The sequence below is a fragment of the Amblyomma maculatum genome, chromosome 6, assembly GCF_055883805.1.
Source record: "Amblyomma maculatum isolate TAMU_Amacu chromosome 6, ASM5588380v1, whole genome shotgun sequence".
Lineage (NCBI taxonomy): Eukaryota > Metazoa > Arthropoda > Arachnida > Ixodida > Ixodidae > Amblyomma > Amblyomma maculatum.
Window position 1 is genome coordinate 137,296,314 of NC_139349.1, and position 72,089 is coordinate 137,368,402.

Consider the following 72,089-nt stretch of genomic DNA (forward strand, 5'->3'; position numbering starts at 1 on the left):
CAAATCCTGTCGGCCTGTTCAAGAAAAGCTTCCAGGGCCAGGCTTCATCGGTCATCATGGTGTCACGTCGTTACCTTCCTTCTCTTCTTCTGCCTTGATACTTGTCACACACCCACGAATGGGGATGTTCACCCAAAATCCACAATCATCGCCACGCCATAAATCTGATCAACTTCGGCTTTTTCGTTCACCGGTCGGGACAATCGTTCGGTGGTCCCGAGTTGTGTTCCGGATAAAGAAGAGGAAGCGGGCATTTGCGTAGGCAGGCGACTTTGCGCTAGGCACGCCAGCATTCATCACTTATCAGCGCCTACAGTCAAGGTCTGCTTTCTGTTTTCACCAGACACCGCCTCGTAACACTCTGTAAGTGCACTTTAAACTCACTTCCACACAAGGCCGCATTGGTGCCGGCCTTGTGGGGAATTGAGTTTAAAGTGCACTTATAGAGTGTTATGAATAATACTTTGAATAATAATGCTGGAGTGCGTAAGCCAAAATAAAGTATCCCATTTGCGCAAGGTTCCTTGCGAACCGTCGCCGACAACACGGAATGCCATCGAATGCTGAAGGCAGAGCATGGATTCTAAACTCAGTTTACACTTTTTATTTATTTAAAGATACCTTTCCAGGTGCAATGCATTGCGATCAGTAAAAAGTTTTGGGTTTCACTGTAGATACATTTGTTCAGATGATGAGTTTCTGAAGCTTTTCACGCTACTCCTGCAATGACTAAGCCGCACGGCAGTGCCTAACTGGGGCCTTATATAATCGTGGTCGTATCGCGCGCATCATTTCGATACACCTTGTGTTGCTTGGCGGTTCGTGGACCCACCGTTGTCGGGCTGCTTCACGCATTTGTAGAGGGTATATTATTTGGCCCACTGCATATCAGCAGCGGTCAGCCGCTGGCATATTCTCAAGGTTTTTGTTTTTTGTTTTTGCGCTGACACGCGCATAAGGAAAAATTGGCCACACAGAAGGAGAGGCGAATACTCCTTTTTTGGACCGATATCGATCTTCAAGACATAAATAACGGCTGTTGCTCTTTTCAGAACTTTGCAATATCAATATCATTAAGCGTGTAAGAAGTGGCATTTAACATAATTATTGTCCGTAGGCAAATAATTGTTTTCTTGATTGTCCATGCACCTTGCAGACAAAGAAGAGAAGTGCGCACGCACACGAGCGAGGCTTTCCACAAAAAAGGCGCCGCCACAAATACGTACTGCTGCCTGTCACCGATCAAGACGGCAAGTTGATAGATAGCCCTCATTCCAGCTTGACATGGACTCCAGCGTCAGAGGATCTCGCAAGACGAAGAAATGTCAGCGCTCCAGCCACCGACGTTCCCAACAGCCGACCGCAGTGCCTCGCATCGAAGCTCCTCGGGAGACCACTACCATGTCCTCCGCCCCTGTCATAGGAGTAAGCTTGGCCGTTCCTTCCACCGAAGCACTGCAGGAGGCCGATGCCAAGTCTTCCGCTCCAGTTACAACAACCGCCTTTACTGAGCTGTCCCCCGAAATCCCCCGCCAGGTCAGCACAGTGTTTTCCGCTCCGGTCACAGCAACCATCTCGACCGTCCTCTCTCCTGAGGCTCCGCAAGAGGGCGGCACCAAATCTTCCGCTCCCGCTACGGCACCCGCCCCAGTCGTGTTGTCTTCGCCACTGGACCATATCCTCATTTTCGGCCATGGCTGGTTCCAGAGGCTCGCTCTTCTCTGCACCACACTGGCCTTCTTCACAACCGTGCTGCACGCAGGGGCGATCAATATCCTGGCACACCCCGTCGACCACTGGTGCAAGGCCCCAGCAGAATACGCCCACATTGCCGCAGAGGTATGGAGGAATACCAGCCTGCCGATCGACGCCGATGGCATAACGCCTAGCCAGTGCTTTCGATACGAGCCGCCAGTTCCTTCCGAACGAGGCCACAGCTTTGAAAACCGCAGTACCATTGCATGCGACGCAGGTTGGAACTTTGGGGTCGATCCCGCTTCTGGCAACGAAATCAACTCGATCGTCAAGGAATGGAGCCTAGTGTGCGGCCGACGTTGGATGTTGGCTGCATTAATAGCTGCTTACATGTTCGGAGGAGTAGTTACCGCTCCCTTGGCAGGAATCGCGGCTGACAAGATTGGAAGGCGCCCCTTGCTCTTTCTTGGGCTTTTCTGGATAGCATTTGCGGGAATATCCCTGGTCTTCGCCAGAACCGTGCTCACTTTCGCCGTTCTTCGGGCCTTCCTGTCTGCTGGGGCCGTCAGTGTCCTCGTCTCTTCTGTCGTGGTGCTGTTCGAAGTGACTGATACGAAGCATCGAGCCCTGTTCTGCAGCCTCGCCGTATCCGTGGGCAGCCTCACGGCAAATCTGTACAGCACGCTAGTTTACAGGCTGGTGTTCGACTGGAAGGTCGTCCAGATCACATATATGGTGCCAACCTGCACCCTGATTCTTGCCGTGTACTTGATGGAAGAGTCGCCGTGCTGGCTCCTTGGAATCGGGGATCTGAAGCGGGCTGAGAAAGTGCTGTCGTGGGCAGCACGCGTCAACGACGCCGACGTGGACACCTTTAAACAGCGTCTGTCTGAGCTCATGTTTGAACAGAGACGGCATCAACAGGACACTTGCAGCTCTGACATCGCCTCGCAGTCTCAAGGTACTCCTTTTTACTTATAAACGCGGTAGCCCGTTATAGCAGACATATTAGTTTCACATATTTTGCGCCACTAACAGAAACCCAAGGAAGAAAAACTAGGGGGCCAAATAACACAAATTCTAGAGTTACGTATTTAGGTTATGGGAGCTCAACATCCTATAAGTGATTCATCTGAGGGCTGTGCACTTCGTCAATCTGTAATTCAGTGCGGTCTTCTGAGATTATACACAACACCAACGCCTTGTATTTCGCCTCCATCGAACTGCAGGCGCCGTGTCTAGGCTCCAACTGACGTCCTCCGCCCCAGTTGTCGTGCCCCTTTACTAATCAACTACAATTGTGCCGGGGAAGTTACATTATTCACTTTTTATCTTTCAAAAATTGTTTATTTTGCAACTAGGCGCTTTAAAGAAAAGCACAGAAATTTAAACTCGATTACCAGCTGTAGAGATCATGGCTTCTTTACAGGGGACATTTATAATAACTTAACGACTGTTGAGAAAAAAATGATGATGATGAAAACAATTTTTGACATTGGCTTAGATTAAGGGAAGGCTGGTCGGTTCCTAGTCTGAGACACCATTGGTAAAAACCGCTACCCGTGCTCTTTCGACGAGGGCTCGACGAAAGAGCTGGACAGGGCCGCCTCCCAGCCTTCCCACGTTGGCTGATTTATTATGTCAATACTGGTATTGTGTTGAAATTCTAATAGTTGACTATCTTGGACGCAGACAATACATAGCGAATGCACCTTCATCGCGTTGTAAACAGCGTACGGAAGATTACTGCTGAAATCCAATCAAACAATCGGCAAAATGTCAAATGGCAGCAAAAAATAGGACATAAATACTTGCGTAGTAATGATTTAAACTTCTTGTTGGCCGCCAAGCTTGTGAATTAATGAAAAGTGCTCAAATATTTTACCATTCAACTATCATCTGTTATGGAAACAGTTATAAAGGACGATTGTTTATTATGTGCAGGTTTTAAGCTGCGACAAAGATGCAGTTCCTCTCTTTATCCTATCCGTAGGCAAGGCCTATAAGCAGGATTCTGGAAGGCCTGATTGTGACCTCTCCCACTCATAGAAAAGCCAAAGCCATAGCGGCGCTTGCCATTTCAGCCATGCATGTCGTCTGTGTAAAAACGCAGGGACTGTTCCTCCGGCTACAACTAGAAATAGTGTTGTCGCAGTAGAAGGGCACTTCTCCAAAGTTCTAATTCAAATATATCTTCGGTTGCAAAATTCAGGACAATTCGTCACATTATAGGGAATATGCAATGTAAAGATTTCGCTCTGCCAATTGCTTTACCCTCTCGCTCAGCCTTGCGGTTGGAAAGGCCGACTATTGGCCTCCTGAACGCTTTTTTCACGCCGCGTGCTTGCATTTGTGGACATGGGTATATGAGCTCTAAACCACGTGAGTCGTGCGTCATGCGTGAAGAAATAAGAGCACGTGGTAAGAGCTATAATCCCTCCTAATTGTTTATTGTAGCATTGCGGTACCTAAGGCCCTCTCATACAATCAGGGCTGCAGAACCATAAAAATTATTTCTGCAATAATTCCGCAGCGTTGAACAACCTTCATTAAATAATTATATCAGAAACTGGTAACATACTTGATCCTTTATCCTCTGAGTGTTAAACGTGTGTTTCATGAATTGACTGTTTGAATTGCCAGGGAATTGCCACGCGAACACAGCACAAGGATCGAGCTTGCTTCGGAGCAGTACGCCGCCATCTGTAAAGCACAAGTTGCCGGCTGTAGTCAGCTAACGTTTCCCACGTGAAGCAGCTGTATACTAATAGCTTTCCTATCCTGGATATGGGACTGCTAGTCGTCGGTTGACGGCCACGGTGGAATATATGTACGCAGAGCGCCATTCCGATCGTCTTGAATCAGCGCATAAGGCACAGAGTGGTGAAATCCACTTGTACGACGAGGTGTAGGCAAGGAATATTATCAACCAGTAGCACTCATCTATTTTTCTGAATAAGTATTCGTATTTTGTACAACCCAAGGGGCTAACGGCACCGGTTTTTAGGCGGTTTTTAGAGTCAGATGTCAATCACTTCACACTATAGGACATTCAGGTCACTTAGTGGGTGGTTCTCTTCTGTTCTCTCTTTTAAACACATTCCAAAACTTCCGCTTCTAAAATCCCGTCATCTTCTTTCAAATGTTCACATAGTGGCATGGACAGAGGCACTTTATTTTTGTTTTACTTTTGGTCTGCCTCACTATAGCATATATTGTTAAGGGAAACTTACACAGCGGTAAACGCCAGATAACTCTCAGAAGCACACACCACCAGCACGAACCCAGCTTAGCCTGAGCGTCGTCTTCTTCACACCACCACACCTGTGCGTCGTCGTCATCTAGATATTGCGCACCGTAACAGTATTCCCCGAGCGAGAGAAGCACCGTCTCGATGCTGCCTATACAGGAGAACTTGGACGGCATGGTTTAGGATGGGCGACGTGCACGATTTTTAGATGAAGCGTTTTGGAAGGATACTTGGGCTGTAAAGGGGCGATCTCATAGGTCACATCGGTGACTTGTCGCTGGAGGCAGTAAGGAGCCACGTAACGAGGCAGAAGTTTCTCCCACATCTCCACACGGCGAGCCGGAAGCCAAAGATGCACGAGGGAACCAGGAGGGTAGTGGACGTCTCGGTGCTGTAGGTCATAACGACGCTTTTGTGAACACTGAGACGCGCCAAGCCGGTCTCGAGCCATGTGGCGGGCGGCATCAGCGCGGCCGATGGCGTCCGAAGCGTAACTACAGGAAGAGTTGTCAAGAGGCAGCAAGGTGTCGAAGGGGAGTAAAGGGTCGCGGCCGAAAAGTAGATAAAAGGGAGATTGTCCGGCGGTGTCCTGGCGTGAGCAGTTATAGGCGAAAGTGAGATGTCCCAGTCACGATGGTGATCGGACACATACATAGATAGCATGTCGGTCAGTGCGCGATTAAGGCGCTCAGTAATACCGATCGTTTGCGGATGGTAGGCCGTGGTGATTTGGTAACGAGTAGCGCATCATCGGAGGTCATCAACCACTTTAGAAAGGAAACAGCTTCCACGATCTGTGAGCAGTGGACGCGGAGCGCCATGAATCAAGATTAGGTCATGCAAAAGAAAGTCAGCAACGTCGGAGGCGCAGCTGGTGGGGATGGCCCTGGTTACAGCATATCGGGTAGTATAATCAGTCGCCACAGCAATCCATTTGTTTCCAGAAGTCGACGTCGAAAAGGCCCAAGAAGATCGAGGCCCACACGAGAAAACGGTCAAGTCAGCACTCAGAGTGGTTGCAGGGGCCCACTAGGTTTAAGCATGGGTGTCTTACGGCGCTGACATAGCTCACAAGCGGCGGCGTAGCGACGGACAGAGCGGTAGAGACCAGGCCAGAAAAATCGTCGTCGCACACGGTGGTACGTGCGTAATACTTCCAAGTGTCCAGCTGTAGGGGTGTCGTGACGTTTGGTGAGGACAGTAGAGCGCAGATGAGCCGGAACAACCAGTAAAAGGTCCGCGCCATCTGGACGCATATTGCGTCTGTATAATGTCTCGTTGTGGAGCACAAACATGCTGGCGGAAGAATCGGGGTTGTTGCGCAGCTGGTCTATAATTGGTTGCACCTCCACCAAATGTTAAGGGAAATTTACACAGCGGTAAACGCCAGATAATTAACTCTCAGAGTCATGCACCACCAGCACGAACCCAGCTTAGACTGAGCGTCGTCTTCTTCACAACACCACACCAGTGCGTCGTCGTCATCTAGATATTGCGCACCGTAACAATATGTATGTTAAACACAGCGTTCTCTTGAGGTATATTCAGGCAAAGCTTTGACAAAAATGCTCGACGTTGGCGGCAGAGGCAAAATCATCGCCACAGTCGTTACGATTCACGTATCAAGAGAACATGCTCCATCTAAACGTCTCTAACGTCTCTAAACGTCTCTGACGCTTTCGCACTTCGCAGATATGTACGTGCCCATACTGCTGCGGAACCAAACTCTGCGCCAGCAGTCCTTGGTCTTCTTCGCTTGCTGGTTCGTCCTCTGCGCCGTGTACTTCAAGCTCGTAACAGGCCAAGTCATGAGCTCCAACAGCGTGGCAAGCATTGCAATTGCCATATTGAAACTACCCTCTGTACCCGTGAACGTATTCATCATCACGTTTGCCGGTCGACGCAGGACGCTTGCAAACAGCTTGTTTGCAATGGCCGTCGTTACCGGATCACTGGCCATGGGGCACACGTTTCGCGCTTCCGGTCACATCCTGGGAGTTGCCGTCGTGATCTGGGTGCTGATTTTCGACCTCTGCGTCCTAACCCTCTTTATCATGCCGGCTGAGCTCTACCCGACGGTGGTGCGTGGAGCGGGGCTGTCCTTCTGCTACGCCTGCGGGCGAGTGGGCGCCTGCGTGGCCCCGTTCCTCAACGAGGTCCGGGCGCCATACCTGAAGGGTGTTCTCTACACCGTAGCGGCGGCACTTTTGCTCATCTTCGGACTGATGGCGCTGGGGCTGCCGGAGACGACGGAGGTACAGCCAGCAAACACCATGCGAGAGTTTGCAGCGAAGTGGCAACTGAAGTCTCCCTTGAGGATCGCACGTGGAGGCGGCAAGCGGAAACGATACAAGAGTGGCGAAACCACACACCGAGATTGATGCTGCATTGGACCAATAGGTGCAGCTGGGAACCAAAAAAAAGGAGCGATGATGGCAGGAAAGGTGACGGTTTGGGGGGATATCATATTGACGTTTCAAGAACATACCCTGGCATCTCACGTGATTTCATTTCAGCTTTTACTGCTTATTTATTTGATTATGTGAATGATCTCATTTCGGCTTTTTTAATTTCATATCGTTGTTTTCTATAATGTACTCACAAATGTTTATACATACCGGTGATTTAATGACCTGCATTGGTAGGTCGAGATTTCACGCTCTGCGAGAAAGACGGTTACCCATATTCTAACACCTGTACATTTTGGTTTACTGAGTTCTGTGATATGCAAGGCGTGCTCTGCAAATTTTCAGCCCTATGACAATATCTAATTGTAACTACTGACTTGAAAATGCTGCGCTGCTCAAAAGTAAATCATGTGGGCCTGATATGCCTGATTGCGAACCGGCCTAGCATGATATCGCAAAGTTCGACGGTCTGAGATAACTTGGATGCTCTCTGGCTGCACAGGATTCAACATTCAATTTTAACCACAGTTTTTCTGAAACCCTGGACTAGGCACATGAAGTGGAGCATAGCTCACCTTTTATGCACTAATGATACTACACAACAAAGCATTCTGCTTTTAATACATAGATCAAAGGAGTAGGTTTATTGTTTCATCATTGAAAGGACAATGACTATATTTGGTATGTGTTAGAAAGGAACCAATCTTCTGCCCCGCAGTCAATGGCCAAATGACACTCCATCCCTGCATGAACTCTGAATTGTAGCAAAGATGTCAACTGATCTACGAGCAAGAGGGTCTATACAGAATTTAATAAATTCACCTTGAAAGCGAATTCGGGATGACGTGCCACTTTGCATCCAGGCGAACGGTCCTCCTGCTGGCTGAGTGGCGCGAAAGACTGGGGGATTTGAGGAATACGCGAGATGCATTCGCCCTCGGGTGAGCATATTCAGCGCTATTTAAGCGCTGTAAGCTGAAGGTAGTACAAGCATACGCACCTATATGTAGTCATGACGACCAGGCAGTTGACAGGTTCTATAAAGATGTAGAATCAGACTGGGAACTGTAAAATCACATTATAGTGTACTGATGACCGGCTTCAATGCTAAGTTAGGCAAAAAGCAAGCTTGAGACTTACGAATACTGAATTCCTTCAGCAAACGGAAAACCAGAAGTGGAAATGGAAAGGCCTAACGTGGAGACTAAAAATTAAATTGTATTCATACTGTGTTCTTAGTATGTAGAGGTAATCGGAAAGGTGCGTTGAGTGACCACAGAATGGTAAAGTCTCGAATTAATCGGGATTTTAAGAGGAGACTGAACAGATTAGTTATGGAGAAGTCCATCAACGAATTAGAAATAACTGGAAAGGTCAAAGAATTCGGGCTCTCGCTGCAGGATAGGTACTCAGAGCTAACCGAGGAAACTAAACTTAGTCTAGAAGCAATGAACTATAATGTTACGGCTATCATTACTGAGTGCACGGTAGAAATAGGCGGTAGAATTATTAGAAAGGATACCGGCAAACTGTGAAAGGAGATGAAAGATGTGAATAATAAACGCCAAAGTATGAAAGCCTCCAGCCCAAAAGACCGGATAGAACTGGTAGGGATATCCAAGCTAATCAAAAGGTGCAAGGTGGTCGACATAAAAAAAAGTATAACATAGGGAAAATTGAGGATTCTCTAAAGACCGGTCGTAGCCTGGAAGCGGTAAAGAAGAAATTAGGCATATGCAAAAATGAGATGTATGCACTGAGGGACAAGGGAGGCAATGTCATTAATAACATAGACAAGATAAGATAGCTGAGGAGTTCTATACGAAACTCTACAGTAGCCATAATAGTCAAGACAAGAATGAAATTGGCTGTCATGAAGAGCAATCAGACGTTCCAGCAGTAACAAAGGACCAGGGTAAGAGACCCTCAGCTGCTATCAAAAGGGGGAACGCAGCTGGGGAGGGTCAGGTAACTACAGCTTTATTGAAGGACGGAGGAGATATGGTGCTAGAAAAACTGGCCACTCAGTATGCGCAATGCCTGATCACATCGACCAAACCGGAATCTTGGTAGAACGCTAAAATTATCTTAATTCATAAGATAGGCGACGCTAAGAACTTAAAAAAGTACAGAAAAATCAGCTTACTATCAGTTAGGTACAAGGTATATACCAAAGTAGTCACAAATAGGATCAGGACAACCTTAGACATTCATGAACCAAATAATCAAGCAGGATTTATGAAAGGATACTATATCATCGACCATATTCACACTGTAAACCAGGTGACAGAAAAGTGCTCGAAATATAACGAGCCCCTATACATAGCATTCATTGACTACTAGAAAGCATTTGATTAGGTCTAAAACTCAGCGGTCGTGCAGGAATTGCGAGATCAGGGTGCAGGTGACCCACATGTCAAAATACTGGAAGATATATTAAGTGGCTGTACAGCAACCACAGCTCCGCATAATTAAAGTGATAAAATTGTAATTAAGGAAGGTATTTAGCAAGGAGGCAAGTTCTCCACAGTGGTATTTACAGCGTGCATGGAGAGTGCATTCAAAGGCATGAAATCGGAGACGTTTGGACATCAGGGTGGACGACGAATATCTCAGTAATCTTTGATTCGCTGATGACATTACCTTGTTGGGTAATTCAGAAGACTGGCTGGAACTAATTATAAATAATCTAGGCAGGGGAAGCAGAGAGATAGGCCTAAAGAATAATATAGAGAAGACTAGGGTAATACTGAAGAGCCTGGGAACTGAACAGCAGTTTAAGATAGGCAGCGAGGAGTTGGAAGCGGTAGGCGAATATTTTATTTATTTATTTATTGTACACCTCAAATGCCCCAGTACGGGGTATAACATAAGGGGAATACATGGCAACACAGAAAATAAACAATTAATTACAAAGAATAAATAAAAAGATATTCGACAGCTTTTTTAAAATTCGCGGTGCTGGTGTGGAGTGTGGCATCGGCAGGCAGGCCATTCCAGTCGACTGCAGTCTGGACAAAGAAGGAATGCAGATGTGCAGAGGTATGTGCGCGAGGCGGATAAACGGCTTTTGATGACTCGTTCGAACGGAGGTGCGATGAGCTAGTTCTAGATCAGCAAGTGACAACTGATAGAATTTGTGAAAGAGGCTAAGTCTGTTGACTTTGCGTCGTGTCTCGAGGTTAGGCAGGTTAGCTTCAGATTTCATAGTAGTCACACTGGAACGATAAGAGTAATCGGAAAAGATGAATCTAACTGCGCGATTTTGGACAGATTCGAGGGATTTAGTGCATGCATACTCAAGCTTTGGACGAACTAGTGTTACGTAGGCCAGATACTTGACGGAAGAAGGAGCTAATGGTAAAGTGCGTCGTAAGATAGGACACAATTGGCGTCGTTAGCAATTGTTGTAATATGGGCGGACAAAGACAGATCATGAGATATTTGAACACCTAAGTATTTACATGCTGATGTGGAAGAAAGAACGCAGCCGCGGAGTACATAGTCAGGCGTTATGTATGAATGTCGTCGATGTAAAGAAATTACGAAGTTTTACTAACATATAATGACATTATCCACGTTTTGCACCAAGATTCAATTCGTGAAAGTATAGCTTGGAGGGCACATATATCGTTGGTGTTGTTAATAGGGCGTTAGATAACACAATCGTCCGCGAATAGGCGAATGGTAGATGAAATATTTGTTGTGATGTCATTAATGTATATAAAGAAGAGTAGTGGACCGAGGACTGTGCCCTGAGGCACACCTGAGAGTACGGGAGGCTTGGAAGAAGCGGTATTATTAGCATACACAAACTGCTGGCGATTAGTTAAAAAGTCACAAATCCAGTCATATACGTGCGGATGGAGATTAAGGGATGAAACGTTTAAAAATAACCATTTGTTGGGAACTTAGTCAAAAGCTTTTTCGAAGTCTAAAACTAGGGCATCAACGGGGACGTTATTATCTAAGCTACAACTAAGGTCATTGATGAATAATGCTAACTGTGTCTCACACGAGCGGCCTTTGCGGAACCCATGTTGGTTGGGATGAAAAACTTACAAGAGATTAGAAAGTTTACAACATGCGAGTGGATTATATGTTCCATTAATTTAGTGCAAACACTAACTAATGATATAGGGCGATAGTTACTGGGTGACTGTGAAGGGCCTTTTTTGGAGACTGTAATGACCTTGCCTACTTTCCAATCTTGCGTAACCATGCCTGATGAAAGGGACTGCTGAAATATATGAGATAATATTACGCTTGAAACGCACTTTGTGTACATTAGTATTTTTGCATTAATTCCGTCCACACCAGCAGATGAAGCAAGTCTCAGCGATTCAATAAGTTTTGTGATTCCTTAGGGCTCGAATGTTAAGTCAGGCATTAAAGAGTGATCAAAAAAAGGAAACTCTGGTAAGGTCGTAATAGGCTCGCGGGTAAACACAGAACAAAAAGTAGAATTCAACACTCGGGCAGCGTCACGGTCAGCAATAGAGATCCCGTCTGGGTAGAGCAACGATAGAGGTTAGGAGTAAATGGGATTTACGATTTTCCAGAATTTTTTGGATTGTTACTCAGCATCGAAGGTAGGGTCGCTGAATAAAATGATCGTTTTGCTTTTTTTGCCAAGACATCAAATGTTTTGTCAACATCGTAGTATTTTTTCCAAGCTCCTTCGCTACAAGTCCCTTTAGCCTCCCGAAATAACCGCTTCTTTCTTTTATGTAGACGGCTTTGTGTATTGTTGAACCAGAGTGATTTTATGTTTTCCATTACAGTGATTGTGAGCACATGAGCCTTGATAAGTTCCTGCATTTTATTTCTAAAAAGTGTCCAGTTGATGTCTACAGAGCGCCGGTTAAATTCAATTAGGAACCAACTACACAACTGAGTGAGCATTTCAATAATTTTTTGATAATCTGCTCTATCGTACATGGTATTTTCTTTTTCACCTTTTCAGGGCGAGGGATCTGACACTGGTATGTAGCATGAATTGTTACATGATCGCTAAGCATGGGAAGCTGTGAAACTGACAGGATGTTATCTGGGTGTGACGTGAGGATGATGTCGATAATATTTGCTGATTTGTGAGCTTGCCTGGTTGGGAAATGAACTATTTGTGACAAACCAAATGTGAGATAGGTGTTCACAAAGCCGCCATCGGACCTATGTTTTGATGCCGCTAACGTGATATCTGACCAGTTTGTGGCGGGGAAATTGAAGTCACAAAGAATTAGTATCGGAGAAAGAGGGCGTAACTTAATTGGGCTGTCTAGCTCGTCATGAAAATGTTCAATGAAAGAATTATCGGCATGGGGTGGGCGGTAGAATGCTGTAATCGTCACAGGAGGAAAAGTAGCACAAGAGATAAAAACAGCTTCGAGTTGGCAGGGTATGTCGAGACTGGTGGACTGCAGACTGCTATGCGCGGCGACAAGAACACCACCCCCACGTTTCCCAGTACGATCGCGCCGGCATATATTAAAGTTGTTAAAGGGGTGCCGTAATTCAGAATTAGGACCTGGTGAAGTCAACCACGTTTCGATTAATACAACAACATTACTATCAGAGGTATCGATAACGTTAAGCAGATAATCACGCTTAGTTGTGATACTACTAATATTGGCGTAAAGCAATGAAATACAGTCATGAGTTAACCTTTTACAGTTTTTAGCAGGTAGCTATGCACGGCGTAGGATGACTTGCTGGCTAGCATGGTCAAAAATATTTTTTTGCCGATTCCCATTCAGTTATGACGAAGTTTCCATTTATCGGGCTGGCTTTTGGCGAAAGCGATTAGTTGTTTTCGTGCAAACTGAGTGCTAGGTGAATAGTCCTTTGATATGCTGTAGTCGGTGTCCTTTAGCTTTTTGGCACATGAAAGCATTAGAGCATTAGTTCCATGTCTTTGAAACGCGCGAATTTTACAATAATGGGCCTCTTTTTGCTAGGTACACTGGCGCCAAGCCTGTGTGCGCGCTCTAATCTCTGGGCTGCAGACTGACACCCAAATTGACATTGCAGTGCCGAAGGATAATTTATTCGGACTGCGCCCACGTTTCACTGGCACAGTCATCATGGCCAAAAAACAACAGGTTGCAGTGACGTGCTCTGTCCTCGCTGTCATCGAATCTTTGTGACAAGGTAGATATGTCATTTGTGTTCTGCTCGGCAACGGTCTGGATACCTTCAACTGCTTCCTTTACTGCGAGTAAGGCAGAGCAGTCAATTTCTATCATATCAAGGCGTTGTCTAATATCTTCGAGGGCCATGTCATTCTGCGACAACTTCTCGTGCATTGATTTAACTTCGCTTTGCAAGGATGCCTGCCCAGATCGAATTTCATTGAGGGCAGGTAAAATTTCTGAAACTTGAGGATCATTAAACCGCGTGGGTGGTCCGGGGTTTTCTTCGACGTCACCAGATAACTTAAGCAGGTTCAAGAGCAAACAGGCGCAATCATAAGCAGCAGAAGCACAAAAGCGTGGGCTCGGCAGAACAACCAGCGGCATGAGAAGTACGCACAGCAAACAATGAAAACCGATTTGTTACCTGCACAAAGAGCAGTTGTGGCAGGTGAGAGACACGCATCTAGGCTGCGCTACCGAGCCCACTGAAGATGGCGCAGATTTCCGCACGCCTTTTAGCGAGCAGGAGTGATGGCAGTAATGATTCCGTTGTCCGAGGTGACAGTGAAGGCAGCGGCCAGGCGTAGTCCAGATCAGGGGGCGGTGGCGCCGGACAGAAGTGCGTTTAGACATCTGCCTGTCTGCCCGCAGTAGCACCGGCCACAATTGAGCGGAATGCGATAAACCACATTCTTTCTGCAAGGGGTGAACCTTTTCTTATGTGACACTGCACAACGAAAACTATCACGAGCTACATTGTCGAGGCCCTTTCTAACTCTGGCGCACAGGCCTCCTATCTTGTTCCTCATTAAATACAACGTCAACGTCGTACCTTGCCGCCAGTTTCTTGAGTCGGTGCGAAACGCCATAGAGGTAAGGTATGGCAGCCACCTTCTTTCGCCGCGTCGCCACACCAACATCAACCTGCCCCGTTTTGCTCAGTTGTGACCGGTGCTACTACGGGCAGACAGGCAGATGTCTAAATGTGCGCCTGATGGAGCACACTAATTCTCTGGGAGGGAAAGCGAGTTCTAATCTAGAAGTACGTTGTGTCGGGTGTCGCGGCTGGAGACCAGCTATGAATCTGCACCGGCAGACGCACAGGCTCAAGCGGCAGGTAAGATCCCGTCAGGTGGCTTCCGATCCAGCATGGCTCGAGGATATGCGGCGAAAGGCAGGTCGTGGCGAGGACCTGCACAAAGAGCAGTTGTGGCAGGTGAGAGATACGCATCTTGGCTGCGCTGCCGAGCCCACTTCTATGTCTTCTAGGAAATTTAGTGACCGCAGATCCGGGCCGCGAAAGGGAAATAACTGGAGAGTAGGACTGGGATGAAGTGCATTTGCAAGGTACCCAAATCTTATGACTAGCAGCTTACCGGTATCACTCAAGAGGAAAGCGTATAACAGTTGCATCGTATCGGTACTGACCTAAGGATTTGAAACATGGAGGTTACCGAAAAGAGGTCTACTTAAGTTGAGGACAACGCAGTGGGCTATAGAATGCAAATTGGTAGGTGTAAGGTTAGGAGATAGCAGACGTGCAGAGTGGGTCAGAGCTTGTGATAGTCGAAATTAAGAAGAAATGGGAGTGGACAGGACGTGTAGTTCAAGAGAGGATAACCGATGGTCTCTAAGAGTAGCCAATTGAATTTCAAAGGAAGGTAAGTGTAGCACGCAGTGGCATAGATAGATAGATGGATGGATTTATTGAAAGGAAAGGCAGCGAGGTTGGCCGGAAAAATTACTCTCGCCTGCACAGGGAAAGGGAAGAGGAGAAGAAAGAAGATATTGATGGGTGATTATGTGTCATAAAATATTGTCGGTGTATGAGATTAGGAAATCGCAGGGGCCAAGTGGATGCAGCTGGTATAAGACAGAGTTAATTGGAGAAAAATGGGGGAGGCAATCGCCTTGTAGTGCGTATTGTCCGGCTGATCATTTATCAGAAGTCCTTCTTCTCTGAAATTTTACCTGTACTTATACTGAAGATATTTTAAGTAAGGAGAACCCAAAAGAAGCAGTGTTTCTCTGTTGGCAGAGTCCGCGTGGTACTGTCTTCCTCCTTTTTGTCTTATTTGCGGGGAAGTAAACATTTGCAATGAACTCTCTAAACCATCTAGCCCTACTTTCTGCACCCGATCAGTTTGTTTCTATAGGATTAGCGCTCCTGTTAGTGGCCATGAATCCTTTTGTGTGATGAAAATGAAGGTTTCAGTCTGCCTGTCAGCCATCGTTCCGTAATGTTTGCATCCCCTTATTGGATAAGCCGATGGTTGCCTATTCAGATTACTGCACCCTCATCAATCAGGTGGTGGTTTCTCATGGTTTGGGCGGATCATTGAGCATCAACTGCTCTACTACCACCATAACCTGTTCGCCATTCATTCGTCACGTGCTATGGACGTTTTGCTTGACAGTACTGCCAAGCAATACTTCCATATATATATATATATATATATATATATATATATATATATATATATATATATATATATATACAATAAATATATACATATTGTAACTGATGAAATGGTTAATGCAGGTGAACGAACGCACACTGCTCAGGAAAACCAGGAACAGTCAGGGCGCGCTTCACTTCTTCCGCTTCTTCTTCTGCTGCTCCTGCTGCTTCTCAGTGCGCCGCTGCGCGGCGTAACAATTCCCCCTGGGCAAACGATTCTCGTCCTCGAGAAAATTAGGTAGATGGAAGATGGCAGCGCTTCATGCGAGCCACGTGAACATCTTGTGTCTTGCGGGATCGGCTGTTATCCTTCGTGACTTTGGCGAAAACGTAATTCACGTCATTCAGTTGGTCCGACACTACAAAGGGGCCATCGTACTTGCAGAGGAACTTCTCATATAATCCTCGCTTGCGAATAGGCGTCCAAAGCCAGACGTAGTCTCCAGGGTAGTAAGCAACTGCACGAAGAAGCTGATCGTAGTGTTCTTTCGAGAGGTTTTGAGAGGCCAGTGTGCGTAAGCGGGCTATACGACGAGCTTCTTGGCCCCTGCAATTTCCTAATCTCATATACCGACAATATTTTATGACACATAATCACCCATCAATATCTTCTTTCTTCTCCCCTTCCCTTTCCCTGTGCAGAGTAGCAGCAGAGAGTAATTTTTCCGGCCAACCTCGCTGCCTTTCCTTTCAATAAATCCATCCATCTATCTATCCATGCCACTGCGTGCTACACTTACCTTCCTTTGAAATTCAATTGGCTACTCTTAGAGACCATCGGTTATCCTCTCTTGAACTACACGTCCTGTCCATTCCCATTTCTTCTTAATTTCGACTATCACAAGCTCTGACCCACTCTGCACGTCTGCTATCTCCTAACCTTACACCTACCAATTTGCATTCTATAGCCCACTGCGTTGTCCTCAACTTAAGTAGACCTCTTTTCCGTAACCTCCATGTTTCAAATCCTTAGGTCAGTACCGATACGATGCAACTGTTATACGCTTTCCTCTTGAGTGATACCGGTAAGCTGCTAGTCATAAGATTTGGGTACCTTGCAAATGCACTTCATCCCAGTCCTACTCTCCAGTTATTTCCCTTTCGCGGCCCAGATCTGCGGTCACTACATTTCCTAGAAGACATAGAAGTGGGCTCGGCAGCGCAGCCAAGATGCGTATCTCTCACCTGCCATAACTGCTCTTTGTGCAGGTCCTCGCCACGACCTGCCTTTCGCCGCATATCCCCGAGCCATGCTGGATCGGAAGCCACCTGACGGGATCTTACCTGCCGCTTGAGCCTGTGCGCCTGCCGGTGCAGATTCATAGCTGGTCTCCAGCCGCGACACCCGACACAACGTACTTCTAGATTAGAACTCGCCTTCCCTCCCAGAGAATTAGTGTGCTCCATCAGGCGCACATTTAGACATCTGCCTGTCTGCCCGTAGTAGCACCGGTCACAACTGAGCAAAACGGGGCAGGTTGATGTTGGTGTGGCGACGCGGCGAAAGAAGGTGGCTGCCATACCTTACCTCTATGGCGTTTCGCACCGACTCAAGAAACTGGCGGCAAGGTACGACGTTGACGTTGTATTTAATGAGGAACAAGATAGGAGGCCTGTGCGCCAGAGTTAGAAAGGGGCTCGACAATGTAGCTCGTGATAGTTTTCGTTGTGCAGTGTCACATAAGAAAAGGTTCACCCCCTGCAGAAAGAATGTGGTTTATCGCATTCCGCTCAATTGTGGCCGGTGCTACTGCGGGCAGACAGGCAGATGTCTAAACGCACTTCTGTCCGGCGCCACCGCCCCCTGATCTGGACTACGCCTGGCCGCTGCCTTCACTGTCACCTCGGACAACGGAATCATTACTGCCATCACTCCTGCTCGCTAAAAGGCGTGTGGAAATCTGCGCCATCTTCAGTGGGCTCGGTAGCGCAGCCTAGATGCGTGTCTCTCACCTGCCACAACTGCTCTTTGTGCAGGTAACAAATCGGTTTTCCTTGTTCGCTGTGCGTACTTCTCATGCCGCTGGTTGTTCTGCCGAGCCCACGCTTTTGTGCTTCTGCTGCTTATGATTGCGCCTGTTTGCTCTTGAACCTGCTTAAGTTATCTGGTGACGTCGAAGAAAACCCCGGACCACCCACGCGGTTTAATGATCCTCAAGTTTCAGAAATTTTACCTGCCCTCAATGAAATTCGATCTGGGCAGGCATCCTTGCTAAGCGAAGTTAAATCAATGCACGAGAAGTTGTCGCAGAATGACATGGCCCTCGAAGATATTAGACAACGCCTTGATATGATAGAAATTGACTGCTCTGCCTTACTCGCAGTAAAGGAAGCAGTTGAAGGTATCCAGACCGTTGCCGAGCAGAACACAAATGACATATCTACCTTGTCACAAAGATTCGATGACAGCGAGGACAGAGCACGTCACTGCAACCTGTTGTTTTTTGGCCATGATGACTGTGCCAGTGAAACGTGGGCGCAGTCCGAATAAATTATCCTTCGGCACTGCAATGTCAATTTGGGTGTCAGTCTGCAGCCCAGAGATTAGAGCGCGCACACAGGCTTGGCGCCAGTGTACCTAGCAAAAAGAGGCCCATTATTGTAAAATTCGCGCGTTTCAAAGACATGGAACTAATGCTCTAATGCTTTCATGTGCCAAAAAGCTAAAGGACACCGACTACAGCATATCAAAGGACTATTCACCTAGCACTCAGTTTGCACGAAAACAACTAATCGTTTTCGCCAAAAGCCAGCCCGATAAATGGAAACTTCGTCATAACTGAATGGAAATCGGCAAAAAAATATTTTTGACCATGCTAGCCAGCAAGTCATCCTACGCCGTGCATAGCTACCTGCTAAAAACTGTAAAAGGTTAACTCATGACTGTATTTCATTGCTTTACTCCAATATTAGTAGTATCACAACTAAGCGTGATTATCTGCTTAACGTTATCGATACCACTGATAGTAATGTGGTTGTATTAATCGAAACGTGGTTGACTTCATCAGGTCCTAATTCTGAATTACGGCACCCCTTTAACAACTTTAATATATGCCGGCGCGATCGTACTGGGAAACGTGGAGGTGGTGTTCTTGTCGCCGCGCATAGCAGTCTGCAGTCCACCAGTCTCGACATACCCTGCCAACTCGAAGCTGTTTTTATCTCTTGTGCTACTTTTCCTCCTGTGACGATTACAGCATTCTACCGCCCACCCCATGCCGATAATTCTTTCATTGAACATTTTCATGACGAGCTAGACAGCCCAATTAAGTTACGCCCTCTTTCTCCGATACTAATTCTTGGTGACTTCAATTTCCCCGCCACAAACTGGTCAGATATCACGTTAGCGGCATCAAAACATAGGTCCGATGGCGGCTTTGTGAACACCTATCTCACATTTGGTTTGTCACAAATAGTTCATTTCCCAACCAGGCAAGCTCACAAATCAGCAAATATTATCGACATCATCCTCACGTCACACCCAGATAACATCCTGTCAGTTTCACAGCTTCCCATGCTTAGCGATCATGTAACAATTCATGCTACATACCAGTGTCAGATCCCTCGCCCAGAAAAGGTGAAAAAGAAAATACCATGTACGATAGAGCAGATTATCAAAAAATTATTGAAATGCTCACTCAGTTGTGTAGTTGGTTCCTAATTGAATTTAACCGGCGCTCTGTAGACATCAACTGGACACTTTTTAGAAATAAAATGCAGGAACTTATCAAGGCTCATGTGCTCACAATCACTGTAATGGAAAACATAAAATCACTCTGGTTCAACAATACACTAAGCCGTCTACATAAAAGAAAGAAGCGGTTATTTCGGGAGGCTAAAGGGACTTGTAGCGAAGGAGCTTGGAAAAAATACTACGATGTTGACAAAACATTTGATGTCTTGACAAAAAAAAGCAAAACGATCATTTTATTCAGCGACCCTACCTTCGATGCTGAGTAACAATCCAAAAAATTCTGGAAAATCGTAAATCCCATTTACTCCAAACCTCTATCGTTGCTCTACCCAGACGGGATCTCTATTGCTGACCGTGACGCTGCCCGAGTGTTGAATTCTACTTTTTGTTCTGTGTTTACCCGCGAGCCTATTACGACCTTACCAGAGCTTCCTTTTTTTGATCACTCTTTAATGCCTGACTTAACATTCGAGCCCTAAGGAATCACAAAACTTATTGAATCGCTGAGACTTGCTTCATCTGCTGGTGTGGACGGAATTAATGCAAAAATACTAATGTACACAAAGTGCGTTTCAAGCGTAATATTATCTCATATATTTCAGCAGTCCCTTTCATCAGGCATGGTTACGCAAGATTGGAAAGTAGGCAAGGTCATTACAGTCTCCAAAAAAGGCCCTTCACAGTCACCCAGTAACTATCGCCCTATATCATTAGTTAGTGTTTGCACTAAATTAATGGAACATATAATCCACTCGCATGTTGTAAACTTTCTAATCTCTTGTAAGTTTTTCATCCCAACCAACATGGGTTCCGCAAAGGCCGCTCGTGTGAGACACAGTTAGCATTATTCATCAATGACCTTAGTTGTAGCTTAGATAATAACGTCCCCGTTGATGCCCTAGTTTTAGACTTCGAAAAAGCTTTTGACTAAGTTCCCAACAAATGGTTATTTTTAAACGTTTCATCCCTTAATCTCCATCCGCACGTATATGACTGGATTTGTGACTTTTTAACTAATCGCCAGCAGTTTGTGTATGCTAATAATACCGCTTCTTCCAAGCCTCCCGTACTCTCAGGTGTGCCTCAGGGCACAGTCCTCGGTCCACTACTCTTCTTTATATACATTAATGACATCACAACAAATATTTCATCTACCATTCGCCTATTCGCGGACGATTGTGCTATCTAACGCCCTATTAACAACATTAACGATATATGTGCCCTCCAAGCTATACTTTCACGAATTGAATCTTGGTGCAAAATGTGGCTAATGTCATTATATGTTAGTAAAACTTCGTAATTTCTTTACATCGACGACATTCATACATAACGCCTGACTATGTACTCCGCGGCTGCGTTCTTTCTTCCACATCAGCATGTAAGTACTTAGGTGTTCAAATATCTCATGATCTGTCTTTGTCCGCCCATATTACAACAATTGCTAACGACGCCAATTGTGTCCTATCTTACGACGCACTTTACCATTAGCTCCTTCTTTCGTCAAGTATCTGGCCTACGTAACACTAGTTCGTCCAAAGCTTGAGTATGCATGCACTAAATCCCTCGAATCTGTCCAAAATCGCGCAGTTAGATTCATCTTTTCCGATTACTCTTATCGTTCCAGTGTGACTACTATGAAATCTGAAGCTAACCTGCCTAACCTCGAGACACGACGCAAAGTCAACAGACTTAGCCTCTTTCACAAATTCTATCAGTTGTCACTTGCTGATCTAGAACCAGCTCATCGCACCTCCGTTCGAACGAGTCATCAAAAGCCGTTTATCCGCCTCGCGCACATACCTCTGCACATCTGCATTCCTTCTTTGTCCAGACTGCAGTCGACTGGAATGGCCTGCCTGCCGATGCCACACTCCACACCAGCACCGCGAATTTTAAAAAAGCTGTCGAATATCTTTTTATTTATTCTTTGTAATTAATTGTTTATTTTCTGTGTTGCCATGTATTCCCCTTATGTTATACCCCGTACTGGGGCATTTGAGGTGTACAATAAATAAATAAATAAAATATTCGCCTACCGCTTCCAACTCCTCGCTGCCTATCTTAAACTGCTGTTCAGTTCCCAGGCTCTTCAGTATTACCCTAGTCTTCTCTATATTATTCTTTAGGCCTATCTCTCTGCTTCCCCTGCCTAGATTATTTATAATTAGTTCCAGCCGGTCTTCTGAATTACCCAACAAGGTAATGTCATCAGCGAATCAAAGATTACTGAGATATTGGTCGTCCACCCTGATGTCCAAACGTCTCCGATTTCATGCCTTTGAATGCACTCTCCATGCACGCTGTAAATACCACTGTGGAGAACTTGCCTCCTTGCTAAATACCTTCCTTAATTACAATTTTATCACTTTAATTATGCGGAGCTGTGGTTGCTGTACAGCCACTTAATATATCTTCCAGTATTTTCACATGTGGGTCACCTGCACCCTGATCTCGCAATTCCTGCACGACCGCTGAGTTTTAGACCTAATCAAATGCTTTCTAGTAGTCAATGAATGCTATGTATAGGGGCTCGTTATATTTCGAGCACTTTTCTGTCACCTGGTTTACAGTGTGAATATGGTCGATGATATAGTATCCTTTCATAAATCCTGCTTGATTATTTGGTTCATGAATGTCTAAGGTTGTCCTGATTCTATTTGTGACTACTTTGGTATATACCTTGTACCTAACTGATAGTAAGCTGATTTTTCTGTACTTTTTTGAGTTCTTAGCGTCGCCTATCTTATGAATTAAGATAATTTTAGCGTTCTACCAAGATTCCGGTTTGGTCGATGTGATCAGGCATTGCGCATACTGAGTGGCCAGTTTTTCTAGCACCATATCTCCTCCGTCCTTCAATAAAGCTGTAGTTACCTGACCCTCCCCAGCTGCGTTCCCCCTTTTGATAGCAGCTGAGGGTCTCTTACCCTGGTCCTTTGTTACTGCTGGAACGTCTGATTGCTCTTCATGACAGCCAATTTCATTCTTGTCTTGACTATTATGGCTACTGTAGAGTTTCGTATAGAACTCCTCAGCTATCTTGTCTATGTTATTAATGACATTGCCTCCCTTGTCCCTCAGTGCATACATCTCATTTTTGCATATGCCTAATTTCTTCTTTACCGCTTCCAGGCTACGACCGGTCTTTAGAGAATCCTCAATTTTCCCTATGTTATACTTTTTTTTTATGTCGACCACCTTGCACCGTTTGATTAGCTTGGATATCCCTACCAGTTCTATCCGGTCTTTTGGGCTGGAGGCTTTCATACTTTGGCGTTTATTATTCACATCTTTCATCTCCTTTCACAGTTTGCCGGTATCCTTTCTAATAATTCTCCCGCCTATTTCTACCGTGCACTCAGTAATGATAGCCGTAACATTATAGTTCATTGCTTCTAGACTAAGGTTAGTTTCCTCGGTTAGCTCTGAGTACCTATCCTGCAGCGAGAGCCCGAATTCTTTGACCTTTCCAGTTATTTCTAATTCGTTGATGGACTTCCCCATAACTAATCTGTTCAGTCTCCTCTTAAAATCCCGATTAATTCGAGACTTTACCATTCTGTGGTCACTCATCGCACCTTTCCGATTACCTCTACATACTAAGAACACAGTATGAATACAATTTAATTTTTAGTCTCCACGTTAGGCCTTTCCATTTCCACTTCTGGTTTTCCGTTTGCTGAAGGAATTCAGTATTCGTAAGTCTCAAGCTTGCTTTTTGCCTAACTTAGCATTGAAGCCGGTCATCAGTACACTATAATGTGATTTTACAGTTCCCAGTCTGATTCTACATCTTTATAGAACCTGTCAACTGCCTGGTCGTCATGACTACATATAGGTGCGTATGCTTGTACTACCTTCAGCTTACAGCGCTTAAATAGCGCTGAATATGCCCACCCGAGGGCGAATGCATCTTGCGTATTCCTCAAATCCCCCAGTCTTTCGCGCCACTCAGCCAGCAGGAGGACCGTTCGCCTGGATGCAAAGTGGCACGTCATCCCGAATTCGCTTTCAAGGTGAATTTATTAAATTCTGTATAGACCCTCTTGCTCGTAGATCAGTTGACATCTTTGCTACAATTCAGAGTTCATGCAGGGATGGAGTGTCATTTGGCCATTGACTGCGGGGCAGAAGATTGGTTCCTTTCTAACACATACCAAATATAGTCATTGTCCTTTCAATGATGAAACAATAAACCTACTCCTTTGATCTATGTATTAAAAGCAGAATGCTTTGTTGTGTAGTATCATTAGTGCATAAAAGGTGAGCTATGCTCCACTTCATGTGCCTAGTCCAGGGTTTCAGAAAAACTGTGGTTAAAATTGAATGTTGAATCCTGTGCAGCCAGAGAGCATCCAAGTTATCTCAGACCGTCGAACTTTGCGATATCATGCTAGGCCAGTTCGCAATCAGGCATATCAGGCCCACATGATTTACTTTTGAGCAGCGCAGCATTTTCAAGTCAGTAGTTACAATTAGATATTGTCATAGGGCTGAAAATTTGCAGAGCACGCCTTGCATATCACAGAACTCAGTAAACCAAAATGTACAGGTGTTAGAATATGGGTAACCGTCTTTCTCGCAGAGCGTGAAATCTCGACCTACCAATGCAGGTCATTAAATCACCGGTATATATAAACATTTGTGAGTACATTATAGAAAACAACGATATGAAATTAAAAAAGCCGAAATGAGATCATTCACATAATCAAATAAATAAGCAGTAAAAGCTGAAATGAAATCACGTGAGATGCCAGGGTATGTTCTTGAAACGTCAATATGATATCCCCCCAAACCGTCACCTTTCCTGCCATCATCGCTCCTTTTTTTTTGGTTCCCAGCTGCACCTATTGGTCCAATGCAGCATCAATCTCGGTGTGTGGTTTCGCCACTCTTGTATCGTTTCCGCTTGCCGCCTCCACGTGCGATCCTCAAGGGAGACTTCAGTTGCCACTTCGCTGTAAACTCTCGCATCGTGTTTGCTGGCTGTACCTCCGTCGTCTCCGGCAGCCCCAGCGCCATCAGTCCGAAGATGAGCAAAAGTGCCGCCGCTACGGTGTAGAGAACACCCTTCAGGTATGGCGCCCGGACCTCGTTGAGGAACGGGGCCACGCAGGCGCCCACTCGCCCGCAGGCGTAGCAGAAGGACAGCCCCGCTCCACGCACCACCGTCGGGTAGAGCTCAGCCGGCATGATAAAGAGGGTTAGGACGCAGAGGTCGAAAATCAGCACCCAGATCACGACGGCAACTCCCAGGATGTGACCGGAAGCGCGAAACGTGTGCCCCATGGCCAGTGATCCGGTAACGACGGCCATTGCAAACAAGCTGTTTGCAAGCGTCCTGCGTGACCGGCAAACGTGATGATGAATACGTTCACGGGTACAGAGGGTAGTTTCAATATGGCAATTGCAATGCTTGCCACGCTGTTGGAGCTCATGACTTGGCCTGTTACGAGCTTGAAGTACACGGCGCAGAGGACGAACCAGCAAGCGAAGAAGACCAAGGACTGCTGGCGCAGAGTTTGGTTCCGCAGCAGTATGGGCACGTACATATCTGCGAAGTGCGAAAGCGTCAGAGACGTTTAGAGACGTTAGAGACGTTTAGATGGAGCATGTTCTCTTGATACGTGAATCGTAACGACTGTGGCGATGATTTTGCCTCTGCTGCCAACGTCGAGCATTTTTGTCAAAGCTTTGCCTGAAGATAACTCAAGAGAACGCTGTGTTTAACATACATATTGTTACGGTGCGCAATATCTAGATGACGACGACGCACTGGTGTGGTGTTGTGAAAAGACGACGCTCAGTCTAAGCTGGGTTCGTGCTGGTGGTGCATGACTCTGAGAGTTAATTATCTGGCGTTTACCGCTGTGTAAATTTCCCTTAACATTTGGTGGAGGTGCAACCAATTATAGACCAGCTGCGCAACAACCCCGATTCTTCCGCCAGCATGTTTGTGCTCCACAACGAGACATTATACAGACGCAATATGCGTCCAGATGGCGCGGACCTTTTACTGGTTGTTCCGGCTCATCTGCGCTCTACTGTCCTCACCAAACGTCACGACACCCCTACAGCTGGACACTTGGAAGTATTACGCACGTACCACCGTGTGCGACGACGATTTTTCTGGCCTGGTCTCTACCGCTCTGTCCGTCGCTACGCCGCCGCTTGTGAGCTATGTCAGCGCCGTAAGACACCCATGCTTAAACCTAGTGGGCCCCTGCAACCACTCTGAGTGCTGACTTGACCGTTTTCTCGTGTGGGCCTCGATCTTCTTGGGCCTTTTCGACGTCGACTTCTGGAAACAAATGGATTGCTGTGGCGACTGATTATACTACCCGATATGCTGTAACCAGGGCCATCCCCACCAGCTGCGCCTCCGACGTTGCTGACTTTCTTTTGCATGACCTAATCTTGATTCATGGCGCTCCGCGTCCACTGCTCACAGATCGTGGAAGCTGTTTTCTTTCTAAAGTGGTTCATGACTTCCGATGATGCGCTACTCGTTACCAAATCACCACGGCCTACCATCCGCAAACGATCGGTATTACTGAGCGCCTTAATCGCGCACTGACCGACATGCTATCTATGTATGTGTCCGATCACCATCGTGACTGAGACATCTCACTTTCGCCTATAACTGCTCACGCCAGGACACCGCCGGACAATCTCCCTTTTATCTACTTTTCGGCCGCGACCCTTTACTCCCCTTCGACACCTTGCTGCCTCTTGACAACTCTTCCTGTAGTTACGCTTCGGACGCCATCGCCCGCGCTGATGCCGCCCGCCACATGGCTCGAGACCGGCTTGGCGCGTCTCAGTGTTCACAAAAGCGTCGTTATGACCTACAGCACCGAGACGTCCACTACCCTCCTGGTTCCCTCGTGCTTCTTTGGCTTCCGGCTCGCCGTGTGGAGATGTGGGAGAAACTTCTGCCTCGTTACGTGGCTCCTTACTGCCTCCAGCGACAAGTCACCGATGTGACCTATGAGATCGCCCCTTTACAGCCCAAGTATCCTTCCAAAACGCCTCATCTAAAAATCGTGCACGTCGCCCATCCTAAACCCTGCCGTCCAAGTTCTCCTGTATAGGCAGCATCGAGACGGTGCTTCTCTCGCTCGGGGAATACTGTTACGGTGCGCAATATCTAGATGACGACGACGCACAGGTGTGGTGGTGTGAAGAAGACGACGCTTAGGCTAAGCTAGGTTCGTGCTGGTGGTGTGTGCTTCTGAGAGTTATCTGGCGTTTACCGCTGTGTAAGTTTCCCTTAACAATATATGCTATAGTGAGGCAGACCAAAAGTAAAACAAAAATAAAGTGCCTCTGTCCATGCCACTATGTGAACATTTGAAAGAAGATGACGGGATTTTAGAAGCGGAAGTTTTGGAATGTGTTTAAAAGAGAGAACAGAAGAGAACCACCCACTAAGTGACCTGAATGTCCTATAGTGTGAAGTGATTGACATCTGACTCTAAAAACCGCCTAAAAACCGGTGCCGTTAGCCCCTTGGGTTGTACAAAATACGAATACTTATTCAGAAAAATAGATGAGTGCGACTGGTTGATAATATTCCTTGCCTACACCTCGTCGTACAAGTGGATTTCACCACTCTGTGCCTTATGCGCTGATTCAAGACGATCGGAATGGCGCTCTGCGTACATATATTCCACCGTGGCCGTCAACCGACGACTAGCAGTCCCATATCCAGGATAGGAAAGCTATTAGTATACAGCTGCTTCACGTGGGAAACGTTAGCTGACTACAGCCGGCAACTTGTGCTTTACAGATGGCGGCGTACTGCTCCGAAGCAAGCTCGATCCTTGTGCTGTGTTCGCGTGGCAATTCCCTGGCAATTCAAACAGTCAATTCATGAAACACACGTTTAACACTCAGAGGATAAAGGATCAAGTATGTTACCAGTTTCTGATATAATTATTTAATGAAGGTTGTTCAACGCTGCGGAATTATTGCAGAAATAATTTTTATGGTTCTGCAGCCCTGATTGTATGAGAGGGCCTTAGGTACCGCAATGCTACAATAAACAATTAGGAGGGAATATAGCTCTTACCACGTGCTCTTATTTCTTCACGCAGGACGCAGGACTCACGTGGTTTAGAGCTCATATACCCATGTCCACAAATGCAAGCACGCGGCGTGAAAAACGCGTTCAGGAGGCTAATAATCGGCCTTTCCAACCGCAAGGCTGAGCGAGAGGGTAAAGCAATTGGCAGAGCGAAATCTTTACATTGCATATTCCCTATAATGTGACGAATTGTCCTGAATTTTGCAACCGAAGATATATTTGAATTAGAACTTTGGAGAAGTGCCCTTCTACCGCGACAACACTATTTCTAGTTGTAGCCGGAGGAACAGTCCCTGCGTTTTTACACAGACGACATGCATGGCTGAAATGGCAAGCGCCGCTATGGCTTTGGCTTTTCTATGAGTGGGAGAGGTCACAATCAGGCCTTCCAGAATCCTGCTTATAGGCCTTGCCTACGGATAGGATAAAGAGAGGAACTGCATCTTTGTCGCAGCTTAAAACCTGCACATAATAAACAATCGTCCTTTATAACTGTTTCCATAACAGATGATAGTTGAATGGTAAAATATTTGAGCACTTTTCATGAATTCACAAGCTTGGCGGCCAACAAGAAGTTTAAATCATTACTACGCAAGTATTTATGTCCTATTTTTTGCTGCCATTTGACATTTTGCCGATTGTTTGATTGGATTTCAGCAGTAATCTTCCGTACGCTGTTTACAACGCGATGAAGGTGCATTCGCTATGTATTGTCTGCGTCCAAGATAGTCAACTATTAGAATTTCAACACAATACCAGTATTGACGTAATAAATCAGCCAACGTGGGAAGGCTGGAAGGCGGCCCTGTCCAGCTCTTTCGTCGAGCCCTCGTCGAAAGAGCACGGGTAGCGGTTTTTACCAATGGTGTCTCAGACTAGGAACCGACCAGCCTTCCCTTAATCTAAGCCAATGTCAAAAATTGTTTTCATCATCATCATTTTTTTCTCAACAGTCGTTAAGTTATTATAAATGTCCCCTGTAAAGAAGCCATGATCTCTACAGCTGGTAATCGAGTTTAAATTTCTGTGCTTTTCTTTAAAGCGCCTAGTTGCAAAATAAACAATTTTTGAAAGATAAAAAGTGAATAATGTAACTTCCCCGGCACAATTGTAGTTGATTAGTAAAGGGGTACGACAACTGGGGCGGAGGACGTCAGTTGGAGCCTAGACACGGCGCCTGCAGTTCGATGGAGCCGAAATACAAGGCGTTGGTGTTGTGTATAATCTCAGAAGACCGCACTGAATTACAGATTGACGAAGTGCACAGCCCTCAGATGAATCACTTATAGGATGCTGAGCTCCCATAACCTAAATACGTAACTCTAGAATTTGTGTTATTTGGCCCCCTAGTTTTTCTTCCTTGGGTTTCTGTTACTGGCGCAAAATATGTGAAACTAATATGTCTGCTATAACGGGCTACCGCGTTTATAAGTAAAAAGGAGTACCTTGAGACTGCGAGGCGATGTCAGAGCTGCAAGTGTCCTGTTGATGCCGTCTCTGTTCAAACATGAGCTCAGACAGACGCTGTTTAAAGGTGTCCACGTCGGCGTCGTTGACGCGTGCTGCCCACGACAGCACTTTCTCAGCCCGCTTCAGATCCCCGATTCCAAGGAGCCAGCACGGCGACTCTTCCATCAAGTACACGGCAAGAATCAGGGTGCAGGTTGGCACCATATATGTGATCTGGACGACCTTCCAGTCGAACACCAGCCTGTAAACTAGCGTGCTGTACAGATTTGCCGTGAGGCTGCCCACGGATACGGCGAGGCTGCAGAACAGGGCTCGATGCTTCGTATCAGTCACTTCGAACAGCACCACGACAGAAGAGACGAGGACACTGACGGCCCCAGCAGACAGGAAGGCCCGAAGAACGGCGAAAGTGAGCACGGTTCTGGCGAAGACCAGGGATATTCCCGCAAATGCTATCCAGAAAAGCCCAAGAAAGAGCAAGGGGCGCCTTCCAATCTTGTCAGCCGCGATTCCTGCCAAGGGAGCGGTAACTACTCCTCCGAACATGTAAGCAGCTATTAATGCAGCCAACATCCAACGTCGGCCGCACACTAGGCTCCATTCCTTGACGATCGAGTTGATTTCGTTGCCAGAAGCGGGATCGACCCCAAAGTTCCAACCTGCGTCGCATGCAATAGTACTGCGGTTTTCAAAGCTGTGGCCTCGTTCGGAAGGAACTGGCGGCTCGTATCGAAAGCACTGGCTAGGCGTTATGCCATCGGCGTCGATCGGCAGGCTGGTATTCCTCCATACCTCTGCGGCAATGTGGGCATATTCTGCTGGGGCCTTGCACCAGTGGTCGACGGGGTGTGCCAGGATATTGATCGCCCCTGCGTGCAGCACGGTTGTGAAGAAGGCCAGTGTGGTGCAGAGAAGAGCGAGCCTCTGGAACCAGCCATGGCCGAAAATGAGGATGTGGTCCAGTGGCGAAGACAACACGACTGGGGCGGGTGCTGTAGCGGGAGCGGAAGATTTGGTGCCGCCCTCTTGCGGAGCCTCAGGAGAGAGGACGGTCGAGATGGTTGCTGTGACCGGAGCGGAAAACACTGTGCTGACCTGGCGGGGGATTTCGGGGGACAGCTCAGTCAAGGCGGTTGTTGTAACTGGAGCGGAAGACTTGGCATCGGCCTCCTGCAGTGCTTCGGTGGAAGGAACGGCCAAGCTTACTCCTATGACAGGGGCGGAGGACATGGTAGTGGTCTCCCGAGGAGCTTCGATGCGAGGCACTGCGGTCGGCTGTTGGGAACGTCGGTGGCTGGAGCGCTGACATTTCTTCGTCTTGCGAGATCCTCTGACGCTGGAGTCCATGTCAAGCTGGAATGAGGGCTATCTATCAACTTGCCGTCTTGATCGGTGACAGGCAGCAGTACGTATTTGTGGCGGCGCCTTTTTTGTGGAAAGCCTCGCTCGTGTGCGTGCGCACTTCTCTTCTTTGTCTGCAAGGTGCTTGGACAATCAAGAAAAACAATTATTTGCCTACGGACAATAATTATGTTAAATGCCACTTCTTACACGCTTAATGATATTGATATTGCAAAGTTCTGAAAAGAGCAACAGCCGTTATTTATGTCTTGAAGATGGATATCGGTCCAAAAAAGGAGTATTGGCCTCTCCTTCTGTGTGGCCAATTTTTCCTTATGCGCGTGTCAGCGCAAAAACAAAAAACAAAAACCTTGAGAATATGCCAGCGGCTGACCGCTGCTGATATGCAGTGGGCCAAATAATATACCCTCTACAAATGCGTGAAGCAGCCCGACAACGGTGGGTCCACGAACCGCCAAGCAACACAAGGTGTATCGAAATGATGCGCGCGATCCGACCACGATTATATAAGGCCCCAGTTAGGCACTGCCGTGCGGCTTAGTCATTGCAGGAGTAGCGTGAAAAGCTTCAGAAACTCATCATCTGAACAAATGTATCTACAGTGAAACCCAAAACTTTTTACTGATCGCAATGCATTGCACCTGGAAAGGTATCTTTAAATAAATAAAAAGTGTAAACTGAGTTTAGAATCCATGCTCTGCCTTCAGCATTCGATGGCATTCCGTGTTGTCGGCGACGGTTCGCAAGGAACCTGTGACGTCCCCGTAAGCTGCCGGCTGCCATTGAGAATGTGGTCCAGTTGAGAATACGGGCCAAATAATCTGGCCCATATGTCAAGTCGGCTAGCGGATTTGACATTGAACTCGCCCAACTTTCTGCTTTAGGATGTCTGAGGATTGGATCGACTATTGACAACTGTGGCTCTACATAAGACATTGTGGTGGCTCAAACGTATTTAAAGGGGGTATCCTTAATATTAACAAATAATATAACATATGGAATGTCAGTTGTTAAGAAATTTTTCAAAGGATGGGGTCCTATATCACGTTACTGACGGCCTAGACTAGAGAAGCCGTAGTTGCGTAAATAGGATACACAGTTGTTGTTCCATCTGGCGGATGAACCTCGATTAAAAATAAGGAACATCTGTCGTTACAGTTACGAATAACCAAAATTTTTTTTTCACAGTTACAAGTTCCTGGGAAATATCAACAGCCCAGATATACACTGTAATGACCAAAGCAGGAAATAATAACTTGATACTTAGGCAGATGGTTTGGGAGGTCCGGCTAACAAATGAGTTTATGCAACTTGCTTCACGCCCATGCTAGGTTACTCGGCTAGAATAATACTAGAATATAAAAGCTGGACACACAACTCAATTGGGTCATTTATGACGTTAACATCAAACAAACATGAACTTCAATATTTCCAGAAAGGTTACAACCTTCCAATTCGAGAATTCAAGCATAACTGAAAAATCATAATTGAAGTTTTCGTTAAAAAATAATAGATTTGATCTTCCAGTAAAAGCTTCTGTTATTGTTTCACGTTTAGCACATTAGCCTAGGAATGAAGACTGGTCTATTGAAAATGTGAATTGCCTAATAAATAGGTAACACCATAGGGAGAATAAATTGAGGGGAAATGCTTGAAAACATCTACTTTCGAAATGTTATTCTCTCCTCATACAGAGCTCAGTAGAAACGCGCTTCCCGCTTAAACTGTGTATCTCCCAAACTTTCTTCATTCGTCAGAGCGATATCCAGCTTGTTTTTTTGTTGTTGTTGTTTTTTTGGCAAGCCGCAGATACTAAATTCCTTTTCAGGCGCTACTTTAATATTTGCCATTTTGCATCGCTTGCACTTCGATTAGCATACACTACATTTTTATGTGAAGACTTGTGCTGTGCTTTCCCGTCTCCGCGCTCTTGCGCTCCTCCCCCGCTTTGGCTCCATCTAATCGTTTTAATGTAAAGCGATTAAAGGCCTAGACCTCTCTACAAAAATTTGCGTCAGCGTTATCGGCGACGCGGGCCAAAAGTGGCAATCTTGTCTCTATCAGGTCGTGGTTGGCAGATTACACAACCCGGCGCTGAGTGCTCAGCTTATTGTCACCTCACCAGAATACTTTACCTGGCCCAAGTAGCAGTCCTTAGTTGCCAAATTGAGTAGAGCGTATTGACACTGAAGCGCGAGATGGGAATTGAACTGGGGAGCTTCCCATTGCGAGGCAGACGCCGTTCTTGTATACCACGAAAGCTGTGCTCGTATGGCTGTACTAAAGCTGGTCTTTATATCACTGTTGCGTGGTCTTTCGCATAAACTGGTAGCTTGAAACTGCACGCTAATGAGTATGTTTGAAATAATCGAGCAAAAAAGTTAATTTACCAGTTAGCGTCTGTTCGAGTGACAATGTGTATGTGTGCGAATGAAGATTCACAAGGTTATCCACAAATCGAAGCTGCCAACGCTCTCGCGTCGTACTTTAAGTGTATAAAGATTATTTCCATGAATTACACTTGTTCCTTCTCTGGCGTTTTTTTCTTTTTCCAGTTATCTCTATTGCCACCTTGCCGAGGGCTTGTTTGCCTTTTCTATTTTGTGACAGTGAGGAAAGACAGTGTATGGACTACCAATGACTGAATATAAGATTTTAGGTCCCTGGCCACGGCGATCTTCTGCGGTGAAGGCCTCCCAGGAACTGCTCCGCTTTATGAAAAGCACCGGCCTAATCGAAAGAATATGAGCTTGCTGTTATGTTCAATGATATGGCTGTGGTGTGATGTGACATGTCTGTGATGTGACTGTACTAACTTCACCCATCCCTCTCTCACAACTTTTATATCCACTCACTCATTTCCCCCAGTGCAGGGTAGCAAACCGGTTTCTTTTACGGGTTAACCTCCCTGCCTTTCCTCCTCATCTTCCTCCTCCTCCTCTATGTTGTGCGAAATCCTGCATACTGCACAATCATTTTTCTGTTCTCTCAGATTTTGGACCAAACTTTGGATTCTAATTTTGCGCAAATGGGATACTTTATTTTGGCTTACGCACTCCAGCATTATTATTCAAAGTATTATTCATAACACTCTATAAGTGCACTTTAAACTCAATTCCCCACAAGGCCGGCACCAATGCGGCCTTGTGTGGAAGTGAGTTTAAAGTGCACTTACAGAGTGTTACGAGGCGGTGTCTGGTGAAAACAGAAAGCAGACCTTGACTGTAGGCGCTGATAAGTGATGAATGCTGGCGTGCCTAGCGCAAAGTCGCCTGCCTACGCAAATGCCCGCTTCCTCTTCTTTATCCGGAACACAACTCGGGACCACCGAACGATTGTCCCGACCGGTGAACGAAAAAGCCGAAGTTGATCAGATTTATGGCATGGCGATGATTGTGGATTTTGGGTGAACATCCCCCTTCGTGGGTGTGTGACAAATATCAAGGCAGAAGAAGAGAAGGAAGGTAACGACGTGACACCATGATGACCGATGAAGCCTGGCCCTGGAAGCTTTTCTTGAACAGGCCGACAGGATTTGGCGACTGAGCCTCCGGCATGTATCAAACGGCACAGGATGTGCCATAATACAACATTTTGGGCGAGTTGGTTACATACATTCATTATTACAGCGCAAGGACGGCACAGAACAAGAGGAGGACACAACAGCGCTGACTGTCAAATAAATTTTATTCGAGACTAGTAGAGTTTTTATACCGCCTGGCAATCAGAAACGGAAAAAAAACGAAACAAAAACAGGAAAACATGCAAGAATAGCAACAGGAATGTTCAAGGGTACAAGGATGAAGGTTGGCCGACACGTATAAGATTTCACATTCTAGATATTTGACCTCTTTCTGGGACAATGCCACTGATGATGCGCTTATGCAATCGTCCTGCAATCTTATAATCATACAAGTTTCTATAATCGCTATTGTTAATGCTTCTCGGTGTTTCCCTATGACAATGCAGTGCAGTGCAGTCCCTATGACAAGACAGGCAATGCAATTATAGAAGCTGGTATGATTATAAAATTGCAGGACGAATGCATAAGCGCCCTATTAGTGGCATTGTCCCAGAAAGAGGTCAAATATCTAGAATTTGAAATCTGATACGTGTCGGCCAAATTTCGTTCTTGTACCCTTGCACATTCCTGTTGCTATTCATGCATGTGTAATGTTTTTTGTTTTCGTTTTTTTTTTCGTTTCTGATCGCCAGGCGGTATAAAAACCCTACTGGTCTTGAATAAAATTTAGTTGACAGTCAGCGCTGTTGTGTCCTCCTCTTCTTCTGTGCCGTCCTTGCGCTGTAATAATGAAGAGGATGTGCACCTAACTATGCGGACCACATCGTCACGAGAACTTATCAGAAACTGAAATGCCGCTGCCAGATTTCACTCATTGATCGCCTGCGTTGCAAATTCGGTACGCTATGCATAGGTGCATTTATTTATTTATTCATGCATATATTTATGTTGGGCTATAAATGTTTTGCATCAATATGCCATAGTTTCCCGCTCGTAGTTGCCACATAAAGGTCTTCGTTACAAACAAATACTATTTTTCCTTTCTCACACCTTAAGAGCGAATCCCGCTGAACTATCTATGACTCCTCATCAACTGTACTGTCTCAGAGAGCACATCCTCAAACTTGGTTCGTTTCGTGCAGAGGGAAAAAAGAGCATCGTAAAAATGGGGACCAAACTGCTGTCTTCATAGTTGAAAACCAGATGCTAATCTATTGCGCCACAGAGGCAACGTTTCGACTCGCTAAAGAATGTGTTCGCAAACATTTCTAGAAACTCCATTTTCCTTTGGTTGCACGTGTGATCACTCACACTCTGCTCGCGACGGTTTCTAATTTGGCTTACGTGACTGCGGCGGAACAAAAATTTTCATCTCACGGCATTCCGTAAACGTTTGCTTTTGACGATGCAGTCCACTCATAACGACAAATGAGCATCGATCTTAAAGGCTTCACATGAAACCCCAATTTTATTTCGCTAGCCACCGATGACTGCGAAGCATGTAAAACATCTGTATTATACTTAACCTCTCCCAAACCATCGTAGCCCAGAAATTTACACAACCTCTTTATTGCTCATAGGAAAATCGCTGTTTTAAGGGTAAAGCATTTGACCGTCTCTCTTCAATGTCGCGGTGTTGCGTTTTGAGTGTGCGTTTAACCTCCCTGTCGCCCAAACCACAACGTCAAGCATGCAGTGCAAAAGCTCCGTTCTAAGCGAGCCTGAATGTGACAGCGTGAAGCACCAGTGCCTCGAATCCCAAAGCGACACTTCTAGGCTGCGCGTTGATTGCTTTAGCTGACGTCTTCCCAGCTATCATCCAGGATTCTGGGTGTGAAGCTTCGTCTTGCACAGCATACAAATTTCCGCAGGATCAAGAATATTGGTCAGGCTCTCTACTTTATTTCAAATATTTCAATTTTCCGACACTATAGAGGTTCTGCGGGTATCGAGGAGTAAATGCTCTGCAATACTTTTACTTCGCATCTGTCTCAGTGCGAATCGTGGAAGAGCCTGCTGAGTGGACACTGCTTGACTACGCCTTCGAATGAGAAATCTCTAGGGCGACCTGGAACTCAGCAAGGTAACATGATCGACGACATGGAACTAAGCAAGGTAACATCGTCACCATCGTCGTATGGAACCCTTGAAAAATTTCGATGTCGTCTCGGAACTCGGCATCGCTGGTGATAAATGAAAAGCTTGGTGCCAAAGCGGCTAAATACCTAGGCGCTTCGAGTATTATTGTTAGCGAATTTATTTGAACAATACTAATGTTGGGTGTCTAAGTGCAGGGTACATATAAAACCTAGAGAAACGCATTGGTAAAGTTAAAAGGGGCAGACTAGCTTTGCTCGAACGCAAAGGCATATACAATGCATCAAGTATATTCTTGCTGGGTCGTTACCAGAAGCTGGCTATGGTACAGAGCTCTGATTGGGATTGACGTCCATGCCCTGGTATATATTGCGGAACGGGGACATTCATGCGCATGTACCCCTAGCGGATCAGATAACTCGGTAGAAGAGTTCGGTTTTCATACTATGGGTAATCCTGCTGCTTGAAATCGACACGAGGTAATATCCGCCTTAGAGTAGCGACTCACTCATCTATTTTTATTGCCTGCTATAGAGCAAGATAATTACTACAATTGTGCCCAATAAAAAGGCCCGGTACTTAGTGACGTGTCTGTGAGGGGTATTTTAAAATAAAGCGAAACGCTGAGGTGAAGATATATGCCAACAGTCACTGCGATCCACAATACTTGTAATCAGTGCGTATCTTCGGCTTCGCTTTTGACCGCTCGCATCGACCGGAGGGCTTGTTTTTTGGCTTACAGCTTCAGACTTCTGGCCCGCTCTCTGCCTACCACATCCGCGCACAACCCTCAGGGGAAGATGCCCCTTTTCCGCCGCCATGTCACGCATCGTTTTGGCCGATTGCAACCTCGTTGTTTATGGCAGCGCCAAAGTCTTCAGCACAAAGAGCAACAGCGTCGCTGAAATGGCATGCCACACACCAATCCTGTTCGCCGAGGGGATGTGCCTGAGGAATGGTGTCACGAAGTTGCCCATGTGACCGCAGGTACCGCAGAAGGAAACCCCGCTTCATGGACCACCATCTGATGCATCTCTGCCGGCAGGATGGACAAGGTTCTGAGGCATGCTTCGAATGTCAGCTTCCAAAGCCCCACGGTAGCCGCCATAACGGTGCTAGGAGTGTGCACCACGTGTGCAAGGGCCACTGCACCAACGACCACAGCCAATGCGACCATGCTTAAGGTGAGCATCTTGCGCCGACCTGCATGCGTGATAATGAGAACATGCAAGCAAATTCCGGCAAACTTGAGCAGGATAAGAACAGTGCTTGCCCCGTGGGCAGAGCTGACGAGATGGCCCACGGCGAGATCGCCGCAGAAAGCGAGCATGATGAAGTGGCACCCGAAGAGAACCAGGAACTGCTGGCGCAGAGCCTGGTTTCCGATCAGCACCGTCACGTTTTCGTCTGCGATGAACAAACGTGCCGAAGAGGCGTCAGAGTAAAGTGTAGAAAACAGTTTTAGTCCACTGAAAAGAACTATTGACGGTGCTTGGCAAGCGTTTCCGGCGATATCTTCGAAGTTGTATAAATTCTGTATAACTGCGGCTCTGACTCATTAAACATGAATTTAAAAATATATCCTTCGATAGATATGCCATGCATAATAACACTTGTATGGGGATCATTGATCTCCACATTTTACATACAACAAACCATCAGAAAGACTGGAGATTGCAACTTCTAAATATTTCTTTGAATGCTATTAAAGACTATAAGAGCAACGAATCTCAGATAAACCGGCAAACAAACTTTTGGCTGCAGATGGGCATATGCGCTCTGGCAAAGTTGTCATGCACAGAAATATTCTGTGATATCCAGTATTCTGTACTAAAATTATTTTGTTTTTGCGTGTGCACCAGTGGAATTTGTGAGCACACAAATGAATGGAGGATGTGACGCCCGTAATGAGATGCATACACAGAGAAAAGCACAGGAGAATTACTTTCGCTGCATTTGAAATATGGAAATCATTATGTAATTATAGAGAGGATGGATTAACTATCGAAGATTGGTGGGAATCAAACCTGTGAAATTCGGAGGTCGTGGCTTCAGTTCCCACTGGCGGCATGTGGCTGTGCTTTCATCTTGATGGGCCTAAAGCCTATCGAGCTAATTTAATGCAGATACAGGAATTGAAGATACTACGAACATTATGTAAGATTTTACCCTACTATGTCCACCACGCATGTTTCTACAAGTTTCCTAACGTGCGAACAATGGAATTATGGGTAACTGAAAGGTGAGAATGTTTACTGTTATGCCATATGCTATTACTTAGCATTCCTACGGTAAAATAGAAGTAATACTGGTATTCAGGCAAAAAGTAGTAATTCTTCATTAGGGACATAAAACGACTCCGCACTTTGTCTCCTGAAAGCACACTATTCAAAAGGTTCACAAATTTGGGAATATTGTACTTCTTTGTGATATACTTTTGATTTTGGGAGGGGACATTCAGGAAGCAAAGGAACGAATATTTCGAGCAGTTCTTTTCTGTGCGATACTTTATAGTGAAGAGCATACATACATTTGTTAGAAATCCTGGATAACACATAATATCCTTATTGACAGGCTTCTTCTTTGCGAGCATCTGTATGAAAAATTTGGAGTAGGACCATCTAGAAATCCCTAACCTTTAATTTGAAGAATGAACCATGTCACAAGCACGAATAAAACCAATCGTGTAGGAACACTCAATGTGTTGGGCATTTGTACAACTTTAGAGACGATGGCAATGCGTCATGCAAATGAAGAAAAGTGTTTTGGGTTCAGTGGTCTGCCACGGCCGCAGTCAATGCGGGCTAGGACTGCCTTTTTCGGATCTGATCTTGTTTCTCGTAACTTAGTTGTGTTGAGCAAAAGTAACCCGTTCCAACCTTTTTCAAATTAGAATAAACTACTCGTCAAAGCAAAGCGTCGGGTGTTCTTACTACTATAGTATAACACAACGGTAACATTCTTGAAAATCAGTACAATGAAATTTCTGTATTGTGCTGACGCTTCTTATAATCACACTGCTTCCAAATGATATTTTCAATAATGATATTTCACTCTGTTGTTTTTGTTTCCTCTGTACGTGGAGTCTCTCTCGAGGCGATCTTAGTTTGGAGTAACGCACCTCGAGGCGTACGACGAATCCTGGTGCGCCACCTCGCTTCCAGGATGACCCGCGTGTGCGGGGACCCACAAAATTTTGATCGAACGTTCATTTTTAGAGTGGTCAAATGCCTTCAAAATTCCAGGTGCTGGCTGATAAATTCTACCTTTCGAAAATTTCGTATCGCTGTTTGCGTGTCACTAAAATTATTTTGAAGTTCGTCGTGACAATCGCAAGAGCCACAGCCGCCTCCTGTGCCTCCTCTGAGGTTCATGCTTTATTTATTGTTCTTGATTTTTTAAGCGATAGGTATGATCGACTAGTGCCAGGGCGTAGGCTCTCTTGTCCCCGTATTCTGCCGCTTCGTGACATGCTGAGCACGTAACGAAGTTTTATTTTGTATCACCCGCGTCCTCCTGATGCTACTGGTTCTTCCGCCGAATGGTGAGCCAGTGGCTAATGCATTCGGCTACTGAACCGGAAAACCCGGATTAAAATTATTCCGGAGCTCTCCACTGCAGCACTTCTTTGACTTTCTTCTTCGACTCCCACTTCCATTCTTCCCTCAACAGCGCGCTTCAGGCGTCTACTGAGAATTGTGACAGATATAAGCGATTCTGTGTGCAATAACATAAAAAACCATTACCACCTGTCCGTACCCCTGACCTTAGAAAGAAAGTCATCTTGGATTGCTAAGGTGGCGCACAATCATGAACGCTGCTTAATTTTAATAATAATGTTACGGGGATCTATTTAGTGTAAGTTGCGCTCCAACGGACGGCACTCGGCGCAAAGTCTTCAGGGGTCGTGCAGCATCCACTCTGTCAGCATCGTCTTCTTCAAGCAAACTTCGTCGTCCACACGTTCCGCGGTCATCGTCGTCGTCTGTGAACAAACCATTTCTCGGTCACAAGTTTCTCGGTAACACTATCCCCCTCGTAAAAAGGCAACCTCCCCGGTGCGTATTAGGCGTGCGATGTAGAGGGGGAATAGTATGGCTGGGCCACAAGCACTATTTCGAAAGTGAGTGTAGCGGACGGTGACTTTGGGTGGAGGGGCGTAATCTCATATGTTACGTCAGTCACTGGGCGTAATACACGATAACGACCGGTGTAGTGGGGTGAACGTTTTTCGCACAACCCCACGCGGCGGGATGTGAGCCAGACCAATACCAGAAACACGGGAGGATAACGAACATCACGGTGGTAAGTGTTGTTACGGCGTTTTTGTGCTTCTTAGGAGACTGAGAGCTCGTGACGAGCAATCTGCGGGGCGGCATCGGCTCGGGCGATGGTATCGCGAACATAAGTTGCGACGGGGCCAGTGGTGGGAAGGAAAGTGTCGAAAGGCAGTAAGGGGTTTATCGCAAAAAAATATAGAATGGAGAGTACCCAGCAGTGTCATGGCGCGAAGAGTTATATGCGAATGTGACAAATGGCAGTTTAATGTCTCATCCGCGGTGACTGTCGGATACATACATGGCGAGCATATCGGTGAGTGTGCGGTTAAGACGTTCCGTAAGGCCGTTCGTCTGAGGGTGATACGCCGTGGTGAACCTGTGCCGAACGGAGTAAGAATGAAGTATTTCTTCAACAACTCGGGAACGGAAACAGCGGCCACGGTCAGTAAGTAGTTGACGGGGAGCCCCATGGTGAAGTATGACGTCGTGCAAAAGGAAGTCCGCAACGTTAGTGGCGCAGCTAGTTGGAATGGCGCGAGTGATCGCGTACCGCGTGGCATAATCAGTGGCCACATCGATCCATTTGTTTCCTGACGAGGACTCCGGGAAGAGGCCTAGGAGGCCAATGCCAACACGAGAAAATGGCTCAGTCGGGATAGCAATCGGCTGCAGGTATCCAGGAGGCAGAACAGCGGGTTTTTTCCGGCATTGACAGAGGTCGCAAGCGGCTCCATAACGTTAGACAGAGCGGTAGAGTCCAGGCCAGACGAACCGGTGGCGCTCGAGGTCGTATGTGCGTGAGAGACCAAGATGACCAGCTGTAGAGGCATCATGCATTTGTTCGAGACCTGCAGAGTGTAGGTGCTGGGGAACGCCCATCAAGTGCACAGTGCCATCAGGTCGCATGTTGCGGCGGTACAGTGTGTTTGCATGCAGGAAGAACAGGGCGAGGGAAGAGTCACGGCTGTCTGTGCGGCGGCGGTCGATGAGAGAACTGAGGGTTGGGTCCAAGCGCTGTTCATTGGCGATGTGGGAAAAGGCGGATATAGAGAAGACACAGAGGTCCAATTCATAGTCTTTAGGGGAAGAGGGATCGACGGGATAACGGGACAGACAGTCTGCATCGTGGTGGAGAAGACCGGATTTGTGTACAAAGGAAAAGGTAAAGCGCAGTGCCCAGCGTCCGAGGCGGTCAGCAGGATCCTTGATAGAAGACAGCTAACATAAGGTGTAATGTTCGGTAATAACAGTGAAGGATCGGCCAAACAAGTAGGGTCGGAATTTTCTAATATCCCACAGGAGAGCCAAGCACTCCCGTCCCGTAATAGAATAGTTCTGTTCTGTTGAAGACAGGAGACGACTGGCGTACGCGATCACGCAGTGTTGGCCGCGTTGTCGCTGTGCAAGAATTCCACCAATCCCGTGGCCACTGGCGTCGGTACGGAGTTGCGTCGCGGCAGACAGGTTGAAATGGGCCAACACAGGAGGAATGGTGAGAACAGCGATGAAGGTGCAGAATGCGTTAGCCTGCTGTGGTCTCCAAATGAAACGAACACCTTTCTTCAGAAGGTTGGTGACAGGGTGAGCAATGGCGGCAAAGTTTGGGACGAACCGGCGAAAATAAGAGCACAGTCCTATAAAACTGCGGATATCACGGTGTGATATCCGCAGCCATTATTCATCAACTGATTCACCATTATTCACTAAATGGCCAAGCACTTTAAGCTCACGGCAACCAAAACTGCCCTTCTTTGAGTTCAGTTGGCGTCCTGCAAGGCGGAAAAGTGCCAAGATGGAAGAAAGGCGACGGAGGTGGCTTTCAAATGAGGACGAGAAGACAATCACGTCATCAAGATAACATAGACAAGTCGTCCATTTGAAGCCGCGGACTAAGGAGTCCATCATCCTTTCAAATGTGGTAGGGGCGCTACGAAGTCCAAAAGACATAACCTTAAATTGGTAAAGTCCATCAGGTGTGACGAAAGCTGTCTTCTCATGGTCTTGTTCATCAACAGATATTTGGCAGTAGCCGCTACGAAGGTCGATGGAGGAGAAGTAGCGCACTCCGTGTAAACAATCCAAGGCATCTTCTATACGCGGAAGCGGGTAGTCATCCTTCTTTGTAATATTGTTCATATGAGAATAGTAGACGCAAAAGCGCCAACTGTTGTCCTTCTTCCTAACGAGCATGACAGATGCCCAGGGACTGTTCGAAGGTTCGATAATATTATTGGCCAACATCTTGTCGACCTCCTGCTGGATGACTTGGCGCTCAGAAAGGGACACACGATAAGGCCTCCTATGTACAGATCTTGCATGGCCGGTGTCAATGCGGTGAGTCACAACAAAAGAACAGGCGGCAAAGTTAAAAATGTCAGCGAAGGACAATAAAAGGTTGTGAAGGTCCTCTGTATATTAAGGCGGAGGCAATCATCGCGGAAATAGGGTCGGTAATTGTGGTTGGGAATACAAGTGCTTGAAGGACACTTGAAGAGGGGCCAGGTGTTAGCGCACTAATGGTGCAGTCTGAGAGGGGAGAAAATAGCAAGGGATATTCCCTCTGGGAGAACTTGGGGCAACAGACTGAAGTTCAGGACAGGACGGTAGTTGCTATTCTGGGTAACGTGGGCGATGAAGTGAGGTAGAACGACGTTGCTGTCGAGAAAGACCTCAGTGATGGGTCAAGCAGCATAATCACCATCAGGTACAGCCGGGAAAGGTGACAGAGATATGTAAACAGCAAAGTCTGGGGGCAGGCGAGCGAACTCAGTGGAGCGAAGGCGGGGTGTAGATTGAGAATGTTCGAAGCAGACAGATAGGTCCGAACGAAGAATGCTGCGGGAGCAGTCGATAAGGGCAGAGTGGGCCGTTAAAAAGTCTAGACCAAGTTTTAAGTTGCTGGGCCGTTGTGGAGGAGGGGAGCACTCCAGAACAGCCGGCTCGCTTCTTCTGTTTGTCTTTTCTTTCTGGTTAACTTTGTTGTCAGGCTTTTTTTTATGAGTACGCATCCGGGCGCCCGTTGAACTTGAAATACGCTAGGAAAGGTTATTTGACCGGGAGTTCGGGGCTGAGACCTTGGGAGGTTTTGGTCGGACCGTGAGACAGAATAGGCATCTCGGCGCCAGACGCGAGAATTATGACTCTCGGGGAAAACAACCTGCGCCGCATCTGCCGCTCGTACCACTTAAGGGGCCTGCAAACGTGCACGCTGCAGTGACCTTTGGCCTCTGCGACCGGAGGAGTGTGCTGGTTGCTGTTGCAGCCGCGTGGGAAACCCAGGGTCGTCTTACGGGTAGCACACGTTGTTTCAGTTTCAAAGACAGATCCGTACAAGTCAGGCGTGCCGGCGACGCGGAGACTGCGGAGAGCGAACCGCGTCGTCGTTTAACCTGTCAGCTAAGACCAATAACGGGCGAAGGTTTATGACTTCCCTGCTCAGCGCATTACCGATGGCGCGGCACCGACGCAACCGTAAGCTGTGAAAACAAAACACGAAAACGGACGGTCGCTCGAGAAGCGAGCGTGATGTTTACACACAAGCGGTCTCGTGTTTCTGGCTGCGCAAGCCGGGGATGCCGTTTCTAATGTGATGCCTTCGTAGAATTCGAGCGGAAAGGCGCGCACCGCGCCGTCGAGCTGTCAACTCTCGCGCGAACATAAATATCCCCGCGGCGCTCTCGCCCAGCCGGCCAAGACGCGGGAGAACAGGAGGGCACATCCGGTGCTTTCGGTTCTAAAGTGGACGGAAACATCGCCGCAGCACACGGCGCCCGTGTTTATGAGGTGGTAGCAATAAATTCTCTTATTTTTCCCGCTCTTCTTACGGCCAGCGGGGTCCGGACACTACCCTCGTATTTCTTGCTGCCCCGTGTGCCCTTGCACGTGTATGCATGGCTGGTGAAAGTGAAAGTGGCGTTCACGTGCCTTTGCTAATTTGTTTTGCCTCACCCCTGATTTTGAGAATCAGTGTGTCGTCTCCACAAGAGGAAAGGGCGAAGCCCTGTGTGCCCTCTCACGTGTATGCATTGCTGGTGAAAGTGAAAGTGGCGTTCACGTGTCTCCGCTAATTTGTTTGGTCCCGCCCCTGATTTTGAGAGTATCTGTGCGTCGTCTCCACAGGGGGAAAGGGCGAAGCCCTGTGTGCCCTCTCACGTGTATGCATTGCTGGTGAAAGTGAAAGGGTGTTCATGTGTCTTTGCTAATGTGTTTTGTCTCGCCCCTGATTTTGAGAGAGTATCTGTGCGTCGTCTCCACAGGGGGAAAGGGCGAACGAATGGTGGGAGGCACGCGGGGCTCGCGAAGGACCAATCTCGGAGGTGCCGATGTTGCATTGGCTATTTAAAATGTGGCTTTGTCATTCTGATTGGCTCGAGGAGGCTCTTTTCCTCCGATTGGCCACGAAGTCAGTAACCAGGATGTTGAAAATGTTATTTAAGACGGGTGTTTGGGGAGAAGAGGGACAACGGTGAAGACGGGTAGACAGACTGCCTGCCGACTTACGACTGGTGGCAGGAGGTCGCGAACTGTGTTCGCAAAAGGAAAATGTGTTTTTGACCCGTTCAATAAAGTGCCCGTAGCGCTCGAAAAGTTGTCGCGTCCGTTTTCTGCAACGTGTCCCCAGATCCACGGACCATCTGGAACACCACATCATCCATATATATATATATGAAAGAGACAGTTAACTGGCGCAGTCGAGCAGGACGATCCGGCGGCTTTCTGCGGAGCGGACAAGGACATCTGCGCTACGGGGCACGAGCTGAGGAGGACAACACCCTGAAGAGAGGTCCTGCAGTCACGGTTCGGACGGCGGCGACATCCTGGTGAGCGGCCTCGCAGCTACAGCTGAACACCACAGCGACTGGGCGTTCGGTGGAAACAAGGAACATCTTCGAGAAGGCTTCCGTAGATCGAAGAAGCGAAGAGGTGGAGCTTGGAAGGAGACCACCAGATCCCAGCGGAGCAATTACCTGGCAGAAGACTGAAGTTGAGGTGCTCGGATCAATGACACCGACCGCAAAGAATCGGCGAAAGTCGAGGCCTCAGAAGCCAAGGCTTCATGACAGCGCCAACAACTGAGTGAGTTTCTCCGCTCTCCCTTCATTTGCCTCAGCATATGCGCGTGAGCCGCAGGGTCGATGTAAAGAATCTCGGAATGGCTGCATTTTGTTGGTGGGCGGAATATGACGGTGCACACGACGCTTGGTATGCGCCAATTTCAGAGACAGAGCGAGGTAAGGAAAAAGGGGAAAAGCGAAGCGGAAATCCGGATCTGCTGCGGCAGTTAGCCGTAGCCGAGGAAGAGCTCAGGCAGGAAAGGATACGGTTTGAAGAAGAGCGCTCACGGAGAGCAGCGCGTGAGCTACCGGAGCCGGTGCAGATTCAGGCGCACATTAGCGTACATTGCCCTGATCAAACGCTGATCGAGGCAGTTGGTGAGGATAGCAGCAGCAGGGGCTTTAAGTTCGTGCAGAGAACGTTAAAAAGGAATGCCAGACTCCTGCAGAAAGTGCTGTTATTTCCAGTGATCCGGAGAGCGCAGTTGAAGTTCGCGTCGAGGAGCCTCGGGTTGTGGAAACAACCGGTGTTGAGAGAGACAGGCAGTCTCCTATCTCTGAGGTAGAGGTATGCTCTACGGAGGCGCCTGCAAAAGTGACCGCCATTGATCGAAATGTGCAGGCCGAGTCTTGCGATATAGCCGAATGTGCTCACGATGCTAATGACGCGAATGAGAGCAAAGACGTAAAATGCTTGGTTGGCGCGAGCGCTGAACTTGTTTTCCCAACCGGAGCGGCAGTGTGCCAAGCAGGATGTGCCGAGACCGGCACAGTAAAGACAGTGATCGCGACATCAGTAGTAACATCCGAGAAGCCAGCAGCCGAAGAGCTGGATAGACGGGACGATCCTGACCCAGAAAACACGGATTCATGCGAAGATGTAAATGAGCGGAGTCCGAGGCATGCTCTGAGCGATGGCGACGGAAGTTGCGTCCCACGCTTTGAAAACAGCAAACTAAAGTTGCCGCAGCTAGCGATGAAACACGACCAGTGTTGGGACCTCGTTACGCATCTGCTCAAAGGACGGATCGCTAAGGCGGAGCCTCCGGAGAGTGAGCTCTTTGAGCCAGGCAAGATAGCCCCGGAGACAAATTTTGGCTGCATTCTTGTTCGCGCTTTCGCGGAAGCATGTGGGCCGAGTAAACAATCAGCTAGCGTTTTCTGCGATGCAGGAGAACAGCACAGCCAGAAAGCAGGGCGCGTGCGAGTATTTTGCATGCTGCGGCTCGTCTGTGCCGTGCGAGCAGTCAAGGCATTTGATCCCGGTGGCAAGCGCTGTGCGCAGAATGTCCGCAGCCTTAACCCACTCTGCCACTGCCAGTTTATGACAAGCATAAAGGCCTCCTGTGGCTCGACCACGCGCTGAGGCAGTGACTGAGAGGGGAGGAACGTTGACTATTGATAAGACTTGGAACAGGGAGTGGACAGGCATTCCTGAGCAGCACATGTGTATTGTATGAACTTCTGCTCTTTGTGATTGATCATGCTGTGTTTATTGCTTGGTGTGGTGTTGTGTATGCCAAGCTGTGTCGTATTGTATGCTGTATAATTTATTTACCGTTTGCGAACGCACACGGAATATTTTCGTTCAGGGCGCGCACGTCTCTACACGGAGTGTTGCACTGTATTGCGTATGCGTCGCGGTGACCAGTGTCAGATATTATTGAGGTTCGGCCTTGTTTTGTTGTTGTTCTTTCATTAGAGCTGTGATGGTGCATTGTGCTGTACCACTGTAAGCGACGATGTAATGTGTCTGCCGGTACAGTGAGGCGCGGAGTTGTGTGGCGCTTCAGTGGCAAAGTTCCTAGATTTTCTAGATTTGTAAATCAGACCCCATGGTCACGTCGATGGGAGCAGCTTTGTTTACGCTTTTGCTCTGTATGCCCAAGATGTTTCCCCACGTTGCGCGGGACAAGTGTTGTGCGGACAGCAAGTGTACGCACAACATTCTTAGTGGGAAGGTGTTAAGTTGCTGGGCCGTTGTGGAGGAGGGGAGCACTCCAAAACAGCCGGCTCGCTTCTTCTGTTTGTCTTTTCTTTCTGGTTAACTTTGTTGTCAGGCTTTTTTTATGAGTACGCGTCCGGGCGCCCGTTGAACTTGAAATACGCTAGGAAAGGTTATTTGACCGGGAGTTCGGGGCTGAGACCTTGGGAGGTTTTGGTCGGACCGTGAGACAGAATAGGCATCTTGGCGCCAGACGCGAGAATTATGACTCTCGGGGAAAGCAACCTGCGCCGCATCTGCCGCTCGTACCACTTAAGGGGCCTGCAAACGTGCACGCTGCAGTGACATTTGTCCTGTGCGACCGGAGGAGTGTGCTGGTTGCTGCAGCAGCCGCGTGGGAAACTCAGGGTCGTCTTACGGGTAGCACACGTTGTTTCAGTTTCAAAGACAGATCCGTACAAGTCAGGCGTGCCGGCGACGCGGAGACTGCGGAGAGCGAACCGCGTCGTCGTTTAACCTGTCAGCTCAGACCAATAACGGGCGAAGGTTTATGACTTCCCTGCTCAGCGCATTACCGATGGCACGGCACCGAAGCAACCGTAATCTGTGAAAACAAAACACGAAAACGGACGGTCGCTCGAGAAGCGAGCGTGATGTTTACACACAAGCGGTCTCGTGTTTCTAGCTGCGCAAGCCAGGGATGCCGTTTCTAATGTGATGCCTTCGTAGAATTCGAGCGGAAAAGCGCGCACCGCGCCGTCGAGCTGTCAACTCTCGCGCGAACATAAATATCCCCGCGGCGCTCTCGCCCAGCCGTCCAAGACGCGGGAGAACAGGAGGGCACATTCGGTGCTTTCGGTTCTAAAGTTGACGGAAACGTCGCCGCAGCACACGGCGCCCGTGTTGATGAGGTGGTAGCAATAAATTCTCTTATTTTTCCCGCTCTTCTTGCGGCCAGCGGGGTCCGGACACTACCCTCGTATTTCTTGCTGCCCCGTATGCCCTTGCACGTGTATGCGTGGCTGGTGAAAGTGAAAGTGGCGTTCACGTGTCTTTGCTAATTTGTTTTGCCTCGCCCCCGATTTTGAGAATCAGTGTGTCTTCTCCACAGGGGGAAAGGGCGAAGCCCTGTGTGCCCTCTCACTTGTATGCATTGCTGGTGAAGGTGGTGGTGAAAAACTTTATTTAGTGGAGCCGCGAAATACTCGTTACAAGGGCTGGGCCGGCTCCTGATCACGGGTGGTGGCCAGCAGGCAGTGCCTGACGGCGACCGCTTCAGCCCAGGCGACCAGTCTCCTTTGTGGAGCCGGTTCTGAGCTGGAGACCGCGATCTCCCAAGCCTCGTTGTCCGTAAGGCGCCATTCGGCCGGTGGTTGAAACTCCGGGCATCTGAACATAATATGTTCGAATGTAGCTCTCGGGGCCTCGCAGAGGGAACATACGGACTGATGAGTCGAGGGGGAGAAGAGTGCCAGCAGTGCTGGGGAGGGAAAGGTGCGGGCTTGAAGGTGTCTCCATGTTATTTGTTGTGGTTTAGTTAAGGAGGGGTGTGGGGGAGGGTAGTGAAGTCTTTCAGACCGGTAGTGTAGTGTAATGTCGTTGTAGGTGATCAGCCGATCTCTGGCACTGCCTAGGTCCTCGGTATCTGTTGCTCGGTCGACGTATGCTCGAGCAGCAGAATTGGCCGCTTCGTTACCGGGGTTGCCGGAATGGGCTGGTACCCAGACAAGGTCTATGGGTCGGGGTGTTTGAACGTTGGTAGTTAAGATTTTGTGAGAGGCAGCATGTAGCTGGCCTCGGGCGAAATTTTGTATGGCAGTTTTAGAATCGCTGAGGATAAGGGTGGCAGTGGAAGAGACTATCGCTATGGCTATAGCGGATTCTTCCGCTTCTACGGACGTTCGGGTAATGATAGAGGCTGATGTGATGTGTTCGAAGCGGCTGGATACCGCGCATATCGCATAAGCTGAGCGGTGTGGATATTTTGCGGCGTCCACGTAGACCGTGTCGGGTTCGTTCACATGTGCTATGTGTAGAGCACGTGCTCTCGCTTTCCGTCTGGCCTGGTTATGAAGGGGATGCATGTTTTTCGGAGGCGGGTGGACAGTGAGGTGATCGCGGACTGTCTTTGGAACTGCATAAGTTTCTACTGGAGGGGCATCTAACGGTCTAAGTTGGAGAAAGGAAAGAATGTAGCGACCAGTTGGGGTAGTGGAGAGCCGTCCTAGTTGGGCGATGCGGTGGGCTTCCACCAGTTCGCTGAGGGTGTTATGAACTCCCATGCCTAAGAGTCGATAGGTTGGGGTGCGCTTAGGTAAGCCGAGAGCTGCCTTATAAGCGTGTCTGATGAGAGCATCCACCTTGTCGGTCTCAGTTTTTGTTAGATATAAATATGGAATCGAGTAAAGAATACGGCTTATAATAAAAGCCTGTACTAAGCGTCTGAGGTCATGCTCGCGCATTCCACAGTGCTTGTTAGCTATACGTTTGATTAGGCGGGTGATCTGATGTGTTGTGTTAGTCACTCTGGAGAGTGTATCCGTGTTAAGGCCGTTGTCTTGTATGAACATACCTAGTATTCGAAGTTTGTGAACTTGTGGTACTGGCTGACCATCTACGGTGATGATCATAGGGGGTGGGGGGTGTTTCCGCGGGCTTGGGTGGAGTATCAGGAGCTCGGATTTGGTGGAGGAACATGCAAGGCCTATTGAAGCTGCGCATCTTGACACCATGTCTGCCCCCTCCTGAAGAGTTTCTTCCATGCTACCTACATTCCCAGTGGTGGTCCACAGGGTGATATCATCTGCATATAGAGCATGGGAGAGGTTTGGGATCTGTGACAGCTTTTTAGCCATGGGAATGAGTGTGATGTTAAATAAAAAGGGGGAAAGGACTGATCCCTGCGGGGTGCCTCTATTACCGAGGGTAAAAGTGGGGGATTTTAGGGGGCCGAACCGAATTTCTGCTGTGCGATCCCGGAGAAATGCTGAAATGTAGGCATGTGTTCGGTTTCCCACATTCAGAGTGGATAGTGCATCCAAGTGAAAGTGGCGTTCACGTGTCTCCGCTAATTTGTTTGGTCCCGCCCCTGATTTTGAGAGTATCTGTGCGTCGTCTCCACAGGGGGAAAGGGCGAAGCCCTGTGTGCCCTCTCACGTGTATGCATTGCTGGTGAAAGTGAAATGCTGTTCATGTGTCTTTGCTAATGTGTTTTGTCTCGCCCCTGATTTTGAGAGAGTATCTGTGCGTCGTCTCCACAGGGGGAAAGGGCGAACGATTGGTGGGAGGCACGCGGGGCTCGCGAAGGACCAACTTTGGAGGTGCCGCTGTTGCATTGGCTATTTAAAATGCGGCTTTGTCCTTCTGATTGGCTCGAGGAGGCTCTTTTCCTCCGATTGGCCACGAAGTCGGTAACCAGGATGTTGAAAATGCATAAAGTTGCCGCAGCTAGCGATGAAACACGACCAGTGTTGGGACCTCGTTACGCATCTGCTCAAAGGACGGATCGCTAAGGCGGAGCCTCCGGAGAGTGAGCTCTTTGAGCCAGGCAAGATAGCCCCGGAGACATATTTTGGGTGCATTCTTGTTCGCGCTTTCGCGGAAGCATGTGGGCCGAGTAAACAATCAGCTAGCGTTTTCTGCGATGCAGGAGAACAGCACAGCCAGAAAGCAGGGCGCGTGCGAGTATTTTGCATGCTGCGGCTCGTCTGTGCCGTGCGAGCAGTCAAGGCATTTGATCCCGGTGGCAAGCGCTGTGCGCAGAATGTCCACAGCCTTAACCCACTCTGCCACTGCCAGTTTATGACAAGCATAAAGGTCTCCTGTGGCTCGACCACACGCTGAGGCAGTGACTGAGAGGGGAGGAACGTTGACTATTTGATAAGACTTGGAACAGGGAGTGGACAGGCATTGGACAGGGCTTGGACAGGGAGCTGCACATGTGTATTGTATGAACTTCTGCTCTTTGTGATTGATCATGCTGTGTTTATTGCTTGGTGTGGTGTTGTGTATGTCAAGCTGTGTCGTATTGTATGCTGTATAATTTATTTACCTTTTGCGAACGCGCACGAAATATTTTCGTTCAGGGCGCGCACGTCTCTACACGGAGTGTTGCACTGTATTGCGTATGCGTCGCGGTGACCAGTGTCAGATATTATTGAGGTTCGGCCTTGTTTTGTTGTTGTTCTTTCATTAGAGCTGTGATGGTGAATTGTGCTGTACCACTGTAAGCGACGATGTAATGTGTCTGCCGGTACAGTGAGGCACGGAGTTGTGTGGCGCTTCAGTGGCAAAGTTCCTAGATTTTCTAGATTTGTAAATCAGACCCCATGGTCACGTCGATGGGAGCAGCTTTGATTACGCTTTTGCTCAGTATGCCCAAGATGTTTCCCCACGTAGCGCGGGACAAGTGTTGTGCGGACAGCAAGTGTACGCACAACATTCTCAGTGGGAAGGTGTTAAGTTGCTGGGCCGTGGTGGAGGAGGGGAGCACTCCAAAACAGCCGGCTCGCTTCTTCTGTTTGTCTTTTCTTTCTGGTTAACTTTGTTGTCAGGCTTTTTTTATGAGTACGCGTCCGGGCGCCCGTTGAACTTGAAATACGCTAGGAAAGGTTATTTGACCGGGAGTTCGGGGCTGAGACCTTGGGAGGTTTTGGTCGGACCGTGAGACAGAATAGGCATCTTGGCGCAAAACGCGAGAATTATGACTCTCGGGGAAAGCAACCTGCGCCGCATCTGCCGCTCGTACCACTTAAGGGGCCTGCAAACGTGCACGCTGCAGTGACATTTGGCCTGTGCGACCGGAGGAGTGTGCTGGTTGCTGCTGCAGCCGCGTGGGAAACTCAGGGTCGTCTTACGGGTAGCACACGTTGTTTCAGTTTCAAAGGCAGATCCGTACAAGGCAGGCGTGCCGGCGACGCGGAGACTGCGGAGAGCGAACCGCGTCGTCGTTTAACCTGTCAGCTCAGACCAATAACGGGCGAAGGTTTATGACTTCCCTGCTCAGCGCATTACCGATGGCACGGCACCGACGCAACCGTAAGCTGTGAAAACAAAACACGAAAACGGACGGTCGCTCGAGAAGCGAGCGTGATGTTTACACACAAGCGGTCTCGTGTTTCTAGCTGCGCAAGCCAGGGATGCCGTTTCTAATGTGATGCCTTCGTAGAATTCGAGCGGAGGGGCGCGCCGCGCCGTCGAGCTGTCAACTCTCGCGCGAACATAAATATCCCCGCGGCGCTCTCGCCCAGCCGGCCAAGACGCGGGAGAACAGGAGGGTACATCCGGTGCTTTCGGTTCTAAAGTTGACGGAAACGTCACCGCAGCACACGGCGCCCGTGTTGATGAGGTGGTAGCAATAAATTCTCTTATTTTTCCCGCTCTTCTTGCGGCCAGCGGGGTCCGGACACTACCCTCGTATTTCTTGCTGCCCCGTGTGCCCTTGCACGTGTATGCGTGGCTGGTGAAAGTGAAAGTGGCGTTCACGTGTCTTTGCTAATTTGTTTTGCCTCGCCCCTGATTTTGAGAATCAGTGTGTCGTCTCCACAGGGGGAAAGGGCGAAGCCCTGTGTGCCCTCTCACGTGCATGCATTGCTGGTGAAAGTGAAAGTGGCGTTCACGTGTCTCCGCTAATTTGTTTGGTCCCGCCCCTGATTTTGAGAGTATCTGTGCGTCGTCTCCACAGGGGGAAAGGGCGAAGCCCTGTGTGCCCTCTCACGTGTATGCATTGCTGGTGAAAGTGAAATGGTGTTCATGTGTCTGTGCTAATGTGTTTTGTCTCGCCCCTTATTTTGAGAGAGTATCTGTGCGTCGTCTCCACAGGGGGAAAGGGCGAACGATTGGTGGGAGGCACGCGGGGCTCGCGAAGGACCAATCTCGGAGGTGCCGATGTTGCATTGGCTATTTAAAATGCGGCTTTGTCATTCTGATTGGCTCGAGGAGGCTCTTTTCCTCCGATTGGCCACGAAGTCGGTAACCAGGATGTTGAAAATGTATATTTAAGACGGGTGTTTGGGGAGAAGAGGGACAACGGGGAAGACGGGTAGACAGACTGACTGCCGACTTACGACTGGTGGCAGGAGGTCGCGAACTGTGTTCGCAAAAGGAAAATGTGTTTTGACTCGTTCAATAAAGTGTCCGTAGCGCTCGAAAAGCTGTCGCGTCCGTTTTCTGCAACGTGTCCCCGGATCAATGGACCATCTGGAACACCACATCATCCATATATATATAAAGAGAAAGTTAACTCCAAGTATCACATTCTGAGGGCACTGGTTGAGGATGGTGAGCCTTCCCCATGGGCCCCAACCATCACCGTACTCCTTGACAACGCTCCGATTCCCAAAGTACCACGGCTCCGACTGCTGGGTCTCCACATTCAACAGGACACTAGAGCCACCTACACCATACACCTCTTGCAGCGCCAAATCAACCACATAACACATCTCATTCGTCGCATTTCAAGCCGCAATCATGGGCTCAAGGAAAAAGACACTTTAAGACTTGTAGATGCCCTTATCGTTAGTCGATTAGCTGACCACCTCTCCTACCATCACATCCCCAAAACCCAACTTATAAACTTAACGTCATCCACTGCTCAGCCGTTAAAGGTGCCATCCATTTACCTCGTCATACCAGTAAGATTCGGCTCCTTCAATTAGGCATTCATAACAATGTTGAGGAGATCATAGAGGCGCATCTCTCCAGCCAACAACGTCGACTCCGCACAACATCTACAGGCACCTATATCTTGTGCTCAATGGGCTACAATACCGCTGATCCCTCACCTCTTACTCATATAGTCATCCCTCCGCATCTGCGGAGCCTCCTCGAGCTCAAACCCCTCCCACAAAATATGGATCCCGAACACCACAAAGGCCAACGCGCAGCCCGTGCATCATATTTTTTCAAACAGTATTCTACACGGCAGGACATCATCTACAAGAATGCTTCACACAATCCGGACATTCCTCACATCTGCACAGCTGCATTTACGGACATTCGCCGCTCAACATTCAATGCCGTCTCCATCCACTGCACTAGCATCGCCGAGGCCGAATGCTTGGCCATTACACTCGCAATTGCACAAATCAGTCAGTTGCAGACTCAGCACACCACAATATGCACAGACTCCCAAACAGCATACAGATATCTACTGCGAGGAACCCTCCCACACTCATCTGCTAAAATATTATCTGCTCTACCTACCCCTCCCGATCCCATCACCATAACATGGGTTCCTGGGCACGAGGACATTCTCGGAAATAAGCGCGCTCATGCGTTTCCCTAGAACTAAGCTTCCGGGGGCCGTTGGATGTCCTCTCCAAACCTTCATTATACACCCCCATCGAACCTCTTGACTACAATAGAATTGGTCACTACTATCGTCGTTGCCATGCCACGTACCCGCTACCACATCACATGCTTTCTCACATCGACAGCACGTACTGGCGACAACTCCAGACACATTCGTTTTCATCTCCTCAATTCGCCCCCATGTTTCACCCCACGAACTTCCCACCATGCTGCAACACATGCAGCGCAACCCCACCCATCCTCTACCATTACTTATGGGAATGCCCACATCCCATCCGCGTTCCCCCCGTCAAACACCCCATCCCCTCCTTCGGGGAGGCTGCCCTTCTAGCCACGCAACCTGCAGATAGGTTGCGGCTGGTGAAGCGGACTAAGCTAGAAGGAACAGCCAGAGGGCTCCTGGACTAAGAGGTCCTCCTGGGAGTGTTTTAGATTTTTTTAAATAATTTTTTTTCCTCCTCCTCCTCCTCCTGAGGACGGTGAACAAAACAGGGGTGTGATGACTAGCAAGGGTGACTTGTGCAGTGCACAGGCCAGTGACCGCATCAGTACTGCCATTGGCAACAAGAACGGTGGGCGAAGCGGCGGGGGTCTGTACATTTTTGAGGCGGAGGCAAAAAGATGAGCTCATGATCGAGACTTGGGCGCCAGGAGAGAGGAGGTTGCAGGGCGAAGAAATTTGTAGTAGAGGATTTCCAGGTCGAGGTACCAATGCAGCGTCACCTCCGGGAGCTGCATTAGCTAGTTTCCCATGAAGCGGCAGGCGGAAGACGGTGAGGAACTGCAGCGAGGAAGAGGTGAACGGGAACGGCGGGCTAGTGGTGAAGGAGAGCGGCTCGACGCAGGAGGAGACGGAGTGGTCTCGGTGCGGGGCGGCTCATAACGAGGCGAGAAACGGCAGGGACCGTAGTCGGAGTAGCGGTCAATGTAAGGGAAAGGTCGAGGTGGTGAATACCAGCGGCTGCGACATTGGCGAGAGATATTTCTAATACGCGAGCGCGTGAAATAGATCGGCCGATCGTCAGCAGGGCGCCACTCATCAGGATTGCGGTATCGGTAACCTGGCATGTAGGTGTTGCGGGGCTCAGCAGAAGTTACCATAGGAGAGACGGCGAGGCTGGAACTATGGTGTTCCACGGTACGGCTACAGGGGATACCCAAGTTGGCAACCTCTTGACGGATGACGGCTTGAATAAGAGGTATAGTCGATAGTTTGCTACCCGAGAACGGCGAGTTGGATGCAGCAAGTGCGAGCGCTTCCAGTTTATGACGCACGATGCATAATGCGCCGGTGTTTGGCCTGCTTGAAGCGTCGACAAACCTGTAGAACGGAGTCAACCGTAGAACAGTCTCGACAGAGCAGAAGAATAAAGGCATCGTCGGCTATGCCTTTGAGGAAGTGCCCCACCTTATCAGCTTCTTACGTGTCTTTATCAACCATTGGGTACAGGGCCGAAACATCTTGGATGTAGATGACAAAAGGCTCGGTAGATGTCTGGGCCCGAGTAGCGAGGTCGCTTTTGGCGGCGATCTGACGGCCAACAGGCTTTCCGAACAGGTCAAGGAGTTTTTCTTTGCAAACATCCCAGAAACAAATGTCTGCTTCGTGCGTTTCAAACCACTCGCGTGCCGTTCCAGTGAGGTAGAAGATGACATTGGCCAGCATCAGCATGGCGTCCCACCTGTAGTGCTGGTCAACACGCTCATAAAGCGAGAGCCAGTCCTCGACATCCACCTAATCTGTACCGCAGAATGGGCCACGGTCTCGGGGGTGGGCCACGACGACAGTTGGAGTTGCAGAGGTAGAAGGAGTTGTGTCGGTTGTCATCGTGGTGGTTCCTAGGTGACGCCACAGCGGAGATCCAGCGTCAGATCGTGTCCAACCCGCTATATCCAACAAGATGTTAAGGGGATGTATTTAGTGTAAAGTGAGCTGCAACGGGCAGAACTCGGCGCAAAGTATTCAGGGGCCGTGCAGCATCCACTCAGTCTTAGTCGTCGTTTTTGGTGTGCCCTCAAATAATGGGACATCCACGCGTTCCCCGGTCGTCGTCGTCATCGTCTGTGAGCAAACCATTTCTCGGTCACGCGTTTCCCGGTAACAATAATAATAATATTAGTAATAATTGTAATAATAATAATAATAAGCAAAATAGTAATAACACGGCAGCAGACTTGGAGAAATTGCGAGCCCCGGACAAGCTGACAGACAGAGAGAGAAACAACTTTTATTGCCAAAAGAGTGTGATCATTTAGGCATGTCGGCCTGGCTTGGCACCCAGGGGGGAGGCGACGCTCTGGGCCCACTAGATAAATGTCAGCTGCGTCTTCTTGTCTCAGCAGATAAGAAGTTGGCCCCAGCTCTCCTTGGAGGAAGCTGGCAGTAAGGTACCAGGGGGTGGTCTTCCCTATATCTCCAAAGAATGTGTGCCAATGTGGCCGTTACTGCACAGTCGCAATTGGGGCATATAGGGTCGTAGTCTCCGTCCATAATCAGTGCCATCTCCGCAGCATGGTGGCCTGCACTCCGCCAAGGCCAGAATGGGGAGGCGGTAAGCGTATTCTCGTCTTTCTGTGTAGGTTAATGGATTCGACAAACGTCAAGGGGGCCTCGGCGAAGGCCTCTGGATCCGCGGAGCCGCCCGCCTGGTTTGTTAGACCTCGGCCTAGTAGGTCGAGCCCTTCGACCCCAAAGTTCCCAGCGTGGGCGGGTACCCAGCCTAAGTGGATTTTGTGATCGGAAATGCGGCCGCGGAGTTTACGCGCGGCAGTTGAGCAGATAGGGCCTTTCGAATAATTTTGAATCGCAAGTTTAGAGTCATTAAGGACTGTGTGCGTATGCGGGTCGGCGATGGCCAACGCGATCGCAGTTTCCTCCGCCGCGGTGGGAGAGGGAGCGCTAACCGTGGCAGCAGTAACAAGTTTGAAGTGTGGCGTGGCTTTGTAACTTTGTCTTTCTACATCCACGTAAATCACCAAACGTGAGAGGAACTTACATTCTGAAAGTGGAGCCGAATATCGCGCCTTGGGGAATTTAACACACGCTAGTCGTTTACATGCCCTTTTGTATTATTTCAAGGCGAGAGCCTTTACTGGCTCATACTCGCGGCCATCACCTTGTCCGTCCGGTCACGAGAAGTGTCACACCATGACGCACAGTGACTAGTACTAAAAATAATTATGGTTAATGACTAAAAAGTCACTAACTAGTACTAATGACTAAGTGATCAATTTCTAGTACTAGTTGAAAACTAACTGGCACTAATTAATTATTAGGGTAATGACACAAATAACTGACTATGACGTCACGGCCAGGTGTTACGCCATCATGATGTCACATCCAGCCATGTGTCTAATAACCGAAACTGAAACATAATGACGCCACATCCGGTCAAGATGTCACGGCTGGTAATGACACCCCCAGACAACTCACACATATGCGAAGTTGATCACGCTGGGCGTCACAGAAAATAACGCATTACAGTAGGCATCAGTGGCGTTGTTGTTGTAGTGGTTATTTATTATATGTACAAATGGAAAGAAAAGATGTTTGCCAGCCCCGGTATCTGCTATCTGATACTTGAAGCACCTGAACTGGGGCGGCGGAAATGAGATAGCGAGGAAGGGGTAGAGGAAATCAAAGAAGTGAGCGATAGGGAGAAAGAAAATGGTAGGTAAAAATAAAAAGAAATATATAGCGCACCTTCCGGCGACGCGGCACACCCGGCTCCTGCACCGACGTTACCTTCCCGTCCAGCGGCATCGAGGCGACCTGGAATCGTGCACCATCACTCTGGAGCTCTGATCACTCCTCCATCCTCATTGAGGCCACTGCCAAGGAAGCGCGCTACGCGCACTTACTCCATCATCAACTGGACCCGCTTCCGCAGCGAAGTAGAAGCCGCCGCTACGTCCGGCGCGGATTTCTTCTCCAGTCTCGTCCGTAGCGCGCTCGCAGCCACTCGCCGCGTAGAGGTTCGGGCAGGGCAACCAACCCCCGACGACAAACTATCGACCTGACACAAAAACGCGACAAAGCTGAGCGGCGAGCGCGTCAGGTGGACCGGCCATCTGACTGGGCAGTATACAACCGGCTGGACGCGGCAGCGAGGTGGCACTCCAAAACCGCCGTCCGTGGGCATCGCTCTACAAGAAGATGGAGGAGGAAAGTAGCTCGCGGTGGCTCTTTACCCCCCTGCGATGCATCACAACGCCACAAGCGAACCCGCAGCCGCTGGCCGCTCTCGCCATCTCGAGCGGCCTTGCCTACGAGGAGCTAGCTGAGCGGTTTGCAGACCGCTTTGCGCCGCAAAGCCCCTCGAACGCAAGCAGCCAAACCTCACCTGTGAGCCCAGGAGACAACACCAGCCCCCTACCCCTGTTGGCCCTTGTGATGATCCCTTCACAGTGGCAGAGCTCAACACCGCGCTTCAGCGCTGCCACCGTCGCTCGGCGCCAGGGCCGGATTGGGTGACTTACCAGATGGGCTGGTTCTCCTGCAGCAGATCAACCTGGTTTGGGAACGCGGGATCCTCCTGGATGACTGGCACACGGCAGTCGTCTGCCCCACCCTCAAGCCTGGAAGCCCACCAACCCAGCTCACAGGATACCGTCCAGTGGCGCTAACATCTGTGGCTGGTATGCTCATGGAACACATGGCCTTATAGCGCCTTATCGAGCGGGCTGCGGCAATGGATTTGTTTGATGAGCGGCAGACGGGCTTTCGCGGAATGCGTTGCACGGCGGATTCCATCTCCGCCATTCTCAGAGCGCTCGAGCACGCGAAGGCGGTGACGCAGGTTGCACTGCTTCTACTGCTGGACGTGTCGGGCGCGTCTGCCGCGCTCCCATTTTTGCGACGCTTGAGAAGGCTGACATGGGCGGACGCTTGCTGCAATACGTTCGGAGCTTTTTTCAGGCGCGCTCCATGCGCGTTCGGGTAGGGGGTGCTCTCTCGGCGTCTCACCCGGTCGGGGTGGGCGTGCCGCAGGGCTCTGTCTTGTCACCTTTTCTGTTCAATGTGGCGATGTCGGTGGTGCCGGGCTCCCTGCCCGCAGGCACCCGGCATCATGTGCACATTTCCATTTATGCAGATGAAATTGCTCTGTGGTGCCTGGGACCGCCGGGTGAGGCCGCGCGGGTACGCGCGTGCCTGCAGGGAGCTCTGACGGCGGTGAGTGAATGTTTTCGCGGCCTAAGTCTCTCGCTCAGCGCGGACAAGTCCGTCGCAATGGCCTCCGTTCCGAGCTCGCGCAAGCCACCACTGCCGCTCACTCTGGACGGGATCCTCCTGCCGTGGCGACGTTCTGTGTGACACCTGGGGGTAGCGCCTTTCCTTCAGAACCGCGGCGATCAAGGCCTACCTGCAGACGAAGAGAACCACTGCCGTTGTACAGAGGCTCACTGCTCGAGACAAGGGCATCTCCCAGGAAGCTGCGTTACGGCTGTACAACTCCGCGGCTGGAGGGGCAATTCTCTACGCGCTACCGCTCGTCACGCTGCGCAAACCATGCTGGAAGAAACTGGAGGTCGAGCATCGCAAGGCACTCCACATTTCTCTCGAACTTCGTCAGAACTCTCAATGCGCAGCTACTTTGGCCAGGGCAGGCTCATGGCTATTGCAACTTCAGGCCACGCGGCGGGCGCTCCGACACATAGACCGCGTACAGCGCGTAGCGGACGGCGGCCTGCTATTACATCGGCTGCGAGATCACCACTCACGCATGGGAGCGGCGCTGCCCGAGTACGAGCAGCTCACCAATGCAACGCCACCCTACGACCTGTGCTCACCCTAGCCCGCTGCTACGGAGGTTCAGCGAGAGATCGTCCGCATCGCGGGGAAACGCACCACAGCGCTTTGTGCAGTGCAGCAGCTGACCGGAGCCGTAATCTACGAGGAACTCCAAAACCACCTCCTCGTTTACACTAACGGCTCCGTGGCCGGAGATAGTTGCTCGCTAGCAGCGGCGGCTACCATCCCCGCCCTGCAACTGCACAGACAGCGGCACCTCTCATACCTGGGTTCTTCCACCACGGCGGAGCTGCTGTGTCCTCGTCTAGGGCTGGATCTACTGCTTGAACTGACTCCGCCGCCACCCAGGAGTGCCGTGCTATGCGACTGCCGCGCCGCCCTCAGCCGCCTTCGAACCACCATCCGGGGAACTCCGCTGCTGTGTCAGATTCGCGCGGGTTTCGAGCACTTGGTGGAGCGCGGCTGCGCTATACGGGCACAGTGGATCACCGGGCACTGCGGCATTTGAGGGCAACGAACGTGCCGACGAGCTCGCTATCGCAGCACATGAACTCCCTCCCAGCGACGAGCAACTCGCTTTGGAGGACCTGCGCGCGGTAATCGATGACTACCTCCGGACACAGCACCCCGATCTGCGCATCGCGAGAGCAGCCGCTCGCTGACTCGGCTGCAACGCGCAATGATCCTCCGTGCGCGCATTGAATGTGTGTGGCCTGGGGAACGCCGGATGCGCCACGGACTTGCCACCAGTGACGTGTGTGACGGCTGTGGTGCAGTAGAAACTCTCGAACATCTTCTACTGCATTGCGCCGCGTTAGCCGAACCACGACGTGAGTTGCTGGCGGCTTACAGAGCGCAGGCGGTAATCCCGGACAGCATAGCTGTGCTCGTGTGGCCGCCTGGCAGTGCGCGCGTCCGCGAACAAAACCACGTGAGCCTGCGTGAATATATCGAAGAGGCGGGCTTGATGACCCGCCTATTTCACCTCGCCAGATAGTGTGCGCTGTGACCGTACGCTCCACGTGTGCTATTCTGGACGATAACGGTCGATCGCCCCCACGTCGGCCGTCATTGCTTTCTGAAGTTTGCACTTTCGGGCGTCTTAAACACTTACATGGACGCAGAGCTAGTGCGGAGGCCCGCCCGATTTGCCGAGTGCTCAGTGACCTAAAACATTTGCGGGTGGGCCTGAAGTAAACTACTGTATGTTGTTCTATAATGTATATATTTCTTTTTTTATTTTTACCTGCCCTTTCCTTTCTCCCTATCGCTCACCGCTTTGCTTTTCTTCTGCCCCTTCCTCGCTATCCCTTTATTTCCGCCACCTCAGTTCAGGTGCTTCAGATATCAGATAGCAGGTACCGGGGCTGGCAAACATCATTTCCTTTCTGTTGTATATAAATAAAACAACCACTACCTCCACCCACTATGACGCAGTATACAGTGGATCGCTTCAAATCGGTTTAAAGGGAAAATGGCGCTATATCTGCCACAATTCTTCATGGACACCTGAACTGAATCCTAACCAAAAAAAAAACATTTATTTATAGGAAGGGAAAGGCGCGGTAACAGTCTCACTTGTTTTTGTGGACACCTCAACCACGCCGTGAGGGAAGGAAGGCAGGTGGAGTGAAAGTGGAAAGAGAGAAAGAGGAGCCTTAGTGGAGGGCTACGGAATAATTCGACCACCTGTGGATCTTTACCGTGCGCTGACATAGCACAGCACACAGACGCCTCTTCGTTTCGCCTCCTTCGAAGAGCAGCCGCCAAGGTCGGGTTCGAACCCGGGTACTCCGGCACAGTATTCGGGCGTTTTACCGCTGCACCACCCCTTTTTCTTCTTTATTGCCTGGTCTTGACACATTGCTTTTCACGAGAACAGGATCGACAAAAATCACTCAAATGCTATTTACATACGGTATTTACATATGACATATCAAAATTCACGCATACAGAACAAAAGTACTAACATTGTGAGCCACAAGGGAGGTTCTGCTGTAGCTTTCTGGAATGCCGAAAACCTGTCCACGCTTTGCCGAAAATAAATTCTGGCAGGCCGTGAATCTTTATCGCAATGGTAACCCGCCATTCTTGAGCACCATATACAGTGGAGGACCATGAGCATAATTAAATCAAATGGTACCCTATCCTCACTTTCTAAGCATAAGTACCGAATGCCATGCGGGTCTAGCGGAATATCTTTCATTAGCGTTCTTTGCAATACATCGCAAAACTATACTCCCTCCCAATAACGTAAAAAAACATCCTCTATGGTTTCTGGCTTCCTGCATATAAAACAGAGTGATCCCCAGGATATGAGTAATCCCTTTTTCTCCAGAAATGTTCTTTCCGGCAAGGTTCCGGTGTGCAATTTAAAAAAGAAGGTTTTTGCTCCTGGCGTCACCTGCATTCTTTTTACCCTTTTTAAATCATCGGCACCTGGGCCTCCATCGTACAAGACCCTGTATAAAGGCACAGAGAACATAGTGTCACACAATGCACGATACAATTTCTTTCGTTTTACTGTATACAAATAATCACTTGAAAACCACGCTGAAAGGAACCGAACTACGACTTCTCTATAAAAGCATTTAATCCCTGCGGAAAAATCTTCAGTTGAAACAACGTACTCCGGTAGCAGCCGCCTCAGTCTGACTTGCATACGGTGCGTAAGAAAGGGTCGGTCCTGTCTAAAAAACGAAACACGACTGACCAGCTGTCGCAAAAACAGGCGGCCCAATCCTAGCCCACCATCTTTTACTCGTCTGAATGAGTTAGTCCGGCTGCAGCGCTCTCATTGAGACGCCCAGACAAATGCAGCGAAATTCCTATGCAGCTTCTGAATATTTAACCGTGAAAAGTGCCACATCTGCATAACATACCACAGCTTACTGATAAAGAACAAATTGCAAACTGTGGCCCTTGGAAAAATAGGTTGGTCCCTCTCCACTTTTCAGCTTTGTCCTTATTCTCTTTAGCCTGCCCTCTCCAATACTGTTCACTGTCACGGTAAGCCATAAGTGGAACTCGAAAGTACCTATCTGGTATCGTCGTCCAAGGCACCGTTCAAGCGTAGATGGCCACCTTTCATGCCAAAGTCCGAGGCACGACAAGGCAAAGAAAATGCGCGGGCCTGCTAATGGTTCTGTAGCCGAGTTTAAAATTGGTTCACAGGAAGGGAAAGGCGCAGTAACTGTCACACTTGCTCTGTGGACACCCGAACGCGCCGTAAGGGAAGGGAGGAAGGTGGGAGTGAAAGTGGAAAGAGTAAGCGCTACGGTGTAATTTCGACCACCTGGGGATTTTTAACGTGCGCTGACATCGCACAGCACACGGACGCCACTTCGTTTCGCCTCCATCGAAACGCAGCCGCCGTGGTCGAGTTCGAACCCGGGAACTCCGGCACAGTAGTTGGGCGTCTTACCACTGCACCACCCCGGCGGGGCCTGTAGCTGAGTTACATCCGCTGCCTCGTGTGGAGAGAAGAGAGAGAGAGCAGAACTTTTTATTTATTCCAGCGGATGAAGAGGCTCCGGCCCTCCGTCGCTTGGGATGGATGGCGGGTGCCCCGCCTCAGACGCAGGCTGGCAGACGTTGTTGGCCGGCGGCGTCCCAGGCCAGCTGGATGGCGGCTAGCTGGAGGCCAGGGTCCGAGCAGCGCAGCATGGTCTCCCAAAGTTGCGGCGTCAGACTTAAACCCCTCCCGGGAGAAAAGGGGCAGTCAAAGAGGATGTGTTCGAGGGTCCCTCTCGACTCACAGTTTGCACAGAATTCAGATCTTTCTCCTGGGAGCATATGGCTCACCAGGAGCGGGTGTGGGAATGTCCCAGTCTGAAGACGACGCCACCCGACGGCCTGCCTGCAATTTAGGGTAGGGGCTGGGGCAGCAGCCACCCGCCTACTGAGTCTATAATGCTGCAGAATTTCTGGGTAAGATTTGGCACACTCTATGCTCCCCGCTCCAAGCCCCCCCTCTCTGCCGCCGGCTCGGTGGTAGAGCCCTCGAGCCATGGCATGGGCGGATTCGTTGCCGGGAACGCCATTGTGCGCTGGAGTCCAAATAAGCTGTATAGTTCGCGAGATTGGTGACTGCTGTAATATTCGAATTGCCTGGGGAGCAATCAACCCACGACTGTAATTTCGTATGGCAGTTTTGCTGTCGCAGATCACGAAGAAAATAGAAGCGAAAGAGATGAAGAGGGAGAGAAAGACGCTTGTCGCAACGGCCATCATCCACCACCGAAGCGGTGGCGGGTGCAATGGCGGCCTACAACAGGTACAACCTGCGCTGGCAGGCTAGCCCCCACCGCATACAGCGATGCCCATCAGTCCTAGCCACGTAGGGCCAGGAGCAGCCATCCTCTTGCCGGCGTTCGCTTCATCGCACTTTAGTGGTCCAAAGCTCTCCGTGGAAACTTTAGTGTCTATTTTTAATAATACACATATTAATCCAACTTGTCCCTGCTCAGCCGAGGCATCCCTCAGAATTCTTGCTGGCTAAGCACAGTATGCTTTGCATATTGTTGCAACAACTCAATGCCCGTGCCAGGAAGGTTTTATGAGCAGGCTGCTGTAGACAGTGATGACAAAATTAAAGATGGCTGAGATCTGCTATGCCTGATATACGTAGCGTAAAGCAGTGACTACCTCGGGATGAGAAGTAAATTTCTCCAGTCTTCTGCGCCATTCGCCAGCAGCTAAACTCTCCTTGGCTTCCATGTCTAGCGAGACTAATTTCACCGGCGTTTTGAGTCGCTTAAAGCAAAGGAAATGCGCAGCATCTGTCACTCGCGGAAAGCAAGAAGCGCCGCCCGGCGGCATTGGAGCACACTCGCTCCCGCTTGGACCTCATAGCTGAAAGCAGATGGGTGACGTCACGTCCTTGACGTCACCCTAATTGAGTACCTTAACTATTTTAGTCTTTGGTGCTTTGAAATTGCGCGCCAATCGGAGTATCTGTCTCTCGCTGAGTCCCGCTATCATCCTCACGGTTCTGGGTTGTGTTGTTGTGGCTGTAGGAAGAATGAAAAGAAAATGCACGGGCCTGCTACTGGTTCTGTAGCTGAGCCATTTCGTGCGGACAGGAGAGAGCATCTGATTTATTCTAATTTCTAATTGATTTAGGCTGGCGTGTGGGAAAAAGGTGCGTATAACTTCATCTTCAACATCAGCCGGGTTGCCATTGAGAAGGAGATCGGCGAGAGGTGGTGCCCCGCGTGCCTTGCCATTTAGGCCACGAAAGATGCGCCAAAGTTGTGATAGGCCCGGTACTTGTCCAAGACGGTCGCATGTAGAGTGCCAAGCCTCACTTTGCAGGTGAAGCTGGTATGCCCGGATAAGCTTGAATTGTCGTCGAAGAAGCACGAGATCTTTGTGACGTTTTCCGCGTGTCCGAAAACGTTGCGTGAGGTGATCTGCGCGACGCCAAAGGTTAGCCAGGTGAGCATCCATGCCAACTGTGGAATCGTCACAGGGGATATATTCGAGAGCTTGAGTGCGGGCATCTCGGAGTACAGACAGAAAGGAGTCAATATCCGAGAAGGGGGTCGTAGTATTAGCACGAAACTTGTCCCAGTTGAAAAACGAACGTGTTGTCCGAACGCGAAGACATTTACGATTGAGAGTGAGCAAGATGGGCAAGTGATCACTACCCCAAGAATTAGAAAGGACTTCCCAGCGCCGAAGAAGACGCGGTGATGAGAATGTAAGGTCCAGTGTAGTGTCTGCTTGAGAGGGATGGAGACCGATACGGGTCGGCACGTTAGGTTCGTTGCACAGGGTAAGAAGAGTTTGATCAAGGGCGTCATATAGGTGTTTACCACGTTGGTTAGGCTGAGATGAGCTCCAGGCTGCGTGATGTGCGTTGAAATCTCCGCCAATAAGAATAGGATAAGGGTGTGCTGCGTTTTCAAGGTCAGGGAGCCAGGAACAGGGTTCTGCCATGACGTTACCTGGCCGGAAATAGGCCGATGCTACGACGAAAGGTTTTTGGCCAGGGGGGAAGATTTTTACTGCAACAATCTCACGAGTGGAAGAGCAAAGGGATTGAAGCGAGAGCTGAGTGGAAGGACAATCGTTTCGGATTAAGACGGCCGCCTGTCCCACTGAACGGCCGTTTTTATGTTGGATAGTAGGTGTCTGGTAAGTGCAGTAACCAGGAATTTTACAAGGACCGCGCGTTTCTTGAAGAAGTATGAAAAGAGGACGGCGCTGAGGCACAAATGTACGAAGGGTAGGACCGTTCTGATTGAAGCTTCTGCAGTTCCATTGAATCCCATGAGCCATATTGCTCATGAAAGGGGCACAGATTTACGGCGCTTACTATCGTCTGTGAGTGTGGTACGTTGGAACTCCTCAAACATAGTCTGCAGATGGCTCTGCATGGAAGTGAGGGCAGCAGTAAGAGTTGCATTAACTTCCTTTCGCAGAGTTTCTTCCAGCTTCTGTGTCTCTTGGGCGCGTTCCTGTCGGATTAGCCCGAGCATGTGGGTATAGGCGGAATCAGACGCTGTGACCGGTTGCGGCCGGCGGGTAGGCGAACGGCTTTTTCGGCCCTTCTCTGAGCGGCTGCGTTGCGGAGTCTGGGAACGAGTTCGGGTGTCCATTGTTATCTTGTCCTTAGTTATCATCTCCCGGAGACGCTGATTTTCCTGGCGTAGTTCAGCAGTTTCCATTTTCCCAGTCGGAAACCCTGATCCAGACCTGGATCGCCCATTTTCAAAGGGAGAACTGCAAGCAGCCCTCGGAAGAGGCCGAGCTCGCGCCGCACCCGGGCACGACCGAGTTAGTTGGCAGGAGCTTAGCAATCTCGACTCGGCAGCCCAGGATGCCCTTCTCGACATCATTAATTCTTACTGGGAGACCGGAACGGTACCGGATAACCTCAAGCTTTCTCTTATTCTTCCTATCCCTAAACCTGGCAAAAACCCTCGACTTCCTAGTAATTTGCGTCCAATTGCACTGACTTCACATCTCTGTAAACTCATCGAGCGCCTGCTGCATACCCGGATTAGTCACTACATTGAATACGTCAGTCCTGGATTTCATCCAGCTCAAGCCGGCTTCCGCCCTAACCTTGGAACGCATGACTGCCTTTGGCTTTTGCGAAGAGTTCTGAATAGAGCTCATCGTAAAACGCTACCTGACTATCTCCTGGCTGTCGATATACACAAAGCTTTTGACAATGTTCGCCATGAGGTTATCCTGGAAGAACTCGCCAAACGCTTTCCTAGTAATCGTGCCCAAATCTGGATCCGCAATTTTTTGACATCTAGACCCATTCAGCTACATGGCAAAGCTCCGGGATGGGTGCCCAAAACCTATTACTTGGATAGGGGTGTACCTCAGGGCTCCATTCTCGGACCCATATTGTTCAACTTGGCCATGACACGCGTCGCCGAGAATCTGGAAATCAGCACAAGCGCAAGATTCGCTATATATGCCGATGATATTACCGTCTGGACTGAGGCAGCGGATTACGTAGACAAATATTCTATGGAGACTGAACTTCAGGCGGCCCTTCTTTGTCTTGAAGATACACTAACCAAAATTGGCCTCGAACTCGCACCACATAAAACAGAATTGATTAGTATCGACGGAAAACATAAAACCAACCCCAGTATGCAGATCCATCTTCACATCGGAGGCAACACCATCACCTCCTCAAATGGGCAAATCCGCATTCTTGGCCTGCCCATATCAAGCTGCAACAGCCCCCAGAAATGGGTTCGTCAGTTACAACGCCTTTGGCCAGCACTGCTACATACTATTCGTCGCCTGTCCAACCGGCACGGCGGTGCGCGGCAGCATGCCTGCCGTGCGATGGCCAGAGCAGCGGCCGTCGGAAAAATCCTCTATGGTACACCGGTCCTCCAACTGTCGAAGGCTGACTTCGCTAAGGTCGAACGCCTTCATCGCGCTACACTACGCACTATTACCGGTCTACCTAAGCACACTCCTATAGCCGAACTTGAGCGTTTGGCCGCTCTTCCACCGCTCACTACCATCGTTACCGAGTCACAGACGCGTCATCGAATACGTCTAGAGAACACTGTCCAGGGGCGTCGCCTGCTGGCCTGGGATGAACAGCGTAACGACAAAACACCAGCCCTATATGCATCACTTCCCCCTTGGGAGATGCCAGTAGTCACACGCGTCCATCGCCGACCTATAAACCGCGATTTTGTCATTCCCCGGGAGCTCCTAGCTGCCCATCACCGACAAGAGCGAATCCCCGATACGACTGACATATACACCGACGCATCCATTACAAGCGAATTCGCATCTATGGCCTGGGTATGCGATGACAACCCTTCCCTTTCAGGCGCTTATGCCTGCCATCTACCTCAGGGTACCCCTCTTCACGCTGAACTCCTCGCGATTTGGGGAGCCTTGTCAGGAGTGCCTTGCACCGGAACTGGGTCACTACGTATTCTTACTGATTCCTTTGAAGCTTACAAGGAAATCGCTACTCCGGGTTCACAAGATGCAACAGCTACGGCTATACAGCGCCTCCTTAAACGCCACCAACTCGCGACCAGAACTGTCGCTATTCACTGGACCCCAGGTCACTCGGACGAATCAGGGGGCAATGCGGCGGCACACGCCGCGGCTGCCTTGGCAGGTGGGATGTCCACATTTACTTCCCCACCCCCCTTGCTTCATCCTTATTCGACCTTGGGCGGGCAACTCACCCCTTCTCTTGCCCTTATGCACTATACTCGGACCAGTCTTCGTAGCCTCAGTCAGCATCGCATGCAGGTGGCTACACCAGACCCACCTTTTACGAGAAGAACCCACCTCACCCGAAGTCAAGAAGTCTTTTTGAATAAGCTCATCGCCCATGCGGCTTACACGCCACGTATTATGGCCCGCTGGCGTCAGTATAAAGAGAAAATGATTACGTGCCCCCACTGTACGACTCTAACCTGCGGCGGCATATCTCATTTACTTTGGGAATGTCCTGCTTTTTCTACTGGACGCCCCGAGATCGAACCCTACCGCCTGAACTACCGTTCCCTTCTAGAAACTGATGCAAACACACAGATGATATTTGCCAAGTATGGCTCGCTTAGTGGCCTGGTTAGAGCAATGTGATTCGAGTGACGACCTAAATAAACAATGAAAATTATGTCTACTCCCCTTTATCCCCATCCATGGCCATGAGCCTTCCCATTCAATAAAGGACATTCAATCAATCAATCTAATTGATTTATAGGAAGAGAAAGGCGCGGTAACTGTCTCACGTGTTTCGGTGGACACCTTAACCGCACCGTAAGGGAAGGGAGGAAGGTGGGGGTGAAAGTGGAAAAAGAGAAAGAGGATCCGTAGTGGAGGGCTTCGGAGTAAATTGGACCACCTGGGGATCTTTAACGTGCGCTGACATCGCACAGCACACGGACGCCTCTTCGTTTCGCCTCCATCGAAACGCAGCCGCCGAGGTCGGATTCGAACCTGGGTATTCCGGCACAGTAGTCGGCGATCTGTTTATTTATACGAAGGGAAAGGCGCCGTAGAGCAGAAAGAAAAAGAAGAGAGAGATAGAGAGAAAGACGCGCGCCGCAACAGCCGTCGCCCACCACCTAAACGGTGGCGGGTGTAATGACGGTCTACAAGAGATAAAAATCCAGGTCCAAAGGTCAGGGCCAGCCACCCTTCCAGTTTTGGTTGTTAAAACTTTATTTATAGTCCTGCAGAGCTTCTGCCGACGGGGCCTTGTATTAGCGTGGCCGACTTTGCATATATTTGTAAGGTATGTGCTGGCACGGCCTCTCGATGGAAGCGCACTACCATCGAACGGCCGTGGTGCTGGGGTAGACAATGCGGTATTGTTCAGAGTTGGGGTACGTAAGCGTCTTCAGTAAACCAGCGGAATTATGAAGAGCGTTTCATGACCCGGGGCGTGGCTAAACTCTCCTTAACATCCATGTCGAGCGCGTCTAACTTCAACGGCGTTCTATAATTAGTTTACAGGAAAGGAAAGGCGCAGCATCTCTTACTCGCGGAAGGCTAGAGGCACCACCCGGCGGCGTTGGAGCGCACAAGTTCCCGCTTTGTGCTCATAGCTGACGGCAGATGGGTGACGTCATATCCTTGACGGCACTCTAATTGAGTGACTTCACTATTTTACTCCTTGGTACTTTCAAATTGCGCGCCAATTGCAGTATATGTCACTCGCGGAATCCCGCTATCATCCTCATGGTAGACAATCGGAATTATGAAAAGCGTTTCACGGCCCGGCAGAGATAGCACCGTATGTTCGCCATTTTTGTGTGGGGAAGTACTTGGAAGGGAACCAGCCGAACCAGCTTGCTTCATCGCCCGCTCTGGAGGAGATGGCTCAGCGCATTTGTATTTGCACCAAGTGGTTAACCATTTTATGTTCTTACAGGATACGAAGGACCCATTTTTACGAACTTTGTGTCAGGCTAGATTGAACAAGTGCTACCAAATTTAGTTGTAAGTTCGGCGAGCATGCATTGGAGAATTTTCAGAATCCTTTAAGAAGTTTACATTTCATATCTTGTATTGCAAGCCCGTTTTTTGTTTGAATATTTATCAATTGTGCCGAAAGAAACTTTATAAGGACTTGCGCGATTTCTTTCGATCCCACTGTACAGATCGTTGTACTGTGCAGGTCCATGGACGTCAGTCTTCAAACGAGTAACAAATATGGCTGTACCAGGGGGATGAAAAACTTTCTTTTTCAAGCTCCATACCATTACACTAGACGTTAAGACTTATTTAGAAATGAAGGGGTTATTTTGTACCTTGTGGAAATCACGGTTTCATATGCCACAAACGGGAAACTATCGAACACGTTTTCTTAAACTCTTGCGAAGCCGTTTTCTTCTGGGACATTCTACAACGAACAATACGCAGCTGGCCTCGCCTTTGAGCAGAATGTCTTTTGCAGCATACTGCCCAGGCGAAGCTTGGCTCCGACCCTCGCAGTGAAGCTTTTCGCTTCAAATATAATGGATCATGTTATCCTCAATCGCCTCGACACCGAAGTCGAGGTTTGCCATCTCCTACCACCCACAATGTTGGATTTCCGTTCCAAACTCTCAGCACAAGATGTCATGCTGAAACTGTCCCACCGCATAATACAACCATCATTGGCTATAACACCAAAGCTATTCTAGGTCTAGACTTGCCCAAGGCATTCGATAATTTAGCACATGCAACTATACTACGCAATAAACCTCTCTCCGAGAACCTTAAACTACGGGAGGAATTTTCTCACAGGTCGAGCAGCCGAACTATATTTTGGATCTCTCAAATCTGACACTATATCACTTGGCAGCCGCGGCACCCCAGGGATCCGTGCTGTCTCCTTTCCTCTTTAACTTGACCCTCTTATCACTTGACTTCACCCTCTTATCACTCCCAGACGAACTCAACCGTATAACCAATCTATCCCATACGTTATACACCGAGGACATAACGCTGTGGGTCACATCAGAAAATGACGCCGAAATAGAAGAAACCCTACAACTAGCAGTGCATACCGCTACCGAATGCGTAGAGAGGGCAGATCTATCCTGTTCCCCAACAAAATCAGA

General features: G+C 48.9%; 2 protein-coding genes across 2 annotated transcripts; one reads left to right on the forward strand and one right to left on the reverse strand.

Moving 5' to 3' along the window:
* Positions 1-1,284: 1,284 nt before the first annotated feature.
* LOC146186852 (solute carrier family 22 member 7-like) lies at positions 1,285-7,326 on the forward strand. Its single transcript, XM_084608124.1, has 2 exons — positions 1,285-2,656; positions 6,638-7,326. The coding sequence occupies exons 1-2, from the start codon at positions 1,285-1,287 to the stop codon at positions 7,324-7,326; spliced, it is 2,061 nt and encodes a 686-aa protein (XP_084464250.1).
* Positions 7,327-14,523: 7,197 nt separating this feature from the next.
* Positions 14,524-30,548, reverse strand: LOC146186853 (beta-alanine transporter-like). The gene is made up of 4 exons (XM_084608125.1): positions 29,177-30,548; positions 25,127-25,196; positions 24,635-24,983; positions 14,524-14,679 (listed from the first exon to the last, which is right to left on the reverse strand). The coding sequence occupies exons 1-4, from the start codon at positions 30,546-30,548 to the stop codon at positions 14,524-14,526; spliced, it is 1,947 nt and encodes a 648-aa protein (XP_084464251.1).
* Between the last annotated feature and the right edge of the window lie 41,541 nt (positions 30,549-72,089).

Bases quoted from the DNA above. Each gene is read 5' to 3' on its own strand.
- LOC146186852 (XM_084608124.1), top strand. From the start codon at position 1,285: ATGGACTCCAGCGTCAGAGGATCTCGCAAGACGAAGAAATGTCAGCGC. The intron at 2,657-6,637 runs GTACTCCTTTTT...CGCACTTCGCAG, and splicing joins CATCGCCTCGCAGTCTCAAG to ATATGTACGTGCCCATACTG.
- LOC146186853 (XM_084608125.1), bottom strand. From the start codon at position 30,548: ATGGACTCCAGCGTCAGAGGATCTCGCAAGACGAAGAAATGTCAGCGC. The intron at 25,197-29,176 runs GTACTCCTTTTT...CGCACTTCGCAG, and splicing joins CATCGCCTCGCAGTCTCAAG to ATATGTACGTGCCCATACTG. The intron at 14,680-24,634 runs GTACAGCCAGCA...CTCTTTGTGCAG, and splicing joins GGCTGCCGGAGACGACGGAG to GTCCTCGCCACGACCTGCCT.